The sequence below is a fragment of the Sarcophilus harrisii genome, chromosome 5 (genome assembly GCF_902635505.1).
Source record: "Sarcophilus harrisii chromosome 5, mSarHar1.11, whole genome shotgun sequence".
Taxonomy (NCBI): domain Eukaryota; kingdom Metazoa; phylum Chordata; class Mammalia; order Dasyuromorphia; family Dasyuridae; genus Sarcophilus; species Sarcophilus harrisii.
Window position 1 is genome coordinate 156,366,728 of NC_045430.1, and position 72,089 is coordinate 156,438,816.

The window sequence follows — 72,089 nt, forward strand, 5'->3', positions numbered from 1 at the left end:
ATAAAAGAAGAAATTATCAAATGCATTACTTGGGTACGTATAAAAACATTTATTATGACCAATTTTAGATAATAGCCTCCTTTCTTTAATGTAATTTTGACATAATCTAAATATTCCCATTGACTTTTGCCTTTGAGAAAGCCATTATTAAATTCTGGACTGGCATTTGTTTTCCTTTATTTTTGTCAATGAGTTATATGATTATGTTTATCTGTCTCTGTCATATCTTTATCATTTCTAAGCTCCACAACATCTTTTAAAACAGCTGGGAATCATTCAATTTACTTCCTCTCAAATACAAGCATTTCAGTTGTTAGGTTTTCATAAGATTTGTTTTTAAACAGTTATCTTTTCTGTTGTCCCAAAAATTAATAGTCACTCAAATAGTTCCTAGAATATCACAAATTAATGTCCATTATTCTCAAGCTGATAAACAACTTACCCAAAAGGAATCCAGTTAAATTATTCACAATCTATATGTTTTCTTCTTCCAACAATTCTCAGTTCAGAGGACCCCCTAATAAAATAAACTATCATTAAACGCTAAGGCTCAATTCTTGCTGTTTTACAGCTCCCAATCAGGTAGTAATACCCTCAAACAGAGTTCATTACGTTGTTTTATTGATTGCATGGATGATACATTTGATTTTAAAAGTTCACCATAAAGTATTCATTTTAGCCTTATCGAATTTGTAGATATTTTAACAAGATTTTCCTCAAGTTTGTTTTTTGTTTTTTGTTTTTTTGTTTTTTTGAGGAAGGAAAGTCTAAGTTCTCCTGGACATATTTTTATATCAAATATTTTAGTAAAACAGGCAACAGCAGAATCAGAAACTGTTCTTAACAGTATAACTCATATCTGTAGGGCAGGAGAAAGGGAAGGAATTTTTTTTTAATTGCATGATAATTTTGTTACATATTTAAAGGGAAGAGTAAGTTATGCATAGTAGATTTGCAGCTTCATGTGCAAACATTTTTTTAAAAATTTACTTTGCTAAAAAAATTAGGGTTAAATGACTCACCCAGCATCACACAGCCAGGAAATGTTAAGTGTCTGAGGGTGGATTTGAACTTAGGTCCTCCTGACTTCAGGAATGGTGCTCTATCCACTACACCACCTAGCTGCCTCATGTGCAAACATTTTCTTTATCATACTGTGTAAATCAAGCTAATTGTACAATAATTCAGAGTCTGATTCTTTTTGTACAGCAAAATAATGTTTTGGTCATGTATACTTATTGTGTATCTAAGTTATATTTTAATATATTTTAACATCTACTGGTCATCCTGACATTTAGGGGAGGGGGTGGGGGGGTAAGAGGTGAAAAATTGGAACAAGAGGTTTGGCAATTGTTAATGCTGTAAAGTTACCTATGTATATATCCTGTAAATAAAAGGCTATTAAATAAAAAAAAATTGAAAAAAAATCATACTGTGTAAATGAAATGCTTGTTTTATTCCATAAATTAAAAATAAATATATTTTTTTAAATCGCATAGTTCATTATTGATTAGTATTCCCCAACAAGGCAATTCCCCAACAAAACTTTTATACTATGAGATTTTTATAGCTGACTTACAGCAAAAAGATTTTGACATTTGATTATGCCTTAGTCAAAAGATCTGGTTATTCACATTTAGATTATGAAATATTCTCAATAGTTAGGAAGTCTTATTACAAAGATCTCTCAAAGGTTCAGGAAAAGGAGAAAGATCATTTCATGATCAGACTCCAGGCAGAGGAGAAAACAGGAAAGCAGGCTGTCTTGAAGATGGAAGGAGAAATCAGCAAAATGAGACACCATTTAGAGGTATGAATGATATCTGTGCCAGTGGCTCAAAGTATATGTACGGAATAATAGAAGTGTTTCTGGGTAAGGAATTTACATGAAATAAGATAAAAGAAGACTAGGGCTGTCACCCTTCAGAGGTTTTGTGATAAAGTCTTATTGCCATATTTACCTTTACTTAAAAAAAAAAACAAAAAACACAAGTTTCACAGTTGCTAATATAGTATCATTACTCAAATAATTAGTTTTGAGAATACTAGATATTCTAATTAGCTATTTCAAAACAACTGCCATTATAATCATCTAATTATTCTGAGGCAGCTTTAGGCATAACTATTTTAACCATCTAATCCCTTGGTACTATGAGTCCTGCCTATGTGTGTGTGTGTTTGTGTGTGTGAGTCTATGAGTATTTAATATCAAACACAAAGAAAATGAGTTTTTATGCTGAATCACAAAGTTCCGAAAAACAAAAGACTCCAATTTTGTTTTATTTTCCAGCACTTGGAACAGAAGTGACTTTCATTAAACAGTTTTAAATGTCTACCAATGAAACCAGTTAAAATCAAAGACCAATATGCTTTCATAGTTCACAAACTTGCTAAGGCTGAGTAAGGCTCATTTTCATTTTTTTCATTTATCAATAAAAACTAAACATATTGATATATTTGCAAAACAACAAAAAAGTTTCTAACCAATTAATACTGAGATTGTTTAGAAGGGTGTTTTTTTTTTTTTCCTTTGAAATAACTGACTTCCTACAATGACCTAAAGTATTGTTTTGTTCAATTTTCAATGAAAGGGGGATTTAAAAAAAACTGTATTGCTTAATATAAAAAAAAAAAAAACAATGAATTTCTAAGTTATGGTCCAGCTATTTCTTTTGTATATCATAAATATTGTTCCTCTAAATCCAAATTACTTAAATTACTCTTAATTATGATTACTAGTTTTAGGATTTAGCAGAAAAACAGGTTATGGGAGCAAAGATCACCAAATATATCTTGTTCTCCACTGTCTTCTCTACTTAGTTTTCCACCTTCCTGTACTGTCTTACCCTATTCCATCATGTAAACCTAATCCATAAGATTTTCCTTTCTCCTACCTACATTATTTCTAAAGTGTTCCTAACCCTAGGTTGGCAAACAGTCTCTCTCTCAGTTTTAGTAACTCAACTACAATTATCTCAGTCAAAGAAGCACATGAGGAAAAGTTCATAACATCTTTTGCCCTTTTCCTGAAAATTCTAAAAATGCAAGTAAAGAACATAATTCCAATTGAGTTATAAGAGCTATCTTTAAAATTTCCCAGGTGGTACCTCATATAGCAATGGGGCTGGAAAAAAGTTTTTTCTTCCAGAAGCTACCTAATTCACTATGCTATTTCTAGGAAACATCGCCTTTGTCTAGACAGAGAGGAGGTCCACAATAATCTTCAGAGAAATTGATTTCATAACCTATCTTTGTAAATCCCTTCAAGTGCCTCTCCACCTTTAAAAACATGAAGTATTCCTCTTGGTCTCTATGATTGCAGCAATATATCATTTTTCTTCTTAAAGTTTTCAAAACCTTGAAATACATACTTCAAAGCCATATCCCTGCCTTGATTATTGCCTTACATTTCCTTAATTATAAGTTGTTCCTCCTTAACTAATATTTCTTCAAAATAAAAAAATACTTCTAAAAATAACAATAAAATAATAAAATAAAATCATTAGATTTAAAATTAGAAGTGTACAAAGCTAATAAACAAGAATTGACATAAAGAATAAACTACTGTGTCTTGACATCTAGGATATACATAAGGAAACAAATTTTCCAGCAATGAAGACATTAAGATAAATTAATAAGGAAAGTATTGGTGAGACTTGTGAATATTCTATGAACTTTTGTGCATACCCTATCCCACCAAAAGAAGTAAGGAGGTGGAGAAGAAAGATCACTAGTACTTTCTGCATCATCCTGGCATGACTTGGGAAGAGAACTGAGAAATTACATATTATAAAGGCTTTCATATTCATTTTCACAATGTCTCCTTCTGATTCATCTGCAGTATTCACACTCTAATTCATTTATTCCACAAATATTTATTAGGTAACTATTTTGTGCAAAGTGTTGTGACAGATTTTGTAGAAGAGATGAATAAGACAATACCCGAAATTACCATAGAAGCCTCCTAATGATCTCCCTTGCTCTAGTCTGTCCTTACTCTTGTTCATGTGACAGGCTCCTATCAAATTAATATTATGAAAATAGCTCTGATCAGCACTTTATTCTAAAACCTTCCTAAAATTATTGCCTTCTGAATAAAATAAAAATCTGTAGGCTGGAGAACAATGTCCTAAGTGATAGGGTTTTAACCAATTAAACCTATTTTCCATTTTCATTTTATGTTTCTGTTTCCCAGTCAAACAAAGTAATTTGCAACTTTGAACAAAACCTACTGTTTTTATCTGAAATGTACAAAACTTTCAGTCCTACCTGTCCAGTGCTTTCCTATCAGTCAAATGTAGTCTCCTTTCCTTTGCCTTCCTTGATTCTTCTCAAAGAAGTAGTCTTTTTCTTTTCTAAACTAAAATAGCATCTCACTTTTTTCAGCAATACACTATACTTTTTTATAGACATACTTCTGTTTATGTGTAAATATATGTAAATATACATGTTTATATACATATTGTATATGTGTACACATATGTGTACATGATTATACATATAACCTCTGTTTCTAGGCTATAAACTTCATGAGGGAAGGGATCAGCCACAAGCCCTACACAGTCCATTTAAAACAGTAGTTAATTGAATTTTATATTGATTTGAATATTTCTGTAAAAAGAAATAGATAATCAATAAATTTGTTGAATTAATAAATACTGCCACTGACCTTTTCCTTTTTCATATAATTAATGAATCTCTCATGAATAGGTCTTACATGTAAGAAGCATAGAAGTGAATTTATGCTATAATTTGAGAAAAAAATCTGATGAGATCTTCCCTATTGCAACATTTCTTCCTTTGTTAGCCACATTGCATTAAAGTACATGATTGCAATGGAATGATTTTGGGCTAAGATTTTCCATACACAAGCATCCTTATTATTACTTATAAACTTTCAGGGTATCAGTATTATTATATTTATTTATTTATAGGATTATTTATTATTATTATTATTTTATAGGATTTAGAATTAGAAGGAAGCTTAAAGGCATTCTAATTTAACATTTTACAGTTGTACTATGGAATCCCAGAGATGTTAAATAACTTTGGACAAGGTTGTATAAGTAGTAAATAACACAGGTAAGATTTGAACCCAGATTCACTGTCTACAAATCCTATACCCTTTCCATTTTTCTTCCATTAGTTCTAAGATTAGGACTTGTTTTTTATTGTTATTTTTTCACTTGTATAATATGTAATTGCACTTACGTGATACAGTGAGTGTTAGGTTGAGAGTTATAAAGACTTAAGCTCAAATCTGGCTTCAGATATTTACTAGGTCTGTGAGCCTGTTTGCCTCAGTTTTCTCATCTGAAAAGAAGTTGAAGAAGGAAATAACAAACCACTCCAATATTTTTGCCAAGAAAACCCCAAATGGAGTCCTAAAGAGCTAGACATGACTGAAATGACTGAACAATTCCAGTAGATATCTGAGGAAAAGCCCACATGGATATGGGACATGGGAAGGGACAAAGCCAACTAATGAGTAGATTCAGTCCTATGAGTAGTTGATAGAATGGGAGAGAGCAGAAGGTGAAAACTAAGCAGATCATCAATAAGGGAAGGGCACAGTCCAATCTCCATAGTATATTATTCATGGAGACCATGGAATAGATATAAATTTAGGTTATGCTTTTTTAAAACTAATTAATCCCTTAAAATAGTATGTCCAAATCATGTCCTAGATGTGTGATTGTTATAAGGAATTCCTTCTACCAAAGTAAGTCTATACCTTCTCTGTAGATTATAGTGTTAAGATAATTACTTTTAGCACTGAGAGCTTAGGTGACTTGCCCAGAAGTAGTTCTTGAGCATGATCTTGCTGGTCCCAAGACCTCTATCTACTTCTTTAAGAATACTTTAAGGAATGGGAGGATTCTGGGAAGGTAGCAGAATAAATTCTCCAGATTTCCTCCAGAAATAGAATACATTTGCAACTCATGGCAAACACAGATGGGTGAAAAATCACAAAGACTTGGGCAGATTAAGGGTCCTCCAGATAAAATTTGAGAATATCCAAAAACAGACCCAGGGCTGGTATTAACACCTCTGGGATATCTCCATAGAAACACCAAGTGGGGAGCCTTGCTTATGGCTGGAGCCTTAGCAGAAACCGCAGAAATTTTCTCCTCCTGGAGTCTTTGTTATATAGAGGCAATGAAGGCAGGGATGCTTGCTGCTGGCTGCCTGGCCTTTGCTGGAAGGTAGAACTTTTGGTTTGGGGGTCTCTGATCAGAAGAGAGAGCTGAGGTAAAGTCAGAGACATGATCCCTGTCCCCCACTCCAGAATTAGATGTGCTTACACTAATACCTCTTATTAAAAAGTGAACAGGGGAACTATGGGAACAGGGAAAACTGGGGTTCATCTTCAAAGGAGGACATTGAAGTAAACAAAGCTTCTACCCCAAAGAGTAATGTGAAATGGCTCCCTGCCCCAGAGGGGTGGGGGTGGAATTTATAGAAAACTCAAATAAGAATTTAAAAATCAAATGAGAGGCATTGAAGAAAATCTTTAAAAAATAAAAACCATCCAAGAAAAACAAGATTATTTAAAAAATAAAGTTAACTAATTAGAATAGGATATATAGAATTCATAACGATGAAAACAACTCTTTAGAAATTAGAAATGGGCAAGGGAAAGCCAGTGAAGCTATGAGAACAAGAAATAACAAAATAGATTATAAAGAATGAAAAAATAGAACAGAATGTGAATTATAAGAAAAATAGCAGATCTGGACAACAGAACAAGAGCAATAAATATAAGAATAAATGACCTTCCTGAAAGTTAAGACCCAAAAAAGTACTTTTATACAATAATAAAAGAAATAATCCAAGAAAATTGTCCTGGAGTGATAGAATATGACAGGAAAGAAGAAATAGAAAAAAATGTACTGATCACCATCTCAATGAGATTCTTTGTGGAAAACAAGGGCATTATTGCCAAGTTTTGAGAGCCACAAATCAAAGAGAACATTTTGCAAGAAAACAAGAAAAAAAAAAACAATTCAAATACACTGAAGCCACAATTAGAATTGTACAATTTATCAGCAGCTACAATAAAAGACTACAAGTCCTGGAACCATATCTACCAACAATTTAAAAAAATAAAAAGTTTGCCTGTGGTCAAAATTATCCCATCTAACAAAATTATAATATTGAATGAGAAAAAAATTAACATTCATTGAATTTACAGATTTTCAGGATTTTTTTATCAACCAAACCAAACTTAATAGAAAATTAACATATAAGAACCAGTATCAAAGATCAATTTCAAGGAACTCAAGATAGAAAAACAGTTTATGTTTTGTTTTTGTTTTTGTTTTTACATAGGAAAAAAATACTGTATTTAAGACAGACATCAACAATAGAGTAGCTCAAAAGAAAAAATGGGGAAGTTAAGGTAAAAATAATAATTATACAAATGAAGTGCAGAGGAATAATGGACACAAGAGCCGTTAGTGGGGGAAGAGGGCTCATAGTGTTGAGCCCTGGATAATAAGCCATAGCCACCCCATCCCCTCCTTCCTTGCAATTAAGACTGGGAGAATTGAGTTTAAAAGAAGAGCCAAGGAAAAACCTTGAATCTCTGACCGGTTTTGCATACCATTGTGTCATAAACTCCAGGTGCACTATCTTGATCCTTGGGAGGATAAGTCCCCCTGCTTTTGAATATAGCCTCAGGCCTCACTGTCTCCTGTCTTCAACTTTCTTATCTTGACCTTTATCCTGTCAGAATAAGTTATGATCCTTTTCTGGAATTATGGTTTGTCTGTCCTGCCAGTATCCTTGCCCCCCTTATCTAACTATGTTTCAACTATAAGATCATATACTCAGGTTATTCTATTTGCAAACTTTAGTTAACTAAAACCCTATATAAGTTCACTAGCTAAGTTTATCTTCACCGAATTCTTTGGATAAGAGTCCCATTTGGTCAGCTAGCTTAAACTCTCCACATTAAAAATTAAAAATCCATCTCAACTTGCCTCAGTATTATGATAGTTCTGAAAAATCTACTCACATAGAGAAGGTAAATAGGCAACACTACATGTATATAACATGTAGGTTTTAGCACTCTCCAAAATCTATACAGAAATAAGCGGAAGGGATTGGTAGACTGAGAAACAAAGTATGGAAAGAAGACAAGGAAGGGAGTGAAGTTAAATAATAACAATGCAAATTAGGAACAAAATTAAAGCAAAGAGTCAGCAGGGATAGGAAAGATATATGTGGGGATGTGTGGGGAATGTGAGTGTGCATATGTGTATTATGTATCTATATATGTATATATAAATATATTCTTTCTTAACTATAACCTATTTGAAGATGGTGGGGAAATAAAAAGGGAGAAAAGAATAAAGCAAAAAAGATGTACAACAGAGAATAAAAGAACATATAATTTTTTCTAATATACTTTCTTCATCTGGTAATTTGTTATTATATATTTTGAATTCTCCCTTATGTTCTACTGGCCACATGACAATGTTGTCTTTTATCTTATTTCATTTTGTTTTGTATTCCTTTTCTATTTTTCTTGTTTCTTATTCTGTTTTTTAATAAGATAAATAAAAGTTTTTCAAGGGGAAAAAAAGAATACTTTAAGAAGGTGGCAAAAGGGTCATTCCAATGAAAGGACCCAGATTTGAAGTCAGAGGATCTAAATTCTGTGTAACTTTAGGCAAATTGAATAATTTTTTTCTGAAGTGAGTTTTCTCTGTGGTAAAAAGTAGGTGAAACTGTGTCCTACCTGCTTCATGAACTGTGGGGAACAGAGAAGGTAAATGTACTTTAAAGTACATTGGAATTAAGAATGTAATATAAATGTGAGCTACTATCATTATTTGATAGCAAAGTTCCCTTGAACATATGATCTTATTTCCGATAAATTGCCTGTATAAATAACTACTAAAAGAAGGTAAGTTTTGGTAGTTGAGAATTGGTTCTGAAGTCAAGAAGACCTGAGTTCATATTCCACTTCAGAAATTTGCCAATTATGTGACTCTGTGGAAAGCACTTACCTTCCATTTGGCTGAATTTCTTCAACTGTTAAATGTGAATAATAATCATATCACCTAAGTCTCCTGGTTGCTATAAGATTCAAATGAGATATTTATAAAGTGCTACAGAATAAGTACTATATAGTGCTAGCTGTTATGTAGTGCTAGCTGTTGTTCTAAAGGCATAATAGTTACCTTTCCATTTAAATTGGAATTGCAAAGATAGGAAAAAAAAAAAAAAAAAAAAAAAAAAAAAGGAAGGGGACAAGGAGGCAGAATTGAAAAATAGAAGCAGCATTATATTTGAATCAAAAGAGCTCAGTGAAGTCTCAGCTCTGCCATTTATACATGTGATCTTGGGCAAGTTTATTTTCACTCTCTGGGTCCCAGTTTTCTCAAAATTAAATGTGGGGGTTGGACAGAATTATATCTAAGAGACCTTTCTTGTTATAAATCTATGATGCAGAGAATAGGGTCATATCAATTATGTTATAGATACAAAGAACATCGGGATGGCCTTTACTAGCATGAAGTCTATACAGCCTGATTACCAGCACAATTGATGCTTACCCTGGGATTTTCTGGGGCAGTTTGTGGGCAGTAGTTTTAACCAGAATTGACAGAGAGGCACTTTCTCGACTTCAGGCTAATCCTATTCTACCCAATTCATTTGAAGGCTGAATATGTTTGAAGACTTGTTAGTTTAACTCATCATTGCAGTGCCTTTAAGGCTTAAATACAGAGCCCGATTCCCACCAGTACTTTTGCTCCAATCAAACACAGCTTTCAGAACACATTTCTCAAGAATCAATGGACAATTACATTTTATAAGCAAGTTCATTTTTCAGTTTTTCTCATGCCTTTCATTGTGTTTTAATCTAGTCATCCAGGATTTATTTTTTTAAAAAAAGCACACATACATACAATTTATTATTCATAAATAAAGATATTTCAATAGCACTGCTAAACAACAATTTGGCAGGCACTTGCATTTGAAAAGCTAGAGTGAAAAGTGAAAAGACATCAAAAACTTCATTGGGAGTCTGAGGGGGGAGAGGAGGCAGGAAAGTAGTAAATCCAGATTTTTCCTTTCCTGAAGAGAGCTAAGGCATCATTTTATTAATAATTTTTAAAAGGGTTTGTTCTTAATTAAACATTTAAAGATGAAGGATTTTTTTAAAACTGAGATAAACAGTCAAAATGGGAAGCTCATGGTCACTTGGTATAACCCTTGGGAATGGTGTGAACTGGAGTCCATCCTGTTTCTATTGTCAAGAATGATGTGTACTCTAACCACTATCAACCTTATCACACAGAAAGGTAGGCCACATTCCAGCACCTTTTATCTTGTCAACCTGACTAATAATGCCTGCTCAGTAAGGATTCTGCAGAAAAGAGACCCTTTCTTCCCTGAGCAGGCACACTAGACATACTCTTGCCTTACAAATGACCAAAGCATCCTCATTATTCTGTATTACCATATCCCATGTCCTGTGTTGTCATCATGCAATTTCTGACATTAACATAATGTGCATTTGAGTTCATTCTCTACTAAAACTCTCCCCAACTCTTCCCTAACTCTCTAACTCCAGCTCTTACTTATCCTCTCTTTCTAGGCCTCTAACTTTAAACAGGCTCCTTTCACTCAAGGCTGGTTGCTAAATCATTTTGATCTGCCTCTTTTGTCCTTTTACTAAATCAATGGTTTCATGTGGCTACAAGAAGCTTTGTGAGTTTTTCACATTCTGAAACACTCTCCCAGAACCTGGTCCTTCATCAGGTGGTATGTTTGCTGCCCAAAATATAGACTAAAAACAAATTGGAAATTAGACTGGAAATCTAATTCTGAAGAACGATCAGGTCAAACAACTAATCACAAAAACAACCCATAATTTTATGCAAAAAAAGGAAAATAATGAGACAACAAACCAAAACCTATGGGATGCAGCCAAAGTAGTTCTTAGGGGAGATTTTATATCTCAAATAGCTACATGGAAAAAATTTCCAATTTGTTTTTAGTCTATTTCACTGTCCCTTTATTGAATATAATTTTTAATACATTGTGATCTGAAAAGGAAGCACTTACTATTTCTGCTTTGGTATTTAATTGCAGGTTTTTAATTGGGGGTTCTTCTTCTAGCTTTTTTAGTTGCATGCCCAATTCATTGATTTTCTCTTTATGTTATTTATGTAGCAATTTAGAAATGTAAAATTTCCCCTAAAAATTGCTTTGGCTGCATCTGATAGGTTTTTTTTTTTTTTAATTTAATAGCCTTTTATTTACAGGTTATATATATGGGTAACTTTACAGCATTAACAATCGCCAAACCTCTTGTTCCAATTTTTCACCTCTTACCTCCCACCCCCTCCCCCAGATGGCAGGATGATCAGTAGATGTTAAATATATTAAAATATAAATTAGATACACAATAAGTATACATAACCAAACTGTTATTTTGCTGTACAAAAAGAATTAGACTCTGAAATATTGTACAATTAGCTTGTGAAGGAAATCAAAAATGCAGGTGGGCATAAATATAGGGATTGGGAATTCAATGTAATGGTTTTTAGTCATCTGATAGGTTTTGATATGTTGTCTCATTATTGTCATTCTCTTGATGAAATTGTAGATTGTGTCTATGATTTGTTGCTTGACCAAATCATTTTTTTTAATTAGATTATGTAATTTCCAAGTGTTTTTTAGTCTCTTTCCATGCCCCTTGTATTGTCAAGAAAATGGTGTATTCCTTTCCCTATTCAATTTTCTCCAGTTTTATGTATATGCTAAATTTTCTAGGATTCTATTAATATCCCTAGTTACTTTCTTGTTTATTTTATGATTAGATTTGTTTGGTTCTGAGAGATGAAAATTGAGGTCTGCCACTAGTATAGTTTTGTTGTTTATTATTTTTTCCTCTAATCTTCTCCACGAATTTGACTGCTCTACCACTTGGTGCATATATTTTTAAATATTGTTATTTCTTCATTATTTATGGTACCTTTTATCAAGATGTACTTTCTTTTCTTATCTCTTTTTAATAAGATCTATTTTAACTTTGTTTTATCTGAGATCAGAATTGATACCCCTGTTTTTTTTTTTAACTTCAGCTGAAACATAATAAATTCTGTTCCAATCTGTTACCTCTTCTCTGTATGTTTCTCTCTGTAGCAAATGTGTTTCTTGTAAACAAAATATGGATTCTGTTTTGTTTTTTTTAATCTACTTTGCTAGTTGCTCCTATTTTATGGGAGAGTTCATCCCATTCACATTCACAGTTATGTTTACCAGCTATGTATTTCCTGCCATCCTGTTTTCTCCCCTGTATCTACTTTTGGTCACTCTTTCTATTCTGTCCTTAGTTGTGTTTTTTAATCCACTCCCATTACCTTATCTCCTATCATCCTTTCTCCCATTCTCATCCTTTTTGCCTAATGTTTCTGCCCTCCCTTTTTTCCTGTCCATCCCTTTTCTTTCCTCTTTCTCCTCCTACTTCTATATAAGTTAAATAAATTTCTATACCCAACTGAATTATATTCTTTGTTAGAGCCCAAATTGATGAGATCAAGCTTCAGACTATGCTTATTTCCCCCCCTCCCTTGTTTTCTACATTGTAATAGATCTTTTGTGCCATTATACTTCCCCTTTCATCTTTTTTCCAATAAAACTTTTTCTACCACTTAATATCTTTTTCTTTGATATTATCTCACCAGAGTCCATCCACAACCATACCGTCCATTCATGTGATACCCCCCTCTCTCTGCCCCAGTAATAGACTCAGTTCTCAAGAGTTATAGATATTATTTTCCCACCCAGGGATGTAAACAATTTAACCTATATATATAATATATATATTTTACCCCTGTATGGGTCTCTTGAGTCCTGTGTTTGTAGATTGAATTTTCTGGTTAGTTTTGATTTTTTTCAATAGCAATGGTGGAAAGTCTCTTATGTCATTGAAAATTCATTTCCTACCCTGAAAGATGATGCTGAATCATCTCACTGGGTAGTTAATTCTGGTTGTAACTCTAAAACCGTTGCTTTCTGGAATATGATATTCCAAGCCCTCTGATTCTTTATTGTAGAATCTACCAGATCCTGAGTAATCCTGACTATTGTTCCTTGATATTTGAATTGTTTTTTCTCACAGTTTGCAGTATTTGTCCTTGAGATTGTAGTTCTGGAGATTTGTATTGCTGTTCCTTGGGGTTTTCCTTGTGGGATTTCTTTCTGAAGGAGATTGATGGGATCTTTGAATGAATATTTCCTTCTCTATTTCTAGCACATTAGGGTACTTTTCTCAATGATCTCTTGAATAATGTTATTCATGCTTTTTTTTTTGGCATGGCCTTTAGGTAGGCCACTAATTTTTAAATTGTCTCTTTTGAATTTATTTTCAAGGCTGGCTGTTTTTACAATAAGGTATTTCACATTTTCTTCCATTTTTCAATCTTTTTGTTTGACTGATTCTTGCTGTCTCTTTGAGTCAGCTTCCATTTGCCCCATTATAGTTTTTAATGTGTAATTTTCTTCAGTTAGCTTTTGTATCTCTTTTTCCATTTGGTTAATTCTATCCTGAAGGTGCTATGTTCATCAATGGATTTTTTTCTGCATTTAGCCAATTGTATTTTTAAGGAGTTATTTTCTTCAGTCAATTTTCCTTTCTTTTACAAGTTGTTGACTCTCTCTTGCATACCTCTCATTTCTTTTCTCATTTTGTCTCCATCACTTACTTGCCTTTTAAAGTCTTTTATGAGCACTTTCAAGACTCCTCCTTGGGCTTGAGATCAATTCATATCACTCTTTGAGATTTCTTCTGTCAACATTTTGTCCTCAACTAAATTGTTATTTTGGTTATCCCTGTCATCATAGTAGTTTTCTATGGTCGAAGTTGTTTTCTATTTCCTGCTCATTTTCTTTCCTTTTCTTTTGATATTTCCTCTTTTTTTTTCCACTTTTATGGTCGAGCTCTGCTACTAAGATAAAGGTGCCATTGTAAAGAAGCTTGCTGTGCAGCTCTGAGCCTTGGCTTTGAACACAGGGCCCCCCTTGGGTTGCAGTGGGTAGCTTTGCTTGGTTTTTCAGGAAAAACCTGCTTTTTCACAGTTTGCCTTCTGATCTATAACTGGAAGTTGCCCCACTGATCTGCTCCCCTACTAAGCTAAGATAAGGGTCTTAGTTGCTGATTTGCTGTGACTAAGACCCTCTCACTGGTTTTTCCTGAATCTGTCTGAGCTGGGCTGAAAATGCTTTTCATGTCAGTGAGACTGAACTTTCTTGAAGTATTTCTAATCTATCTTGAGCTGGAGAGTGGTTTCATTTCATTCAGACTCTATTTATGGTTTTTTGAGAGTAACTGAGAGAACTCAAGCAGATTCCTGGCTTTACTCTGCCATCTTGGCTCCACCACTCTCATCTTTTCTTATCTGGACCACTATAACACCGTTCTCATTGGTAATCCTGCTTCTAATCTTTTCTGAATCCATCATTTACATAACTAATAAACTCATTTTCCTAATTGCAAATCTGACTTTTTTCCTTCCTTGTTTGAGGGGTGTCTACCTCTTCCTTTTGAAATGAATACAAATATTTTGGCATTTAGACTTTTCACAATCTGACTTCAGAAGAACTCACACTGCTCATTTTATAATACTTGTCTTCAACACATTATCTGGTCTTGCTGAATTCACCTACCTCCTGTTTCTCATACAAGTAATTTAATCTCCTAGCATGATTAATATATAGTCTACTCCATGCCTAAAATGTTCTCCCTTCTCATTTCTTCCTTTCAAAATCCTCAGGTGTCAATAAAAGTGCTACCATTTACCTAATGTCTTTTCTAGCAATTTAGTTGTTACTTCTCTTCATACATGTTGTCTTCAATTGTTCACATGTTATAATCTCCCTGCCAACCTCAATAGAATATAATTGTCTTCAGGATAAAAAATGTTTTATTATTTTTTTTAAATTTAAAAATCCTTAATAATTCTTTGTTGAATTCAACTGACAACTCAATAAGTTGATGAAAAAATTATGAACTTCCTTGTTTTTCCATCCTCCTTCTTTCTCCAAAATCACAAAGCCGATTCTAACTTATTAGGGTGGTCAGAACACAAGATTTTTCTTCCAGTCATACACTGTCACATGCAACAATGGAAACTCTTAACCTATCTTTTGCCAAGTGAGAGTAACAGTAAGAAAAGTGGCTATTGTGAATGTTGCTGGTAACATGACATTGGTACATAGGAGTTCTTGCAGTACCTTTAATTGTGCTACATTCATCTAGAATAGTATACCATGTTCAAGTGGCTAAGTTCCTTACAATAAGATCTTGACAAGTATTCTTCACTTAAAAATTCATGTATATATTGCTGATTATAAGTTAGGTACTCAGATTCTGCATTGATATTTACTTTCAAACATTTACCTTTTGCTTTTCTTGCCAAACAAGATACTCTTTGTAGAACATCCAGTCCTTGGAGGCACTCTCTCCAGTTCTCTTTTTTGTATGTCTTCCAAGTATATATTTTCCTGATAAACTTATAAGGGGAATTTTTCTCTCCTGCCTAAATCTATCTGCCAATTAAACTCTTAGCTGTACCCAGCTAATTTATTTTAATTCTTTTAAGAAATAGGCCCATCTGGAGGCTGACAAATAAGTTCCTAATGTAACATGCTGAGATGGAAATTTTTAATACTACCATGGAATCACAAAAAACTTGATTTATATTGCCCTTCTCGTACTTATGAACTGTATAATCCTGGGCAAGTCACTTAATCTAACTGACCCTCAATTTATTCACTTGCAAAATGAGCATACTTGTATCTAGGCTATCTAACTAATAAAGCTGTTATGAAAAAAGTGCTTTATAAATTCTGAAGTGTTAAGTAAACTTACAATTATTTTTTTATTTTTATTGTTGTTTTTATCAATAATAATAAAATAACAAGAAAAATGTTCCTATTTAAAATGCATCAGAACTCTTTTAAAAGTCAAGATATTGCATCCTATTGCACATATTATAGTTTTTATTAAGCTAACCATTTTTTTTTATTTTTAAAATGTAACTTTTATTTTAGTTTAGTTTTTTCAGTTAATAAGTATTAATTTTCTCTCCCTTCAATCTTTACTGAAAAAAAATGCAACAAAAATGAACAATATAATAAAATCCCACACTGATCATGTCCAAAAACACATACCAAAAAAAAAATCCCCCCCAAAAAAAGTATGACTCAATCTGCTCTATAAGTTCATCATTTCTTTATCTATAGGAGGAAGCCATGATTCATCATCAGTCATTGTATTGATCAGAGTCCGTAAGCCTGCAAAACATTTTATTTTTAAAATATCATTATATTATTTGTTCTATTTTTGTTTATTTCACTTTATATCAGTTCATATAATCTTCACAGACTTGTTTAAAGTTATTCTCTTCATCATTCCTTACAGCACAATAATATTATATCATATTCATGTCATAACTTATTCAGCCTTTCCCACACTAATGGACATCTCATCCCTTCAGTTTCCAATTGCTTGCTGCCAAAAAAAAGTGCTATAACATTTTTACATATATGGGTCTTTTTCCTCTTTGCTCTCTTTAGGATTATAGATCTAATTATGGTATCAAAGGTATATACAGTTTAATAGCTATGGGGATGTTGAATTAGCCAATATTAAACCATTTGTCATTAACCAAATAATTAAGTCAGAGAAAATTTACATAGATCATATTATTAACCTGATGAGTCAATTCAGTGAAAATTATAGTACAATATTTTAGTCCTTACTTTTAACTTCCTCCTTCACAAAAGCACTTGTTTTCCCTTCCCAAAGCACCAGAATAGAAAAATGGACAGATCTGAGTTATACTCTCTGATTTATTCAACAGTAAGCAAAAATGAGTAGAAAAAAATGTGGAATTAGAAAGCTATGGAAAAAGAATGCAAAAAGTTTCTATATATTTCAAATTATAATCAAACATTTGATTGAAACCATATTTTCTTAATGTGTAACATCTTTAATGCTTGTCATTTAGTTCCTCAAATAGAAAGCATGGGTGAATAACAAGAAGATTCATATGGAAGAACAAAAGATCAAGAATCTCAAGGGAATTAATGAAAAAAAAAATCAAATGAAGGTGGCCTAGCTGTACCTGATCTAAAACTTTGTTATAAAGCAGCAGTCACCAAAACCATTTGGTATTGGCTAAGAAATAGATTAGCTGATCGGTAGAATAGGTTAGGTTCACAAGACAGAATAGTGAACTATAGCAATGACAAACCCAAAGATCCTAACTTTTGGGATAAGAATTCATTATTTTATAAAAACTGCTTGGATAACTGGAAAATTAGTATGGCAGAAATTAGGCATGTGGACCCACACTTAACACCAAGATAAGATCAAAATGGGTCTATGATTTAGACATAAAGAACGAGATTATAAATAAATTAGAGGAACATAGGATAGTTTATCTCTCAGACCTGTGGAGGAGGAAGAAATTTGTGACCAAAGATGAACTAGAGACCATTACTGAGCACAAAATAGAAAATTTTGATTACATCAAATTAAAAAGCCTTTGTACAAACAAAAATAATGCAAACAAGATTAGAAGGGGTGCAACAAACTGGGAAAATATCTTCACAGTTAAAGGTTCTGATAAAGGCCTCGTTTCCAAAATATATAGAGAATTGACTCTAATTTATAAGAAATCAAGCCATTCTCCAATTGATAAATGGTCAAAGGATATGAACAGACAATTTTTCAGATGATGAAATTGAAACTATTACCACTGATATGAAAGAGTGTTCCAAATCACTATTGATCAGAGAAATGCAAATTAAGACAACTCTGAGATACCACTACATACACCTGTCAGATTGGCTAAGATGACAGGAAAAAATAACGATGATTGTTGGGCGGGGAGGAATGCGGGAAAACTGGGACACTGATGCATTGTTGGTGGAGTTGTGAATAAATCCAACCATTCTGGAGAGCAATCTGGAATTATGCCCCAAAAGTTATCAAACTGTGCATACTTTTTGATCCAGTAGTGCTACTACTGGGCTTATACCCCAAAGAGATACTAAAGAAGGGAAAGGGACCTGTATATGTCAAAATGTTTGTGGCAGCCCTTTTTCTAGTGGCTAGAAACTGGAAAATGAATGGATGCCCATCAATTGGAGAATGGTTGGGTAAATTGTGGTATATGAATGTTATGGAATATTATTGTTTTGTAAGAAATGACCAGCAGGATAAATACAGAGAGGCTTGGAGAGACTTACATGAACTGATGCTGAGTGAAATGAGCAGAACCAGGAGATCATTATATACTTCAACAATGATACTGTATGAAGATGTATTCTGATGGAAGTGGATTTCTTTGACAAAGAGACCTAATTCAGTTTCAATTGATCAATGATGGACAGAAGCAGCTACACCCAAAGAAAGAACACTGGGAAATGAATGTAAACTGTTTGCATTTTTGTTTTTCTTCCCAGGTTATTTCTACCTTCTGAATCCAATTCTCCCAGTACAACAAGAGAACTGTTCGGTTCTGCACAAATATGTTGTTATCTAGCATATACTGTGACATATTTAACATATATAGGGCTGCTTGCCATCTAGGGGAGGGAGTGAGGGGAGAGAGGGGAAAAATCGGAACAGAAATGAGTGCAAGGGATAATGTTGTAAAAAATTACCCTGGCATGGGTTCTGTCAATAAAAAGTTATAATAATAATAATAAAAGAAAGAATTATTAAAAAAAAGCATGGATGGAGATATATAAAAACAATTTACAAGTCAAACAGCAAAGTGACCTTGCTTTCTCCCAAGCAGGCTCTCCCTATCCTTCAATCTTTTATCTTTGAGTATCAGTATTATATTTCTTGAGTAATTTCCTTTATATATATGTATATATATACATATATATATATATATATATATATATATATATATATATTGCTTCCAGCTGTAACATTATATATATTCTATGGATTCTGTGAAAATACTAGCTATGCTTTTTCATAATATCTAACTAATTATGTAATATATAAAATGAGAAATCTCTGACTCAAATATATAGTATCACAATAAAAAATACTGATCATAGATTCCCAGGTAATATCAAGAAATCTTAAAGCAAAGATCTCCTATAGAGACTTTCAAGGTAGATATTGTCAAGAAGGATAGGATAAGCAAAATAAATAATCCATTGAGGTGCCATAACTTACTGTTCTGTCATGATGTATTATATGATAATTCACCTTCAAAGCATAAATGTGTAACAGTAAAATTCTGATATAACATTATATAATTTAATTAAATATACAATTTCCAATAAATCAAACATTTACTAAGGGACTACTATGTGTTAGGCACTGAAGTAGCCAGAGAATGGATTTTTTATTGAGCATCTTTCATGTATGTTCAATTAAAAAAAAAATCATTCAATCCTTGCTTTGGTGTTTTAAAAAGATTTTAAAAAAAACGTAATCTCTACCTTCAAAATTTATTATGTAGTAGACAAGTTAAGACACGTATTTGAATAACCATAATACAAAACAGAATAGAGGTTCATACAAAGAAAATTCAGAAACAGGACTAAACCTATCCAGTTAAAAGAAAAATGTAAAAGGATTTATCTTAATGAAGAAAGTACCATGTCTAGCCATAAGTAGAACTGTACACCCAAGGATCTTTGTCCCAGAACAGGAAATGTAAAGGGCCCCTGCTGAAATACCTGCTTTCTTTTAACAAAGCAAACAGCAATAAGACAGGCAGGATGGAACTATATGGCCAAATGAAGCCAGTAATAGTGTAATGGAATGGAACCTTTCTACTTTATTGCTTATAGGACTCAGTTTCTGGGAGGGGAAGGGGACAATCTAAGGACAAGAAGAAAACTGAAAAGCACCATTCCCTTCTTCTCTTACATTAACTCCTCTCAGCTTATAGAGAGTTACTTCTAGCATTGTGCTAGGAAAGAGAAGGGGGCCAAGTTCAAGGAATGGATATAATAGTATATATATTTGATTCATAGGGAGAGAGGACGAAGAAGGAGGAAGGAGAAAAACTTGGAAAACAAATGTGAACGTTGAAAATTATTTGTACATGTATTTGGGGAAACAAAATATAATTTAAAAAGAAAAAGAAAAAAGTATTTGTAAGGAGCATTATGTTCTTAATGTAAAACCCTCAACTTAGACTATTTTGTATAGATTTTAATAAGCTATAATTTTAAAAAAATACTTTGATGATTCCCTAGATCCCACTAGCATCCTGTAGGCAAAAGGTAATCAATTCAGCATGTCTATTCAGGAAGCTAAATATTTAAATATCAAAAGAATGTCCTCTAGGGAAAATAATTTTAGGCAATTGGCCTTTAAACTTCATTAGTGTTAATTTTAGTACCTTATATCTAGTCAATCTAATAAGAATTTGAAAGCTTACATTGAAACAAAACATTATGGCATAGGTTTTCCCCCCCTAATCAAATGAGTTCATGAGTAATAAGCATTTATTAAATTCTTACCACATGACAGGTTTGGACTAAGCATTGGAATTCAAGAACAAAAGTGACAGTTCCCATACTCAAGGGGCTTATATCTCAAAAAGTGAGTGGATAATATATAGGGGAATGGTGACAATCAAAGATGAAGTCATAAGAGACAGAGTGAAAACATAAGACAATGAAATGACCCAATCATTCTAGAAACAATTAGTTCATTTTATTACTATTCCCAGAGCAAGAGGTAGCGAGTGAGGAAGGCATAGATAGGAGAAGAAATGCCTACCATTGAAGGCATGGAGGGAAGATATATTTGGGTAGTAAGAGCTATCAGAGTGTAATGAGTTTTCTGAATCAGCTGAGGTCTGAGGCACAAAGTGCCTGAGGCCTTCTTAATCTAGGTTGGTATATTTATAATAGGTCTCAACAACGTTTACTTAACTTCAGCATAAAACTGAAGAATCTCTGATATCTACAAGCCACTCAGAATTGGTCCGTTGCCTAAACCAAGCTGGTTTTATGAACTGCAATTATGAATGCTGATTCATTTCTCCAAACCTGGTATGACAGCTAAGTGGTCCACACGTATAATATCTGATAATGTCCATGAAATAGAACTTTACAACATCAAGTCAGTGTGAGATTTCATTATTTTTCCTAAAATTACAGATTCTAACACAAGTTCTTTATCTGAACTGAAACAGCAATGAAGAGAGAAAGTTTATGAAAGAAAAATGTATTTCCATATGAATAGCATTGTGCCAACATAATACAGCATTTATCATTTTCACTACTTACTAGTACCCCAATAAGCATTCCTTGAACAGTAAATTATTGTGTTTTTCTTCATTTAGAATAAACATAAAAATCCCTTGTTTTGTAAATTGTATAATAAACATCAATACATGAGTTAAATGGTCTTTCTTTGTCATCAGTAGAAGTGGAGTCATGTTCATTGTTAAAAGTATAAGAGTAATGTTTAGTGATATACATGTTCTTAGGAGCCATAGAATAATGAAAAGTTGGAAAACTACATATAACTTCACTTCCTCTGGCTTTATAACATTACCTTGCAACTAGCACAGAAAAAGTTTGATGCATGTTACCAAAAATTCAGCATCTTATTCAATTAATGGTTAAAATCTTATATCTCTTCATACTATGGAGTGTGAGTAACCATTCAAAAAATGTTTTGCTGTGTTCTTTTCTGTTATAATATTTTAAAATATTAAAACAAGAACAAATAGATGCCTATTTTGAGGAACAAGAAAGAGAGAGAAAGAGAAAAAGAGAGCATTGGGAATGAAAGGAAAAAAAAAAAACAAGAGAGAAAAGGAGATTTGAGGTATGAAAGTATTTATGAAAAATCAGATGTGTTGAGTGCAAGAAAGCAAACATTTTAAAATGGAATCATGTTATACAAGTATGATGTATTTTTACTAATAAAGAGAGCCTAAAATATTTGTTGAAATATATGTGAGCATATATACACAGTTTTTTACAGCGTTCACATTTGTTTTCCAAATTTTTCTCCTTCCTCCTTCTTCCTCCTCTCTCCCCAAGACATCAATATATAATGTATAAATATATATATATATAAAATCAAATATTTGATTGTAACCATATTTTCTTAATGTATAAGATATATATGTATGTGTATGTGTGTATATATTCATATATATGCAGATATTTGAATGTATATATAAACATATCCATATCCATATATTTATGTGTACTGAAAAATAATTTTTATCCATTTTGAGAAAGAATATTTAAACTCCAACACTTCAAAAGGCATTTTGTAGCTAAGAAGGTGATGACACAAACAGGTAGCACTCACTTTTCTTAACCACTTTCTGTCTTACTCATTCCTAGAGCTGATATTAACTCAATTGCAAAGAATGGAAAACCTACTTTACAGTGGAATTCACCACTTTGGCCTCTTTTTCCCTGTTTCTTTTTCTATTCAATGGCAATGATTTCCATAGAGTCTTCCAAGAGATTGATTATGTGGATCATTTATCTATAATTATAAAGAATAAATGGAAAAACAAAGTATAAACTTATTGAGACAGGAGACTACCTAATATGCCTTTTCATTGCTTATAGAAATTTTAGAAATACAGCAAAAGGCAGGAGAGCTACAGAGCAGCTACCTCTAAGGAACTCAGAATGTTATTGAGGATGGCAACTCTGAATATGTCCACAAAATAGATCTGTCTTGACTGTCTTGACTGCAAGAACACCTAGATCAGATGTTACTGTTTAGAACAGTAAGAAACTACTGCTACTAATTCTACTACAACTAGAGAAATTAGCACTAAAAAGCACAATTGATATTTTTCTTCAAATTTTTAATAAATTAGATATTGAATGGAGAAGTACAAAGAAAAACATAGTCTATAGTCAGACTAATATGAACAATATGAATATTAAAGGCCAAAAATATTAAAGTATTTTTACTTACTTTAATAAAATATTTGCAAACATATTCTACATTACATTTTAATCATCATCTCCTCCTGCTTCTTATTTGTACTATCGATATAAAGGAAAATTATCTTGGCACCTTTTCAGAGGACATATGATGAATTAGCAAAAGAGGTAAAATGATAATTTTCAATAAAAAAATTTACTTAGTTTTAACGATATGACACACATTATAATAAAAATAGACTAATCTTTATAATAGGTCTAAAAGCAAATCAAGAAGTTAAAGACAACATAAAACAAGAAGGAAATATTCAACACTCAGTAGTAGGTTATTTTTCATTACCCCCCCCAAAAGCCCAAAACAACAACAAAAAAATAAAAATAAAAAACACAATTTTAACCAAACAGCTTATTTACTGTGAAGACATATATATTTTTGTGTATATATGTATATGTATATAAGTGTATGCATATATGTATTATATATTCTTTAATGAAAGTACAATGTTCTCCAGATTTCATATCCTAAAAGAAAAGACAAAACTATAAACAAAAGCAGCAATATTTTTGTGTTCTTTATTTTCTTTTTTAAAAATGAAGTTGGGAAGAATAATGAATACAACCAGTAACATGAGAATTTGTCATAAACAATGTAAGTATAAAAGAAACTATACTTGGAATTCTAGCTTTTGATACTGACAAATTAAAAGCAGATAATACTTCTTGATAGAACAAATTTTTAAATCAAAGTTACATTTGCTTGTATATGTCAATATTACCTGTAAGAAAAACTTTAACCAAGAACAATTATGTAGATCGTGTTGAATCTCAATTGAGGAGATAAAGGGTTAAGGCTAAAATTCCACTGACAGGAAGATCTCCTCAATCCTTCTTAATTACAGTGCCTTTCTTCTTTTAATTATTTCTTTTTGTCCAGTACATATCTTGTTTTTACATACTTATTTATTTGTTTTCTCTGTCACATTACATTGTAAGCCACATAAAAGCTGAAACTGCCTTTTTCCTCTTTTATATCCCTAACTTGGGATATTTGGCCCATAGTATGTGCTTAATAACTGCTTACTGTTTGACCGGATAATGATTATTTTCAGAATTTGACGTGAGGAAAGAAAGTGGATCAGGTGGTATGTCACTTTATCACAATTACTTTTAAGTACTTAAATCCATTCCAATTCAATTTATTACCTAGTGTGCAGCTTTTTGAACTGTGTTTTGTGGCCCCATCAGCTAGTATAACTGTTTGTGGAAGTCACAAAATTACAATTAATTATCAGTAAATGTTTGATTTGTGGATCTATTTTATATACTTGGGGTGATATAAAAATTTCTAGGGTAAAAGGAGGTCACAAGTGATAAAAGTTTAAGAAGTCCAAATCCAGTACATCAAATCCTTATTGTCAGATATTCCCCTAGGCATATTCCTTTTTTACTTCAAGCATATTAGCAGAGGCAGGTAAGTGACTCAGTACATAGAGTAAACGATCTGAAGTCAGTAAAACCTGAGTTACAGTCTCAGTTACTTACTAGCTTTGTGACACTGGACAAGTCAGTTAATCTCTATTTGCCTTAATTCATGGGAGAAGGAAATGATAAATCACTCTTGTATCTTTGCCAAGAAAACCTCATGGACAGCATGGTGCGCAAGGTCACAAAATGTCAGACACAACTGAATGACTGAATAAAAGCATCCTAGTATGCTACTTTTATCCATCTTCCTTTTTTTCTCTTTGTTAAATCCAATTAAATTTTTTGTTGAATGAATGCATAACTATGCATTCATTCAACAAAAATTTAATAAACATCTATTATAAGCAAGGAATTAAAACAGACTCCAAAGAGAGTAAAGGTAAGAGTAAACAACATACACACATATATGTATATGTACATGTGTGTGTATATATATATATATATGATAACTAATGTTTATATAACACTTTTAGATTTACAAAGGACATGTTACTTTTTCTCATTTTATTCTTATAATAATCCTATGAAATATAAACTATGTGATTATCCTGATTTTACAGAGAAAGAAACAGGTCTGAGACAGAAACAGTTTAAGAAATTTGTCCATGGTCATACAGCTAGTCTGTGTGCACAGCCCTCCCTTACTTAAATCCATGTATGGAATGCCTCCTTGAAGTCATGGTCATTGCATTCTTTGAGAATGAAGGACAAATGATAAATCAGAGGAATGATTAAAACTTAGCTCTGACTTTTGCACTCTATCTACTTTGCCACCTAGCTGCAACTTAAATAATTATTATGTTTTGAGGACTCAGAGACACAGGCAATCTGATCCTAGAATGTTTCAACCAAAAGCAAGTTACAATTATTTCTGGAACACAAACATTCATCTAAAAAGTCAAGTTATTAAAGATGAGCTACTCAAAGAAAATTATCCTATCATGAGCAGAAAATATTCAACACTCAGTAATAGGTTATTTTTCATTACCCCCCCCAAAAAAAAAACCCAAAAGCCAAAAAACAAAAACAGAAAAAAACAAGATTTTAACTAAAGGGCTTATTTATTGTGAATACATACATAATATATTTATTTGTGTATGTATGTACAGACATATATATGTATGTATATACATATATGTATATGTATGTGCATATATATAATTTAATGAAAGTACAATGTTCTTCAGATTTCATATCCTAAAAAAAAACTATGTATAGAAACAGCAACATTTTTGTATTCTTTGCTTTCTTTTTAAAATGATAGGCAACCAAAAAATATTATTGCCTATCTCTGACTTAATTAACTAGCAAAATGTGCAGACTTCTACTGTCAAATGAAGATTTGAATTATAATCCCAATAAAGATGTTTTTCCTTATTTATCCTTTTCCTCCAACAAGCAGTAGGTGATTTTTGTTTAGCAGAACTGCTATGGTCTTTGTAAATAAAAAACAAATATATAAACAAAAGCTCAATGCTGGGGGCCAGACCTTAGCAATCTAGTTCTCAAGGTTCCCTCTGTTAGGCATTGTACATGCCTGGTGAATCACTGTTTTACAAGCCCTGTAATTTTATGCATACCCTTTTAAGCTACACAAAGCATATAAATGTCACAACACTTAGGAGAATAAATGTCTTCCCCATGAGAGGACTGCAACACCAGGATGCATGCACCTATAAGGCTTATGTGCCTTGCTCAATACATTTAATTAAACAAAGGTTGGGCTCAGAGGGGTGAAGTTTCAGGACTTTTGTCACTTCGATCTTATTATAATGTTAATGGACCTATACAGATCAGTCCCCAGGCAGCACAAGGAAAAGTACCTCTGAGATTTTTAAAAGGAATCATAGGAACTGCTAAAACTATAAAATCAGCTGGAATTAAGCTAACTTTCTGATACTGTAAAATGCATTTTATTTGCTAGTGTATTTTCATTACATGAACAAGAATCAACAAAATCTCAATTGTTCAAAAGTGCCCACCCAATCTAAGTTTTATCCTCTATACACCATATAGTCTGAATTCAATTAATATCTGAAATGATGGTTATCCACATCTCTTTCACCCTGACCAGAATTCATGTCACAGCTAGTTATGTCACTGTCACAGGCCAGTTAACAATGACATGTATCATTTACACTTTCCTGATAGGTTTTTGATGCCACCTGGCTTCCCAGGTTGGGTGGGATTAACAATATCCACATTAGAAAGACATTTTCCTACAAATTTGTGCTAAAATTGAGATAACAGATGATTCTGTGAACTAAAAGATATTTGGAACCTAGGGAGAGTATATTAAACAGTTATCAAAAATCTTAAGGAAAGTGCAAACATGACTTAGTTGGATGGGCAAAAGAAGCTAAACATAGGAAGACTGAGGGGAAAGATTGAGGGTTGATTTAAGGTCTCAATCATTCACATCTATGAAAGATTGTTATACAAAATAGTGGTAGCTCTTTTCTCTCTTTTCTTAAAAAATGCTCTACAGCCTATACTGATATAGTGCAGGCAATGATGAATTTATTTGTTACCTGAATATTTCTAAGCCTAGTCTTCCTAAATAGCTAGATAACGGACTGAAACTTGAAATTTTAATTTTAAAGGTTGAGAAAGCTAATACTGCATTAGGTTAGTTAAAGTGCAATAGTGTCTGTGTTTAAAGATTTAGGCTGATGGTCAGCAAAAATGGAAGGTCAATCCCCATCTTTTCCAAGATAGCATAGGCTTGTCTCCAACACAAGTTATTATAAAAGAGATAAATTTGTTTGATGATCCTAATAAAAATCAGGCAAGGCAAAAGAAAAATAAATACAAAGAGATATATGCTTACCAAATGCATTTCTCATCATCAGTAAAGAAATGTAGCATGCAGAATCCAAGTGAAAAAGGGATTTCTTATGAATGGTGAGATCTTAAGTGTTCCTTTTTGTGGATGATAGCATTCTAGTTATGTCAAGCACCAAGAATTGCTGATCCTTGGGGGAGAGGTCTGTACCAAACTCAAAAGAGTTTGATCTAAAATCCAGACAGGAAAAAACAAGTTTTTGTTGTCCAGATGACATGAAGTTTGATGGGTGATTTATAGCAGTGATGTCAAAAATCAAACAGAAATGAGGATCACTAAAACTGTACCTAAGCATCCCTGCCATTAAAAGATCACATATTAACATTATCTAAGATCAAATATAATTTTATTTATTTTCTTAAATATTTCCCAATTACATATTAATCCGATTTGAGTTTTACTCCCAAATGTTGCAGGCCAAGTACTTTTCATCTCTAATCTCTAGTATTCATCAATCAACATGTATATTTGTGTATATGTTTTAAATTTTCAAAGACAAATACATACACACATATATACACACACTTGATATAATTTTATATCTATATATATCATTAAAGAAACTTTGTAATTTTCAAAAAGCAATTAATTCACCTTATTTTCCTTTTTGATACCTATCTATGTTTGTATACACACATGGTATGTGTATTTGTACACATATCACACATGCATAATATGATATGCACATATTATGTATATGCATACATATATGGGCAATTGCAAAGTTTCTTTAATCTTTGCAAGACTCCAAACATCTTTCATCTTTTTAATACCAATGTTTTCTTGGTTCTTTCATATGACTATGTAATGAAACGCTAAAATCTTCAAAGAATTAAAAATGAAAATCATACATAGGGCAACAGAGTCAGAGAGCATGACAAGGCTATAACATTTAATAAACCACAACTTCAAAAACTACAGTAAAATATGTCATCAGGCAAGAGAAACATCAAAAAAGAAGAAAATAGTCTGGGCACATGCTAAGAGTAAGCGTTAACCAGAGGACAACTAGTGAATGAATGAATAGCTCCCTATTTGCCAAGCATTATACGATGAACTAGATTGCCAAGTATTATACTGTGAATTAGAGATACAAATACAAATGGTAGATATTCCTCACCGTATGGAAGCTTATAGTCTCAAAGAGAGAGCTAATGCATATGGGATGTGATTTTAGTTTTAGTCTGAGAAGTCATAAGTGATTAATGAAGCAACAGAGCATTCCACTGATGGATTTTTTATAGTCAATACTGGTACTAATATGATTATTGTTCTCAAAGCAAAGGTTGGAGGGAAAGGGTAAAGGAAGGGGAGATAAGACAAAATAATGGCATAAAAGAGCTAAGATAAAGATGAGGATACATGGACATAAGAATTACTAAGTTGTGCTGCTTATTTCCTTAAATTCAGGGGCATTTATAGTATCCTTATGACAGGATCAAATAAGGAAGGGTCTCAAAACACTTTCTCAAAATCTAGTAAGAAATCTACAAGAGAATGCAGAAAACATATAAAGTGCAAGTATAGATAGGTTACAAGGTATAAAGAAACATTTGAGTATCATCTATTTACATAATTTTAAGTTTATAATGAAATTTCAAAAATATATAATTGTATTTTCATTCTTATAATAGTAAGATAAATGAGTAGAATATTTATTAATCACCTACTATGTGCCAGGTATGGTGCCAAGCACTGGGGACAGAAAAACAAGAAAATATGTGAGTCTCTACTCTCAAAAAACTTATATTCTAATAGGTAAAGACAACCTCCAGAAAGCTAACCAGAACATTATACAGACTTACTGCTCTATCATTGTAACTTCTCTGCACCTGTTCTAACTTCCCTATTAGACTGTAATAAGCTCTTTGAAGGCAGTGTCTATGCTTTTTAAATCTCTTGTTTTTTAGCCCCTATCTCAATGTTCTGGGGAAAGAAAAGGGCCAACCACTGCAATATCTTTGCCAGGAAAACAGCAAATGAGGACATAGAGAGCTGGATACAACTGAAAAATGACAGAACACTATAATTGCAATGTTTGACACATAGTATCATACTTACTAAGGATAAGATGAATTAAATAAAGAAAAAATATATGCTCCCTCTCCTCAGGAAGTAGAGGAAGCAGAATGTTTACATCAACCACTGTAGTAGGCAATCACAGGGTTGTAAATGTACAAGAATAGACATATAAATTATGGAATAACAGAATTTTAACAATGGAAGGAATATCAGAAGATAATAAATTTAAGCCATGTCCCACCAATAATCTTTCCTATATCTCTGATAAGCAGTTATCCCATTTTTACCTCTACCAATAAGGAATCCACAAAATTCTAAGATATTCCAATTCTATTGCTGGACAATTCTATCTAGAAAATTTTCCACACGTTGGAGTGAAATCTATGCCTCTGCTACTTCCATCTATGAAGGTGGAAATATCAGAGAAGATTGGAATCAAGAAATGGTTATAGTCACCATCTCTGTGATTTCCCAGTTCAAAACACCCTACGCTAGCCACATCTCCATTATATTTGTTTTTCTTAATAAACTCTTGAAAGAAGTAACTGTCTTTTTTATTTGTATTCTCAGTAATTTGCCTAGTGCCCTGCATACAGGAAGTACTTAATAAATACTTTTCCCTTCATGCCCAAAGCTGAGGTTTGAAAAATAAATAGGAATTAGGAAGTTGAAGCTAGAAGGTGGGATGTAAGCATGTGAGGCATAGTCAATAATCCAATCAAATGTTTAAGATAGAGAAATCTAGAATATATTCAGGAAAGCAAGTAGAATAATTTGGCTAGAAGAAATTAATAGGGGCTAAAAATGAGTAAGATGGGTATGTCAATAAAGTAAATCTTGCATACCAGGTGGCAAAAATTTTCTATTTTATTTGGTAGAAAATGGGAATTCCCTGAGGGATGCAGAAAGCAGCTGTAAACACCCACATGTTTGGAACTTGGGATAGAGATCAGGGCTAAAAAAACAGTTTTCAGAATTATTCCAATAGAAATCGTGCTGAAGTTAAAAAAATAAATAAATAAAATGTGCTTGTCTTTTGCCTTTCCTCCCCCCACACACATCAAAATATATTGTTAACAAATTTGGATATCAATATGCAAATTAACCAATCCCACAAGCCAAGCACTGTGCTAGAATTTTAGTAATACAAATAAAAAGAATAAAAAGAAAATCTCTAATCATAAGAAGCTTACATTCTAATAGGAGAGAAGACAAATCCAAAATCAGAAGTAAGCTTGTAAACAAAATAGTAAATCCATTTATTATTTGAATAATAAGGAAAAGAGTGAATTCCAATATTACCAATTTAAGATGAATTTGACAAAGCATCTAAGTATCAAGGAAGAACTTAAAATAGAGTGATTATCTGTGCAAAAAATAACCAAAAGGATGGTGATCTGAGCTCATATCTTTTCTGGTTTGGCTCAGGGGGAAAGACTATAAAGAATCACAGCAAGAAATGTGTAATTATTTTTAGAACGTTCAAACAAGTTTTGCTATTGTAAACTATTGAAAACATTTTTCATTACGTCAAACCACACACTTCAGCCTTTTCTATTATTAATTCCAGTGCATGATCATAGATTATTTAATTTTATCTTGTTTCATGCTTAATTATACAGCAAATATGCATTTTCAGTATAATTTTGCATTTCATAGGCTGTAGGGTTAATTTTAATTATTCCCTGTAGTTCTTCTTTCAGCTTAAAATTTCATATCTTGCCTGACTTACTATTATTTATTTAGGTTAAGAGGTATTATCTTGCTTCCTTATACTACAATTCTAAGAAGTATTTGGCCTTTGCAGAGATCACAACTCCTATAAAAAGTTACCATTTTTGAATCTGTAAACTATTTTATCTACTTTATCAACTTATATCAGGCTTCTATACTAGAAAATGATTATGGCAACTTGTTGCACATATCATACACTATTCTGGATAATCTGTAAGTCTGCCAAATCCTTAAAAAGAAATAAAAAAGGTAAAAAGAATGAATCACTAATTCTCTGAATTTAAAAAAAAAGAGTATCTAATCCAATACAAGCCTATCTTTTCTTGAAAACTTCTACCACCAACTGAGTGGATGGATGCCTATTAGTTGGGGAATGGTTAAATAAATTATGATATATGAATTTTATGGAATATTATTCTTCCATAAGAAATTATCAGCAGAATGATTTCAGAAAAGCTTAGAGTGACTTGCATGAACTGATGCTAAGATAAGTGGGTAGAACAAAGAGAACATTGTACACAGCAAAAACAAGATTATATGATGTTCAATTCTGATGGATGTGTTTTTTTCCAGCAATGAAGTGATTCAGGCCAATTCCAATGGACTTGTAATGGACAGAGCCATCTGCATCCAAAGAGAACTGTCAGGACTGAATGTGGATCACAGCATAGTTTTATTCATCCTTTTTGTTGTTTGTTTTTTATTTTCTTTTCCATTGTTTCCTTTTTGATCTGAATTTTTGTGCAGTATGATAAATGTGGAAATATGTATAGAATTGTACATGTTTAACACAGATTACTTGATGTCTAGAGAATTACTTCTCTAGGGGAGAAGAAGGGGGAAGGAAAGGAGAAAAAATTGTAACTCAAGTTTTTGCAAGGGTAAATGTTGAAAACTATCTTTGCATGTATTTTGAAAACAAAAAGCTATTCAAAAAATTTCAATTGCATACATTTAACCTATATTAGATATCTTGGGGAGGACAACAGGATAAATGCCAATCATTTTCCAGGACTTGGATGCTAAGGTCTAAGACTGGATTGTCTTTTAGACTATTCATATTAAGCTTGAAGTCTGATAAGGAATATGATGATGATGATGATGATGATGATGGTGATTTTTTTTTTCCTGTGAGTAGGGAGACAAATGACTTTTAAGAGAGTTACATGATATAATAAATAGAGCACTGTATGATGCTACAAAATTGATTCCATTTCATCATATAGAAAATAGATGATTACCAATATGAAAGAACCTTCTTATTCAGCTTTTAATATACAGTTAGATAATGATCCTTAATTTTTTTATGAATATCTTTATAGATCCCTTTAGCAATTTGGTGAAGCCAATGGACCACTTTTCAAAATAATCCTTTTAAATTAATAAAATACATTGACATTAAAAATAAAGCCAGTTTTATTAGTTATCAAAATTAATTTAAATCAATTAAATTTTTAAAAACCTAAATATGATTTATTAGAGAAGATTAAAATCAAAGCCAATAAAGAAGTATAAAAATAATACAAACTGGCATATGATTGAAGCAACTCCAATTTGACCTATTTATATAAAATGCTAAAGCCAAAAAAACCAGAAAATAAGAATAGCTATCTTTTCAGACAATCACCATTTTTTTAAGGAACTTTAACCAATGCAAATCACCTACTTATAAGAGTAGAACAAAAATCGAGAAAATGCTTAAGCCAAAAATAATTAATCTCTGTTCAGAGAAGTAGACAGTGGAGAAATAGTGAGTTGTCGCAGGAGTCCAAGTTTGTACTTTGTTTTTAAGGTCTTCTCACGTATTGTGTTTCTATTCTGGTTTGTAGTATACTTTGATGATAATGTTGCTTCTATTTCTGCCTTTAACATATTTCTCTCTTCCAGTGATTATATTTTTTTATAAGAGTATAATTTCTTAATGTATTTGAGCTGGCAATTTATTCCCCCTTTTACTTGTCTCATTCTATTTGAAACATATATACCCTTTCTGAGCCATGTTTTAGTTATGGAGTGGGGAAAGAGGAAGGGAGAGGTTCTATCCCACTGTGTCTTAATACCTATAAGATTAATCACTTAAAGTTAATGAATTACTAAATTATTTTACTTTTTACTCATTTGTTATCCATTAGTGGATAACCATTTAACAAAAAAGTTTTAATTTTGAATTGTTGTCTCCTGTGAATTTTTGAGTTTCTCTACGGCTATTCATCTTCCTATATTGGTGATCCTCTCAGCTCAATCTCTGTGGTCCCATCATAGCCAAAGGACACATTTACAATAAGGGGTGGGGGGAACAGTAGCTGTCAGGAACAATTAACTTGCTGTAAATTAATTCTCTGGCTTAGTCAGCTATGGTTTGTACATAAATGATGCTAAATGGCATCAGGATATTTAAATTAAAAATATACAACTATCAAATAACCTTTTAAGTGGGAACATATCAAAAGTAATATTGCTACCTGTGGGAACTGACGAAGGAATTTGGATTAATGAGTTCTGTAATTATTCAAGGAACAATAATACTTTGGAACAATTTAAAGAAAATGATATATTAAGAGATTAATGTAGACAATGCAAAAAGGAATAGGAAAAAAGTTATATAAAACCTTGTTGGCTTTATTAGGTTTTTTTAATCTCTTTAAAAAAAATTATGACTTTTTACTAGTAGCATTTCATCAAGTTGCTAATTATTAATTGAGCAAACATTTTTAAAAGACCTATTATATATAGGCTATATATACACATATAGGCACCATACAGCTGCCCCTTCTTTTTTTTTTAACTGGGTTTGACACTGAGATAAGGATGAGAATTCAAGGCTATGAGACATGGTACCTGGCTCAAAAGCTTTTACAATATAATAACAGGTATTACAATTTTAATTTTTCTGCTTGTCAAAGTATCTTACAGCATGTCAATTTATTAAAGGATTATACAGAAATCCTTTCCTACACCATTTCCTCTTTTTCCTTTTTTCTGTATTCCTCTATCACCACCATAAAGCAAATGCTTATGCTAATTCAATTGTCACAGAGGGGAATTTGGCATGCAATTTACCTATTCTGGGTTCCATTCAAAAGTATTTAATTACCAGAAGTAATAGGAGGATTACACTATGATCTTACACATTTCATGGCTAGTCATCATAGACATGAAAATGACATGACAAAAAGGCTTTATGGTATATTATTCAGTAGTTTTGTAGGACTGAATAGTCATCAAACATTTTGTTACCTACCCCAGAGACACATATATGTGTGTTACAGGTGATGATCTCAAGTCACTGAGAAAATTAAACAAATGCATAGTAGTTGCATGCATAGACTTATTAAATGACTGATTCTCTGGACCCAAGCCTCAGAATATAATTTGTACTTTGAATGCCACTAAATATGAATAAAGGAAAGCTAGTGGGTATCATGGGGCACCATAGGCAAGCCAAAAGAATAGATTTAGAAAGGATGGAAGGAAACAAATGCAGAGAAAAAAAAGCAAAGAAGTAGAAACAAATATAGAAAAAAGAAGGGCACATTGTCACTAATTAAAGCCAGATCAAATTCTGCGTTCCTTGGCTTTTCACTGAGCATTTTTTTTTTGTTCTATTTTAGAGACAGACAAGATTCATCTATGCCAAGGCTTTTTATATACCAAGGAACCACCATTATTGCTCTAGGAAGATATAGTCCAGATTTGTGGACTCACAATCAAACTTATTAGTTTCACAAAAATAAATTCTCATCTCTGGATCTAGAATCCACTGCTCACACAATAACATTACATCTGTTTTAAAGCTTTGTATTGAGATGTCTTTCTTCTTAGACCCATTAATGGGACCCATTATGAACACAGTGTTAATTCCAATGGCTGTTTCTCAGATTTTCTTCCTTATTCTCAGGATGTCCTCAGAGACCAGAATCCTTCCCAGTATTTAACCCCTGCTCCACAAGCATGCAATAAATTATACAGTCTACAAATTTATTTCTATTTCACTAAATCATTAATTATTCCAGGTCCACACAAGAATTAGATCAGCTCTCCTTTCTGGTGAACCACATTAAATCACAGACTCATATGTCAGATACTTAGAACTAGAAGAGACTTTAGAGGTTATCTAATCCAAACTCATTTTAGAGATGAGGAAACTGACCCTAAAGCAGTTGATGAAAGTCAGAAAGGAAGTGATATATAAGCTGGATTTGAATTCAAGTCCTATGACTCCAAAATCCACTGCTTATTCTAGATTACACAAGAATTTATTGATAGATATGATGGATTTGGCTCTTTTCAACAATTAGGTGATTCAGGCCAATTGCAATAGACTTGTGATGGAGAAAGATATCTGCATCTAGAAAGAAGACTGTGGGAATTGAGTGTGGATCACAACATAGTATTTCCACCTTTTTTGTTGTTGCTATTTGCTTACTTGTTTGTTTTTTCTTTCTCATTTTTCCTTTTTTTTGTTTCCCTTTAGAAACATATAAAACTCTGATTTTTCTTGTGCAGCATGATAAATGGGAAATAGGTACAGAAGAAATGTATGTTTAGCCTATAATGCATTATTTGCTGTCAAAGGGCAGGGAAAACTCTGGAGGGAGGGGGAAAATTGGAACATAACGTATTGGAAGGGTGAATGTTGAAACTTTTCTTTACATGTATTTTGAAAATAAAAAAGTATTATTTTAAATATTTGTAAAATACAATAAAGTGTTTAAAAAATAATTTAGTGATAGTCTATCTAACCAAAATTATCTAATTTTTAAAGATATATTTAATTATTGAAGGCATTGTAGAGTACCATTAAAAATTACCTTGGAAATCACTGTGGAGCTTGATAGGTTAAAATTACTTCATTTGGGTTACATTAAAAATTAACCTAATCTACCTTCCTCCAAAAATTATCCCCCAAATCCTGAAATTAGCAAATCAAGAAGAGATAGAAAGGAAAGTAGAATTATATTGCAACCTGGTCTGATTTCTTTTAGGCTTGGTACACATGAGTAAGTTATTCTTTTTTTATAGCTTTTTATTTATAAGATATATGCATGGGTAATTTTTCAGCACTGACCCTTGCAAAACCTTCTGTTCCAACTTTTCCCCTCCTTTCCCCCACCTCCTCCCCTCGATAGCAGGTAGACCCATACATGTTAAATATGTTAAAATATATATTAAATACAATATATGTATACATATCCCTCTGCACAAGAAAAAAAAGTTTAAGGGCTTGTGTGTATGTGTTTGAGTAGTGCAATTAGAGGTGGAGGAGAGTCCTTATTAAATTTTTTAAGAGACTAATGGTAGTCTGAGACCAAAAAAGTTAAGAATCACATATTTGGATAGACCAAACCATCAGTAAAGCTGATGGATTCATTAATACAGGGAATTGCTTATGAGGGAAATGTCTATTGTATATCCATAATTTAGAGGTGACAGCTAGGCAGCATAGTGATTAGAATACCAGGTCAGAAGTTAGAAAGAAATGATTTAAGTTTAGCTGCAGAACTTAACTATCCATGTAATCCTAGGCAAGACACTTAATTTGTTTACTTTAAATTCTTCATCTATAAAATGGAGATAACAACAGCACATCTATCCAGAGTTATTTTTGAGGGTTAAATTCAATAATAATGCCAGCACAAAAGAAATGCTATATAAATGTTAGCTGTTTAGCATTGTTGTTATTCTTTATTCTTAGTTTCCCTAGAGCACAAAGTGGTTAAATGACCTGCTTAATTTCAAGGTCTTCTTCACTCTGAGACTGGTTCTCTCTCTATTACACTGGCTGTTTCTGTTAAAGAAAAAAATTAATATAATTTCAACTACATTCCTTCAGCATTTCTCCTATAGGTTTCTGCTCCTAACTTTACATGTTTTTTGCTTTTATTTTTATGCTTATATTGTCCCAGGACACCAAAACTGGTCAACTAAAGATATGGAACTAATGGAAGGCAAATAATAAATCAAACAGATTAGGTATATAGAGATACATACATTTCACACTATTATTTAAGCTTTTCATTCTATTTGGGGTCTTCTTTCATTTTAAAAAATCCAGAAGCAATACTTGTCATTTAACAAAGAGATTTCTATTTACAATTTAGTATTTAATAAGCAAAGATCAATCTGCACTATGCTCTTAAAAGTTCCCAGTGAAAACCTGATTCTCAATATATATTTTTATAAAATTTTCTGCTACTCTAATGATAATGGCAATGAGTGTTCATTTTGAAAATTCAAATTTTCTATTCAAGTTTTCTAAAGAATAGTATCTAACCTATTTATAAAAAATATGACATTGCAGGGTAGTCCATTTAGAGCTTAATCCAAAATAGTGTTTATATCATTTCAAGAAAATCAATATTTTAGAATGATAGTAGAAAAATTTTCCATTACTAACCATTTTTCTTGTTATTTATATTGTGCTGTATATCTTAGACAATATGTTTTGGATTTCAGTAGTATGTAGGGATTTCTGAAAGATTTGTACTGAATAAAGACTGAGAAACAGTGTTAGGAGTGACCATCTGATAAAACTATGGACAGAGAAAGGAGGGAAAAATTCTTAATAAGGGATGATATCCTTATAAAGTACTAATCTAATCTTTAAGACCTCTTCCAAGACATGATTATTTCCTTTACACCAAAAGAAGTGGAAGTGCTTACTGTACTATGTCAGGAAGTAGACAAATAATGAAGAAGACTCCTTCCTGACTGCCAACTGGATAAGATGTCAGGGTTGAAAGAGGGATCTTTAGGAGAAGAAATGGGAAGTAAAGAAACTGATCCATCACATTTTTGACAAAGTATTTTTCCTTCATCATTTACTTTTTGAGACTTTTATCTGTTCTAAAACTTAGCACTGACATAGGGGTAGGACCCTATTAGAAAGGGTCTAAATTCTTTTCTTCTAATTATTTCTCATTTCTTTCTGAACTCATAATTTACCTTCTCATTACATCATCCATTGGAAAAATGTTCTCTGTTAAGGTTATTCAAGGTTTCTGCAGTATTGACTTTAGTGATATTTTTAATTCCTTTTTTTTTAACTTTCATGTGAGACCATGCTTTTCTACTAAAATTTCTCTTCTCATGAGTTATTTGTGACACAAAATTCTCAGTGATTCTCTTTATAGCTCTCTGATCTGCTTAGTCTCTTTTTGTCACCATCTGAATTTTGCCCTCATGTAATGGGATCATTCAAAGTTGGAACCCCTTTTCTCTTCTCTCTTCTTTATTCATCTCATTGGCTGCATTGGGTTCAATTATCATCTACATGCATATCACACCCATATACCCCTTATTAATCATATGAACAACAGTCTTATATTCTTAACTGCCTATAGGACATTTCGACCTGTTCTTTCTATAGGCACTTCAAACAACATATTTTTCTAAAATACTTCATTCGTCAGACTTCCATATTTTTACTGAAGGCATAAACATCAGTCTGATTTAAAATTTCACAAACATATTAAACTCTTTACTTTTTCTTCACCTATATAGAACAGCTGACAAATGTTGTCAATTCTGCCTTTATATCTTCACATCTGTCATCTCTCCATTAATATAAGTACTATTCTATTTTGGCCCTTCATCACTTCTTATTTAGATTATTGCCATAAACTCTAAAATTTAGATCTTTGATTCTAGTCACTCTTATTATTGTTCATTTGTACAAGTAAATGTCTTTTGGGTGAGTAATAGTCCCCTTTAGCTCAGTAAAGAGAACCCTGTAACTTGTTTGGTTCCTGGTCTCTCCTTTTTTTTTTTTATATTTGTCTATTCTCTCTCTCTCTTTTTAAAATTTATTTATTTATTTTTTATTTAATAGCCTTTTATTTACAGGATATATGCATGGGTAACTTTACAGCATTAACCCTGGTCTCTCCTTAAGAGCAATCAGCCTTCCTGAGAAATCAACCTGTGTTGTAATTAAATCAGAGTGATATCAAGTGGCAAAGAGACATATACATACAATAACAAGTTGTATGTGTGGTCCGGCATGCATAGTATATAGTTAGTTCATGCACAGTGTGCTATAGTTATATAGGGGTATTAGGGTATGTAAGGCTGAGAGAATTTGGAATAAATGGACTACATGTTTGACCATCCACGTGAGTCCTGCCTCTTCACTCCTCTTCTAAGATCAAGGACTCAGGCTGGTACAGAGGTTCTCCAGAACTAGTCCAGACATTATAAGACTACAATATTGTCCATTCAGTTTCATTGTCTAAGTAGTACAGTGGTTTGCCATTTCCTCCATCAATGAAATAAGACAAATAGGTTAAGTGACTTGCCCAGGATCACTAGTAAGTTTCTGACTTTGGACTTGAACTAAGGTCTTTCGAACTTTAGGTCCAGTAGTCTATCCACTGAGCCACTTACCTGCCTCCTAAGCAAATGGGGGTTAAATGACTTGTCCAGGATCATACAGTTAGCATGCATATGAAGCTAGATTTGATCTTAAGTCTTCTCTACTTTAGATGACCATTTCTAGTTGCCCATACTTCCCATCATTAACCTCTCTCATTTATCTAGCACACAGCTGCTAAATTAATTTTCTTAAAACAAGATTCTACCATGTAACTCTCCTAGTTAAATATCTTCCCTAAGGTAAGGAATTCTTTAGCCAGACAATTGAAATTGTCCAACATGAGACGCTAAAACACTTTTGTAAAATTCATTATACTTCTCTTCATACACTATTGCATTATTTCTTTTGTGTGACCCCTGACCCATAGTATGCCAGGGTCTTCTATTATTTACTACCTCTCAAAGTCTCAAAGATTATATTCATAGCGTGCTTAAAACTATCATCTAATCCTCTGATATCTCCTTTTCTTTTTGCCTTCAATCTTTCCCAATATCAGAGCCTTTTTTAATGAGTCCCATCTTCTCATTATTTGACCAAAGTATTTAAGCTTCAGTATTTAGCATTCCAGGGAATAAACTAAATTAATGTCTTTAAGTATTGATTGATCTTATCTTCTGCTGTTCAAGGAACTCTCAGAAGTTTTCTCTAAAACCACAATTTGAAAGGATCAATTTTGTAATGATCAGCTTTACTTATAATCCAACTTTCACAGATTTAGATTGCTACTAGAATAACCATACCTTTAACTAAATAGACTTTTGGTAAAATGCTTTCTTTGCTTTTTGTATGCTCTTCAGAATTGTCATGAATTTTCTTCTAAGAAACAAGGGCATTTTAATTTCATGGCTGCAGTCTATCATCTTTGGTGATCTTTGAGCCCAAGAATATAAAATCTGATATTACTTCTACTTCTTCTCCCTCTATTTTTCAGAAAGTTATGGAACCAGTTGCTCATAATTTCAGCTATTTTTTTTTAATGTTAAGTTTCAAGCCAGCTTCTATACTCTCTTCTTTCACCCTCATCAAGAGCTTCTTAATTCCTCTTCACTTTCTCCCATCAGAGTAGGATCATCTAAATATTTGAAAGTATTGATAAAACAACTTTAATTCTAATTTTTGATTCATGCAGCCTGGCATTTCATATGATGTACTCACATAATGTGTAAGTTAAATAAATTAAATGCCAATACACAGTTGCACTTCTTTTTTTCCAATTTTTATATGTTCTATTACTTGTTAGACCACATACAGTTTCCTCAGGGACAAGTAAGATGATGTGGTACTCCCATTATTTTGAGAACTTGTCACATTTTGCTTTGATCCAAACAGTCAAAGGTTTTAGTGTACTCAAGGAAGCAGAAGTAGATGGTTGTTTTCTCCATAATTCGGTGAATGTTGGCAATTTGATCTCTAGCTCCTCTGCCTCTTCAAAAACCAGCCTACTTGTTAGCAATGCTTTCTAAGGCCCATGTGACTTCATTCTTCAGGATGTCTGACTATGGATTAGTAACCATTATTGTGGTTATTATTGATGTTAAGTTTTCTAGCTAGTAAACTATACTATTAGATGTTTTGTAAAATGAACATTCCTTCTTCTGCTTCCATGCATTAGCACAGGCTATCACCAAAGCCTGTGATCCCTCCTCACTTCACTTTCTTCAAGGATAAGGTCAGATGCCAAGTTCTACAAGAGGATTTTTTCAGGATTTCCCACTCCATCTCTATGTTATTAATATTCTCTCCCTTCTGATATTGCTTTATATTTATTTATTGAGATGTTATAATTCTTACAAGGTGCTAAGTCAGTGGAATTGATAGAAACAATGGTTGTTCAGCAGAGTGCTTAACAGTTCTCTAAATGTACTTAGTACTTATTAAGAGTTCCACGAGATTCACACCTTTAAGAGAGCATATATAAGCTAGGAGCCTCAACCAAGCTGCATTTTGGTAGACCCACAAGCCCACTCTCAGAGGCGGAGTCAGATTCATTCCATATTCCATCTTTGTGCTGGCTGGAGGCTTTGGATTCAGAGGAAGTTAGAGGCAGAAGCTGGAAGAGACAAAGGACTAGCAGCAGGAGCTCTTGGAACCAAGGAGAGAGATAGGCCTCTAAGAAAGCTAACCAGGGTATTTTGAAGGAAACAATAAAGGATCTGAACTTATAGTTCCTGGCTGCATTTGAGGTGATTATTATACTGAACTGAAACCAAGGCTACCTCCAGAAACCCCCCATGAAATCTATACCCAGAGAACATCACATTTTAGAGAAAAATATTACATTTTGGCACCCAAATGTGGAACAGATATGATCCTAATCCAGTGGAAAATCTCCTCGACCCAGAAATTAGGGTGAGTACAACAAGGAAACTTTGCTAAAGAGCTAAAGTAGAATTTCAGCTAAAATGAGACAGGTGTTTAGAAAACAGCCTTCTGTTTCCCTTCAAGGAAAATGTTTAGAGAGCATTGTCAGACTTATGAAAAGCCAAGGTTTGATTATAATTTGGGAGCAGATCACTGACTTTTAGAATCTGTATAGTACACATCTCCTTGGTTCTCTATGGAAAAAGAATTGGATCCAGATGAGAGGAAATTAGTAGGAGAGCAACTAGGTGAATACTACAATTCCAATCCAAGCTCAATTTCCAAAAATACACTTACTACATATAATTGAATACAAGTGGCTTTAGGAAATTATATAAGTTATAGAATAAGGAAAAAGAAGAAAGAATAGGAGGGGGAGGTGCCAAATAAACTAGGTGAAAAAGATAAATAATCAGATAAGACTGGAGTTAAGTACAATTCTGAGTGTGGCAGTTACAGGAGCATTTCCCATACCCTGACCTACCTCCCTCAATTAATCCTTCATGGGTGGAGGGAGAAGGAGGAAAGAGAAAGGAAGAAGCACAATTAGCATCTCCTATGAAGCAGCCGATTACAAAAAGTATTGGTTAAGGCTAAGAGAGAAGGGGAAGATATATCTGATTTAAAAATAAATGCATGCCCTCTGGTTGAAGAGCTTGACACTTCATATCAAAAAAGAAGAAGATACATTCCTTTTGATTTGGAAAAAATTAAGGATTTGAAAAAATGTTGCACTCTTTATGGGGCTACATCATCTTATGTTAAGATGTTACTAGAGAATTTGTCTTCTGAAATCCTAACCCCAAGTGATTGGAAATCCATATCAAGGACATGTTTAGAACCTGGACAAAACTTGTTGTGGCTTTCAGAGTATCATAAATTATGTAGGATTCAAGCCAGATGCAATAGGCAAAAAGGAGTTAATGTACAAATCACTTTTGACCAACTAGCAGGTGAAGGTCAGTGTGGAGAGAATTCAGAACAGATTAATTACCCCACAACAGCTTATGAACAGATTGCCACTGTTGCAACAAAAGCTTGGGGTTCCCTCCCAGAGAAAGATGTAGGTAAAACCTTCACAAAAAAACAGCAAAGTCCCAATGAGCCCTTTGCAGATTTTGTGGGATGTTTGCAAACAGCTGTAATCAGAACCATTGGAGATAATGCTACTACAGAAATAATGACCAGACATCTGGCTAAGGAAAATGCTAATGAGGTTTGCAGAAGAATTATATGAGCCTACACAAAGATGTTCCTTTAGAGGAGATCATAAGACTCTGTGCCACAGTGGGCACAAATGTTTATTATATCCAGACTAGAATGAACATGGGAAGACAGGATCCTCCTTGGCAAAGGACTTCTAGAGAAAATTGTCGATGTTTTCAGTGTGAAAGTTGGACATCTAAGAGCTCATTGTAGATATGGAGATAGAGTGAGAGGACAAGTTGAGAGAAGACCCAAAACCCCATGTCCAAAATGCCACCAGGGTTTTCACTGGGCCTCAGAATGTAGATTGGCCCAGGGAAATGAGAGGCAGGCCCCAGCCCCAAGATATCATACAAAAGACAGGTGGGGCATGATGGGAGCTGAGTTTACACCCAGAGAGTCTTTAGAAGGTCAAGACTCTGATGTGATCAGTAAGCCAGAAAAGCAATCAAATGGCAGAAAGGGATTACAACTGGGGAGAATACAGGCTTTTTAAACCAAGGGCAGTGTCCAGTTCAAACAGCTCCAATGTAATTGCCAAATGATGAGAGATTTAGAAAGTGGTAAATAGAAGGGACAAGAGAGGTTAACTGCCTGGGAGAGAGGGTTTGCTTGTATTTCTACATATGGAGAAGGAATCAGATGGGTGCCAATGAGTCGTATTCACCTTGTCCATCAGAGAGAGACAAAAAAAAAGAAAAAGGCACTAAATGGAATTGAGGAGACAATGGTTAAATCTAATTTAGCACTGATTTAATCCTACAACAAATAATGGTTTCCTAGTGATTGCAGTATACTCAGTGCACAATGTATAAGCAAGAAGCTTTCATGCCCAGGCACAGAAGCCCACAAGCCCACTCTCGGAGACGGAGTCAGATTCATTCCAACTTCCACCTTTGTGCTGGCTGGAGACATTCAGAGGAGGAGAGGCTGAAGCTGGCAGAGGCAAAGGACTAGCAGCAAGAGTTCTTGGAACCAAGGAGAGAGAGAGGCCTCTAAGAAAGCTAACTGGGCCCAAGGAAGGAGCTAATACTTGAAAGAGAACATAAAGGATTTGGACTTTTAGCTCCTGGCTGCATTTGAGGTGATTATTACTCTGAACTGAAACAAAGGCTGCCTCCAGAAACCCCCCAAGAAACCTGCTCTCAGAGAACATTATATTTTAGGGAAGAATATTACATTGATATATGCTGTATTCTCCAGGAGAATTTAAGTTCCTTAAGGGTAGGAGTTGTTTCATTTATGGCTATATATCCCCAATATTTAGAACAATACTTTATACATAGCAGGTACTTAATGAATGTTTGTTTAATCAAAATAAAGGAAAATGAATTTAATTGAAGGAGACAATGAGTTTATGTGAAATGTTTAAAATGTCCTAGAGTCAACATGAACTCAGAAATGTGAAGGGAAACAAATCTGGACATATTCCTAGAGCTAGTGAATACTATAATTCATAGAATCACAATGCTAAAGTTATAAGGGACTTTAAAAATTAATCATCTATCATATTCTTATTTGAGGAAATGGAGGTCCAACATAATTAGCTGACTTGTCTAAAATTCATAAGAGATAGGAGACATTGGATGCAAGATTCAAATTGATTTCCTCTGATATAGAAGAACTCTCTCTACTATATGCTTTCCTTATTTTAGTTTTCAGGATCCTTTATAGCATGAATAACTTGTTATCAGAGTAGACATCCTCCACTGAAGAACAGAATTATTAAGAAGCATTGAATTAGATTTCAGCTTCCCAGTGCCTTTAGCAAGGCAAGTTGAACTTCTCTTGTGCACCACTTCTTTGGAATTCATTTCTCTCATCTTCTCATCAATAAAAGTCAATAAAAATTTTTTTCAGGACTCCTTTAGCTCTAAATTCAATAATCTTATAGCATTTGCTTTCCTATGGAATTTCAGCTTTCATTGGCTTCTTTAGAGAATTAGGTAAAAGATTTCCTATTTTATGTAGAGGCAGAATTGATACTACCAAAATATGTTTTTAAACATTTAAAACTCCTGGCATATAAGGGAAATTAAAGTTGAACACAGACTCGATTCTTCAAGTTACCTATCTTTAAAACATATTTAATAGAAATTACACTTGGAGAGAGATCTAATGAACTGTTATGACTACCTGAGATGACAGGCACTTTTAATGGTACAAAAATTTAAAATATGCAGTCTAAAATAAAATATAGCATTATAAAAGCAAAAATATTTATATTTTATTAAATGACCAGGAAATTACTGTTGACATTATAGCACATGTATATATAAAAGTAAATCCAAAAAATGTTAACATTGCTAATACTATTTTATCATTTAATGCTAATATCATTTTCAGGCTTTCATATTTTCATATGTTTAAAATATTTATTGTAACTCACTTTTTCATTCAATTCTTCAACTCAATCAATTTTAGAAATTTTATGTTATCACTCCACAGTGATGACAGTTAATACTTCATTAAAACTATTTATGGATTTTCACAATCCTTAATACCTGGGGGCATGGGAGGGAAGAGTTTTGAACTTAATTCTTGTTTATTCTATTTAAATTATAATTTCCTTTTAAGTCAATGACTGATTATTTTAAAAAATCACTGAATATTATGAAAGGCAAAATGGACAACTTTGGTCACATTAAATTAAAAAGTTTATGCACAAATAAAACCAATAGAAACAAAATTAAAAGGGAAGTACAAAGTCAGGAAAAAATCTTGACAATCAGTGTTTCTGATAAAGTTCTTATTTCTAAAATATATAAAGAACTCTGTCAAATTTATAAAAATATAAGTCATTTCCCAATTGATAAATGGTCAAAGAACATAAACAGACAATTTTCCGATGATGAAATTAAAGCCATCTATAGCAATCCCAGTAAACTTTGGATTAGAAAATGTCATTTGCATTAGGAAAAAGAACTATGGAAATTGAAAGCAAATCAACACACTATGTTCACTTCTTTTCTGTTGCTTTTTTTTTCTTTCCTCCTGTGGTTTTTCCATTTTGTTCTAACTTTTCTCCCTCTCCCCACATGATTCATATATGTATTAAAATTTAATTTAATTTAATTTAAAAACCTCTTTACACACCCAGAAAAACCTAGATGGTTAATGGATAAAAAAAGTAGATTGATTCATTAGTGAATTAGATTTGAACTTGGTATCTGCTTTCCTAACCATACAGAAAGCTAAATGGCAAAGTTAATAGTCCAGTTCAGTCTTGAGTTCATATAACCTCAGATACCGACTAGCTATGTGAACCTGGGCAAGTCATTTAACCTCTATTTTTTCAGTTTTCTCATTCACAAAATGGAGATGATAAAAGCATCTACCTCTCAAAGCTGTTATGAAATTCAAATGAATATTTATAAAGCACCTAGTACAATGCCTGACACATAACATTCATTCTACTGTTAGCTATCAACATTATTGTCATAAAATTAATGTTGGCTTAATAAAAATCATAATTAGAGACTAGTTGAATATATTTGATATACTAACGCTGGAATTTTTTGAATGACATTACTGACTTTAGAGGGTTAATTTACTCAATAAAAATTTTTATTTTTTTCAAATGATCAACTAAGGATGAGGACAAAATAATGGAATATTTTCAAGGAGTTCCACTAAAAGAAAATATTGTTCATGATTTCATATTAAAATATATCATTTGTGTAAGGCAGGCTTTAACATTTCATTTGAAAAAAGGTTGATAAGGTGCAATTAAGTTTTTTTGTTTGCTTGGTTTTTGTTGTTGTTATTGTTGTTCACTAGGGGAAATAATTTACAATTTCTCCCATGATAGGTGGAAAATTTTACATTATTAAACTACTTGGGACAATCCCTAGTCTAAAACCCCAACGCTTATATAAGCTTCAGCAAAATCTTTTAACTCACTGCTGTTTCTCAGTACTTTGAGGCAGTTACAGAAAATACCCAGGATAGTGGTATGCTGGCTTGGACATAGTTTATTTTGAGCTTTATGGAACAGGGATTCCAAAGCTTTAATAATCTCTTTTCCCTACTGACAATGGATCTTTTTGGACCTCACCAAGTGGAAAACAAATAATGATTTGCTCCAGTGAAAGAATCTTTATTTGTTATGTTGATGTGGAAAGAAAAATGTGTACCTTGGGGCAGACATTTTAATCAAGAAAATGGCTGTCAGTGCTCATTCTTCTTTATTGCTGGACCATTTCTATCACAGACCTACTAAATGAGAAGAATGGCTTCTTTGAGTTTGGTAGATTGATAGAAAAAGACAGGTTCCTAATCCACAGGAAGCTTATTATCTAGTGGGGGAAACAAGGAATATATATACGTGCATAAATTAACAGTATAGGATGTCAATAAAAGACCTAATATTAGATGACAATATATGGATTAACTGAAAATGAAGAATACAGACAATAAATGATCAACTCAGAGTTGGCAGAGATTGCTATAAAAAGGAATAAACTATGAACACTTCATAAATTGGAATTCAGGGAAAGCCTTGAAGAAAGAGTGGAATAGATTAAGAGATGGTAAAAGGACATAAGAGGTAGGAAAATGTCATGGTCAAGGATATAAAAGAAGCAACACATAATCAATGTTTATATAACAGAGAAACCTCAGAAGGATAGAATTTTCATATTTTTGACTTATTAGAAGGAAAGAATTGACAAAATTTGGTGATCTCCTGGATATAAAAAACAAAAGAATGTAAAAAGCTAATTAATGATTTGGGTTTAAACTTTAAGCAACTAACAGAAAAAAGGCTCTGTAGTATTCAATCTTCAACATTAAATTGGTTTTCTAACTTCCCAATGTTCAAAAATTCTTCTGCTGTTTTTCATGGACTAGTGTCCAAATCTTCATTCATTCTTTAATTCATCAAGTATTTGGTAAATCCCTACAATATAGAAAATGTTCAGTTAGGTTCAAAGGAGGCAAAAGGGGATCTTTATTATGATTTCATTAATATAGGAAAACTCGCAGGTAAGGAGCTTCTCTATACCAAAATTGGTATGCACCTTTTCTGAAATTTATAATCATAGAGTTGCCTAAGGCACTAAGAGATTAAATGATTTTCCCAGCAATGGTTTTGGAGTATGTCCATACCGCCTAATATGAGGCACCCTGCATCCTTCAACAAAGACAGTAGGAAGTGTCCTTTATTTATTGGTTGCATGATCAGAACAGACTGTTTTTAAAAACTGCCAGACTAAAATACATACTGTTTCCTGGAAGCTTTTTCCTGACATTTCCAGAGATTACAGATCATGGTACATATATAATCAACTGAACAGGTGAGAGAGGAAGATTATTTCTTCCCTTACTCTCCTTCTTGACCCTTGGCTTAAAGGATTCTCTTGACTTGGGGCATTTCTCCATATGTTCTATTTCTTTTGTCCTCAGTTTCTCAGTTTAAAGTGCTGGCTGGTAATATCCATCTCCCCATCAGACTCATGAGACTCAGGAGTTGTAGGCAAGGTAACCTTGAAACCAAGATTCCAGATGGAATGTTACAGCCAGTGAGTCCAGCAGGAAATCCCTAAGATGCCAGGGTTTCCATAAATTAAATCCAAAATTAGACTTTGAATTTAGAACTGTGCTTTATAGGAATTTAGGAATTTAATGCCCTTCCCTATCCTGGAGAATGAGGTAATATGGGAGAAATGTCTCACACACATTGAAGATTACATTTAAACTTTGAAATAAAAACTATAAAACTTAAAAAACTAAGATGACTTGTTAGTGACTGGATGGAAATGACTAATCCAAACTTCACCTAACCTCTAAATCCTAAAATTAGCACATCAATAGGCATCTTGGAACTGATCCATTAATATGTGAATATTACTATACAACTAGCATATCCATAGTTTCCTAATCTAAACACCCTAATTCTCTCTCTAAGATCAATGCTTAATAAAGGGACTATTTGTTCCCCACTTCTTTGCTAACTTCTCTTGGTACTTAAACCCACCAGTCAATGTTATAATAATAAAATCTTTGCCTTTTTATTTGGAGATAGTTTAAGCCTCTAATTCTTTTGAGATTCTTGATAACACCAGCCCAGAATCCCAATTTATTTTGAGGGGTTCAGCTGCTAAATCCCAACAAAATCATAGTTTCTTTCATTGAATTACATAGCCGTTAAGAGCTACTACCTCTTTTTTGGAAATAATAGGTTAGCCATATCAGTGTTTCTGTGGAGGTGGAGATTTGGAACATGGCACTTGGTACTTTGGATCAAGAGCCATAATAAGAAACCTCAGCCTACTAAGAGGAAATCTTACTAACTATGGAAAAAGGAAAACAAGAATATCAAATTTAAAATTGGGTCTAAGAAAGGGCCATAGAAAGGTACAGGAAATAAGCATTTCCCACTCCCTCTTTTTGCCTAAGGTTACAGTATTTTTAGGGACAAAGCAATAATGTGGTAGAATTAGCTTACATGAAAAGTCACAACTTCAAATTGATAATGTTTTGAAGATCTGATTTTTTTCCACTTCAATCAGTATTTCAGTTAAACTTTGAAGGGGAAGAGAAAAGCATTAAAAAAACACAAAAGCTAAAAGCAATACAAAGTACTTAGAACTCAAAAGTTTTTGTTGTTTCTTTTTTTTTTTTAAGTGCTCTAAAGATAACTAGTAACACAAGGCAGAATTTCAATGAAGTTTGAAGTAGTGTGCTGAACAGAACACAACATCATATGTTGCAATAGGAATCAACTATATATATTTTTTCAAGTTGTGATTTTAGGCAATAGTAAAGTACAAAAAGAATGACCAATGTCACATTTTTTTTAATTTAATAGCCTTTTATTTACAGGTTATATGTATGGGTAACTTTACAGCATTAACAATTGCCAAACCTCTTGTTCCAATTTTTCACCTCTTACCCCCCACCCCCTCCCCCAGATGGCAGGATGACCAGTAGATGTTAAATATATTAAAATATAAATTAGATACACAATAAGTATACATGAATGTCACAAATTTTTAAATGACTGAAATCATCTCATTTAGAAAATCACAATTCATATTAAAACATTTAGGTCATATTCATAGCGCAAATGTGATGCTACAATTCATAGACAATCACACATACACAAAAACTGTGTAGGGAAATGGAATCTCCTGTTTCACTAGGGAGTATTAAATTATTCATCTTGAAAAATCTATTTTCATATGTATAGAGATTATTGAATAAAGGTAAAGTGAAATTGGTACATTTGTTGACAAGCAGATACTAGATAGTTATGGTTTCTCACAGAAAATGTCTTATCTTATAGAAAGGTTAGGAATCACTACTATGCAAGGAACAAATAAGATGGTTCAGAAAACATTATTTTAAAAAGGACACATTCCTTTAACATATTTACACATATTTGAATACCTGAAGTCAAAAAGTATATTAGGTCACAAAATTATCTGGCCTTTGAAAGTAAACAATGTTTACTTTAAAATTGAAATGTTAACTCAATCTCTATTTTATACTGTAAAATTCAACATAGAACATCTCAATAAGTATATTAACTAATGTCTTTTTAAGGAGGAAGTAGATTACAAAATCCTCTTTGAAAATCTAAGAGTATAATAAAAGATAGTGTGGGACAAAATAAGGGATACTAGCTGTAGAATTAGAAGAACTGGATTCAGAGCCTATCACTGATAGTTACCTGTTTGACTTTGGGAAAGTTACTTAGTTTCTTCATATGAAAATCAGGAGTTTGGACAAGATGACCTCCGAGTTCCCTTCTGGATCTATAATTTCATGATCATTGCTTCATTAATTAATCAATTAGCAACAGGAACTTTTCCTCTTTCAGACATTTTGAAAATTCAGTTTCTCTAACTTTAATTTCTTAAGAAGTAATGAGAATCTTCAGATACTAGAGCTAAAATGAACCTTAGAAATCAACTTGTCTAGTCCTCTAATTATTTTTAATGGGAAATCTGAAGCAGAGATAAAATTTGTCCAAAATTACATCTTATTCACTGGCTCCTTCCCCATTACCTACAAATATGCCTAATGACTAGTGTCCTTGACAGACATAGGAAACAAAAGGAAGATTGGGTTTAGGGAGAAATTGAGTTTTGTTTGGGATATGAGAATAATTATGATTAGCATTTACACAGCACTTTAAGGTATGCAAAGTGCTATACATATTATCCCTTTTGATCATGAGGAGTATGCTTATGAGCTGTAAGTGAAACCCAAGGGGAAATTATTTGATTGTCATTGACTGTCCACTCTATCTTATTCTGAATATCCAAGTCATAAACCAAGTCTGAATGATTTCACCTCTTCAACGTATCTTTCAACTGTTAGTCCCGATGCTCATCAACATGACTTTAAAAATAGCCTAAGTGAACTTTCTGAATTCATTCTCTCCTTTCTCCAAACCATTCTGCACATAGCAGTTGTGATAGTGACAGGTCTTGACAACAAAGACAATATTTTAAACTTGTAACGCTCTATCTCTCAGGCTTGAGAAGAGAAGGAAGCACTATTATCTTGTCTGTTTCAAATAGCTTTGAGTTGTTTACTTTTAGTGGTCATTTCATTTACACTGCCATATCCTACCTTATCTTGACTTCCTCTGTAGACATACAACACTGAGGCAAAACAGAATTTATAGCCAACAATGTAGGAAATCTTAGAAATGCTTATTTTATATAGACCTAGATTCTAATAGAGAATCCTGATTTTTATAAAAGTACATCATCACAACAGTGACAGCTGTTTAATATACACAAGTTTATAATAAACATCCTTCCTAAGTGATATATGAATACTAAGTGTTTCCATAGCAGTCCATGGAATAAACATGATATAATTGGAAGAGACACTAAGTACTCATAGGGCACTTATGGCTAATTACCTCCACAAGTGGAGCTTAAAATTAATGACTAATAAATCAGCATTATCTCTTTTTGAGTTAGACAATCACTGAACTAGCAGCATAAATAAATATTAAAACTGACAATTGTAATCTACCCCCATTAGTATTCTGAAATCCAAATAAGAATTATATTGTATTGTTCACATACTTTAAATATTATATTAAGAAGGTCATTAGTAAACTGATAAAGATGGGTCAAGAAAAGTGGGCCAGAGAACAACCTATCACACCAAATATTTCATCTGCCATAGCTAGGTCTTGTATTAGCTATTGCCTATACCCAGAAGACTCTCCTGCCATGCTTATGTGTTCTGGAATCTAAGACTCAGTTAAAGCACCATTTGCTAGAGAAGGCCTATCTTATAGTCATCTTATAGTATCCTCCCCTTAAATGTTACTCTGTATTTAAATGTTGTGTAGATAGATATTAAAAAAAAACTCTATAATAGCATCTCTCCATGTAGAAAAATGGGATGATTCTTCAGGACAATCAAAGAATCATGATGACACATCAAAGAAAAATCTTGAGAAAATACAGTGGAGTATGCATTAATATTTCATAACTGGTGCTGGTCAGGTAAACACATATTGAAGAGAAAGTCGGGTTTTGGAGGCATTCTTAAAAAAAAAATCTTCAACTACTGTATTTTTATATCTGTTGATCTAATGAATTTCAGTGATTTCTTCCTTCAGTCATTGTATTTGGTGAAAGAAATCTGACCTTGGAAATTTCAAAAGATCATTGAGAGTAAACCAGAGATATTAGTCAGAACCCAAGGGAATATTGCTTCCAGATCAGCATCAATGCCCCCAAATAGGACATTTATGGTTTCTGAGCAAAGAAAGCCAAGGAAAGGATTCATCCAACAGAGATTCTTACTGCCTTTAAATAGCAACTTGGTGGGATCATTGTTGTATAAGAAATAAACTTAACTGAGTCTACTTCATAATAATCACTGAATCCAAGATAGTAGAGGGGAGAGAATGTTTTGGAGATGTTGGAGAAAATATTTATATCTTTTATCTAGTTACACTTTTGAAGTAAGACTCTTTTGTAAAAGCCAAGTGATATTATTAGGTAGTTAAAGAGAATCGGCTTGCTAGTTACTGATCACTAACAATATAACCCAGAAGAGATCTAAGCCAGCAACAATAGAAAAAAAAAAAAAACTTACTCCAAGACTCTCAGGGCACCCTGTCACATTGAGGGGCAGTTGTAGCCTTCCTGCCTTCTGAGAGTAAATCAGAGTAAGCATGCTACACATATATATATATATGCTGACATTCCAGTAGAATGTAAGCTCCTTATTTGCAATTAATGTTTATTGATTGGCTAAGAGCAAGGACTATTCTTTAGTATCTGTATTCAAAACTTAATATGATATCTCACATATAGTATATACATAACAAATGCTTGTTGATTAATTAAGGGCAGCTAGATAGCATAATAGAAAAAGCACCAAATGTGAAGTCAAGAAAACCTGATTTCAAATCTGGACTTAGACATGTACTGGACAAATTATTTAACAACTGTTTGTTCATCTGCAATACTGAGTATTGCAGTATAGCTCCTATTTTATAGAGGGTTGTTGTAAAACTTAAATGAGATAATTTTAAAGTACTTATTGACTAGAATATAATAAATTCTATATAAAGTTAGCTATTATTATTATTAGCTAAAGGTCTAACACAATACACTTCACTGGAGACCTCCATCTTAGGAATTTGGGCATGTATCAAACCTCCATTACATAAAAATCCCACCAAAAAAATAACAAGATAATGATATGAATCTTTTATAGGTAAAATTAGAGAAAATGTTCTTAAGTGAGATATAGAAATGATAATAATAGGCAAAATAAATCATTTAGTTTATGTGAAATCGAGAAAGGTTTTGTACTAATAAAATCAGCATAACCAAAATAAGATTTATGGTTAAACTAGGGGAAATGTATCTAGTATCTCTAAGTATTTGATATCCAAGATATATGGGGAATTAATGTAAATGTATAATGTCAAAGTTATTTCCTAAAGGAAACATGGTCAAAAGGTATAAAAAAAAAAACAAAAAAACAAAAAAAACTACAAACTCTCAGTGATATTAAAAACCTCCTAAATACATATGAGGGCAATTCTGCATCTTCATATATGAACAACTAGAAAAAATGGAAATGATGGGGAAAAGTAAGGAAATTTTGAAGAGAAAATGGGCATGTTAATACACTGATGGTGGAATTATAAACTGGTTCTGTTTTCTACTTTAAAAAAGTAATTAAAAATTGTACTAGGAAAGAGACTAATATTTCTATAGCCACTGATTCAGAGACCCAACCCAAAACATTTATAACATTTTGAAATTTTCACCCCGAATCTTCTGTTTCTCCCATATATAACAGTTTTATTCTAGCCTTACCTTCCTTCCTTTCTTGTCCTCACTAGTTAATTACTTCAATAATACCTTTAACACCTGTATCCTCTTTCCTGTTCATGCCATAAAAATCTCTATTATTAGACAAATCCTACCATATTTTTCTACTCCTTCAAAGCTTCCAAACACAGAAGGAAGAAACATTATAAACCATGATAACTAGATCCATTAAAATATACATGACCATCCCATTATCTTTTCTTAGTTCTAGCCCATTACCTATAACAATTGTTCCAATATTTCTTTTTTCCTCAGACGCCCACAGCTCTATTCTATCCCTATCACTCTCAGAAAACAGCCTCAACAACTTATATCTCACATCCCATACCAAAATAAGGTCAAAATGGATACGTGATTTGGGTATAAAGGACAATACCTAAATAATTTAGGAGAACAAGGGATAATTTACCTATCAGATCTTTGGAGAAGGGAGGAATTTATGACCAAAGAACTAGAGAACATTATTAAAGGCAAAATGGACAACTTTGATTATATTAAATTAAAAAGATTTTGCACAAACAAAAAAGAAAATAGCCTCAATATATTTTACTAAGATAGAAATTAGTTATGAAATGAATTCCCACAAATGTCATCCTCCACTTCTCTAAATCACTTAATCTTCTACAATCTTAGCTATATAATCTATTAAGTGGCAATACTAGCATTTACCTTAAAGTAGGCTTTTTCTAAGGATCAAATAATAAAGATATGTAAAGCACTCAACAAATCTTCAACTGTTATATGTTTATTATTGTTGATAAGATGTTTGTCCCTATACTATACTATAGGGTCCTTGAGAAGAGTTTGAGAGTCTGTATTCTTAATATTATTAGCATCTTAAATTATTTTGTCTGTTTAACCGAGTATACTGAATGTGGTAAGAATCTGATAAATGTGGGTTGTATTTAAAATCTCTCATTTAATTTAACTTAACCTTTACTCACAATTCATTTCCTTCCCTTTTAGTGACAGACCTCTTGAATGATGGATGATCTTTGCCCATGCATTTGACACCCTTGCCATTAATTCACCTCTTAAATCATGGTCTTCTATTTCTTCCCCTGTATTGAAATTTGTCTCAGAGTTTACCTTCCTAGTACTTTTCATCATTTTAACTCTCTTTAGTTATACCAGATAATTTTAACCATTCAGTCTCCATTTTCTTAGTAGCCCTGACATTATTCCATCCTGGTTCTCTTATCTCTTCTTATTTCATCTCAGCTTTACTCACTGCTTTTTTATACTTTTCACTCCTATGGTTAATATTCCCAAAGATTTAGCTATTAGCAGTCTGTTGTAACACACTTAATCTCAGGGATAGTGCTTCTTGGCTTTTAATTGTCAAGTGTTATATTGATAATTCCAAAATGTGTATCTATAATCCAATATATGTTAGCACTCTTGTGAAACCTTTCACCATACTGGAAGCTTTCCTCTGAATGTTATTTAACTTTGTCAATTGGCATCTCTTCTAAAAAGTGACATCAAAGCTTGGGCAAAATATTCAACGTGTATTCTAATCAAAGAATAGACATCTAAGATGATCATCCCTCTCACTCTGATCCCTACACCACTTTTGTTTCTGATGCTAATGATTCATAATTCACTTGCAGTCTAGCAGACCCTCAGGATTTTTTTTCCACATTAATTGCTTTCTAGCTAAGCCTACCTTATGCTATACAGGTCTACCTTATCCTATACTTGTACAGTTTTATTTTTTAAACTCAAGAATTTACATGAATCCCATTAAATTCCATTTTGTTGGATTCAGCCTGCTAGTCAAGCCTGTCAGAGTTTTTTTAGAATACCAATTTTGGAATGTAATATGTGAGTTTTCCCTTTTACTTTTGTGCATGGACAAATTTGATAAGTATGTCATGTATGCTTATACACAATTTATTTCAATTTGATATATGGCAAAATGTTTTATCAGGTTATATTTCTATCAAAACAATTTCTGTTAATATAAACTGCTATCTTCTGCTTCTGCTGCTAATTGAAACAAATGTCTTATATGTCTCAGTATATTCTACTTTCTTTAAAATGAAGGGGGAGAGGGCAGATAATTGGCACAGTGGATTGAGGACTAGTCAGAGAGTCAGGAAGACTTGAGATCAAATATGGCTCAGATACAAACTTACTAGCTGTGTGACCCTGGGCTAATCACTTAACTCTGATTGCCTCATCAAAAAAGAGGGTAAAATGATTCACTTTAGCTAAACATCTTGAAAAAAAAGAAACTACTTTATATAAAATAAATTCAATTTCTTAAGATAAGAGCAAATCAGGCTTAAAAACAAAATAAGGGAATTTTGCCAAATAATTGGAATTGGAAGAAAATGTACTTTCCAAAATGAAGTGTATTTAGCTAAATTGGTTTTAAAATTACAAAAACCATGACTTAACAAATCATGTACTTTGGATATAGTGGAAGTAAGGATATATTACTTCTGTGACTATTAAGTTCAGTCTGCTTCTGAGTATGAGAAAGCTTTGTTCAGAGTAATTCAGAGTTATTCAGTAATAACTGTCAAATCTCATTTTGTTAACTTTGTGTCATCATGCCTAGCCTGTCTCCAGTATTAAGTTTGTAAAGTGCACATACATACTGTACACAGATCCAAATAGACAGAATGAGATATAGCTGTTAGCACACGTGAAGTAGGCACATTATAATAAGTAAAATCTCTAATTTTTTTTTTTAATTTGGAGAAAAGAAGCTCAATTTGGGAAAAGATCTGAAGTAAAGGTAAAATGGCTTCTCTAATTCTCCCTAAGGAATTTTCCAAAAGTCATACTGACTACAGTAAAAAGCAAGAACAGGAATAAAAAGCAGAAGACAATTCTGTAGGACTTATAATGTAATCCATTTCTAGAGAAAGAACTGGTAGAATTTGAATACAGTTATGACACTTTTCCTTTACTTTCTTTTATTTTCTAGTGTTTTTTTTTTAATTTGTGCTTTCTTTCTTAGAAAAACTTACACTGAAATGTGTTTTACATGACTATACATGCATAACCTTAAAAAAATACTAAATTTACTAAGATAACTCTTCCAGTTCCCTACCAGATCAAATATCCCCATCGCATTCCTTGAGTCTATATGCTAGATTTTTTCAGGACATTTTTATTATAAAGTATTCTTTATAATAAAACTTTAAACCCTTGTGTTCTGTCTACTCAGTATAGTTCTTGGTAATTACATTTATTTCTTGTTCTTCATATTTGTATTTCAAATGGCTGATAACAATAATGGACCACCAAGACCATCTAATAGAAAAACTAACACTTATGATTAATTTGAATATCATAAATTAAACTTTCTTACATTTAATGCTATGAGAAACCTAGGATCTACAAACAAAAATGCCTTCCTCACATCACTTGCTGTTCATTATTTCCAGCCATGCTAACCTTACTTCAGAAGGCCATTTCCAGTAATCTTGACTGGACCCAGAATTGCTCTGGAGAAGAAAATGAGGCAGGTGACCTTGCACATCCCTCCCTCACTTAAACCTAATTCACTTGCATGTCATGGCATCATCTCCCTAATATCATAGTCCTCTTTGAGAATTAAGGACAAACATCAACAACAGCAACTCTGTTCCAACCATTACCCTTATCTCCTCCCTCCTGACTGATCTCTCTCAGACTTCTTCCCTTGAATTGTGAGGTGCTGATACAACTTATTTTGCTGAGAAATTCCATGTTATTGTCTATCACCATTACAATGTTTCCCTTTCTAGTTTCCATTTTTTTATTTATCCAATTAAAATAAAAGATTCTTTAGAGCCAAGAATCTGTTGCTTGTTTATATTTTTTTATTTCTAATGATAACACTTAATAAGTACTATGTCATCTATCAAACCAAGTATTTGTAAAGTACAAGACCATGAAATATATATTATAAAAAGGCATATGCTGGTTCCATAAAATGTGAGTACACCCTAAAATCTAAGCCCCAGTAAATAAACATTAATCTTTCCATTAAAAATTACTATTAAATAGTCTTAATTTATGCTTAGCTTAATTTAATGTTTTAGGGAATTGAAAAAAGAATCCTTCAATATAGAGAATTTTTAGTTATTCAATTAGGTCTATAAAAGAATGTGACAAGAAAAAGACTTAACCAGGATTAAATGAAGAATAAAAAAGAGTTGAAACACTAGAGTCTAAATCGTCAATTATGAAATATTCAGTTTTGTTTAGGACCATCAGTAAAAAGAAAAAAAATACAAACCAAAAAACACCACGGAGTAGACTTTGTTACTTTTTTCTCACTACAGAACTAGCACAACTGTTATTTAGAGATTGTTTTAAAATTTAGGAAATGTACTAAATGTGTTAACTGAGGCATGTTTTACTCATAAAATGGAAACAATTAAAAATTAGGAAAAGAAATTGTCAACCTTTCAATTGTATTGCTAGCAATAACAATGCAGCAGTAATTGAGTTGCTTGCTTGCAAAAATTCTGCATGAGAATGAGTCATATCAGAAGTAAAATATTTTTTTAAAGCAAGAATGACACAGCCTCTCTGCTTGAGAATTTCACAAGTTATTTTCCCAATAACATGTGTATTGAAAACAACAGTGGATTTGGAGTCAAAAACCAATTCTCCTACCGATCACCTCTTTGACCTTTTAGCAAGTCACTTGTCCTCTCAGAGGTTGGTTTTCTGGATTTATGAAAAAAAGAAAGTTGGACTGAATGCTTCCCTAAGTTTCCTGTGTAATGTAATAATTATTTCTTTGCATTCTTGAATGTAATAAGTATTTCCTCCTTTAATTCAGTACCATAGTATACAATAATGAACAGTGCTTTAAGATGACTAGAACTCATAATTATCATTATGTATTCTTCTGACATAATTAACTTGATTTTTATTGTAACTTTGTGATGTGATTCAAATGTGGAGTCTAAATATGATTTTAAAATTATTTTCCTTGAAAGGGGAAAAAAAAAGGTTGTTTTTTATTACTGTTATAGTTGCTTACACTTTTTTTTAAAAGGAAGCAAGGAATTGCAATCAATTATTAAATACAAATTTGCACCTGTTGTCTGTCATGTTTCAAACCCCTGAGGTGTAAGATTCAGTCAAGGCAAATGAGAATGAAGAAGGCCCAGATGTTTAAAAAAAATGGTTCATTCTGATATGGTAATTAACAGGAAAAGAAGCACCACAACATGTCGTCTCTGTGGCAGTCATATTATTTCATGTTGGAGACAGTTCCACTTCTTTTCAACAAATCTGTGTTGATGTCAAGTCTTTTATGAAAACCAGTATCTGAAGGCCCAGCTATCATGTTAATTTATATTAGTGGTCTGTCTAATTACTTCTGTCAAATTTCCTTCTGAAGCATACAAGTCTGACGCTGTCAGAGAAATTAGACACTACTCAGCTCTCACCACCCCAATCCAAAGCTGGAGCCTCTTCCTCAATGCTATGTTCATGAATATCACCCTAGCTAACTGAACTCATGTGTGAATTTAATACATTTATTCATGTGTGAAAATCTAAGTAAAGTATCTTAGATCTAGAGTTGGAAGGGTCTTCAGGATGCAGCTAGTCCAAACCCCTCATTTTACAAATGAAGAAACTGAGTCTTAAACCAGGTCAAGTGACACAGCTTATTACAGATTTATTTGTCAAAGGTGGAATATTAACTCGGATCCTCTGACTCCGGAGTCACAGTTCTTTCCCCTCTGCCCGTGCTGTCTCCAAGAAAGTTTTCAGAATGTGAATTACAAAACACTTCAAATACAATCCAAAATTTTAAATGAGTCAAATGACCATAGAGTACTATATGACATGTTTCTTTGAAGAATTGTGGTGATTTTCCCATCTACCATTTTATAGCTTTAAATATATAATCATATTTGTATTAGATTCTTATTTGTTCATATTATATGTTCCTATTTATATTACATATACATACATGTGTATATGTACATACACATAAGCACATGAAGATAGAGAGACACAGACATAGGATAACTAGTTGGTGCAGTAGATAGACTGTTATCTCTAGAATTGAGAAGAGCCAAGTTCAAATCTGACCTCTTATTACCTGTGTGACCCTGAGCAAGTCACTTAACCCTGTTGTCTTTCATTTCCTCATCTGTAAAATGAACTGGAGAAGGAAAAGGCAAACCACTTCATTATTCTTTCAATGAAAATCTCAGATAAAATCAATCATAATGAATCAGACAGAGCTGAAAAGACTGAACAACAATAAAAGTACATAGATATACATATAATTATTAATAATTCTCTTTATTCAAAGAATTTTCTCTGTCCAAAAATCAATTAAAATAGACCAATAATTCAGTAATGAGTACCCATCTATTTTCCTATCTATCCCCTGCTGGTACAATGATATACTGCTTTACTTACTATCATATATAAAATTCATTCATATGCAAAGTTAAATTTCATAAAAACTGATAAAAGTACAAAGGAACTTTACCAGAAAATTTTTCATTTTAAAGAAAAAAAAAAGTTTAATCTTCTGTTGCTTTTAAATAGCACATTCAGCTCATGATTGGATTTTTTTTTATGATAACGTTTTTATTGACAGAACATATGGATGGGTAATTTTTCAACATTGACCCTTGCAAACGCTTCCGTTCCAACTTTTCCCTTCCTTCCCTCCACCCCCTCCCCTAGATGGCAGGCAGTCTCAATACATATTAGACATGTTGAAGTATTCATGACTGGATTTTCAAAAAAAAAAAAAATGTTCTTTACAGACTACTTGGTAAAGAATATACTTTTATAAGCCACAAAGTATTCCTGCCCAATTTAATTCATAATAGCAGTATCATTTAAGTCAAAGAAGGAAGGAATGACTTAGTCTCATCTTGTTATGGATTTCTCAGTTGAGCACCACAAATCTAACCAAATTTATGTTAAGCTTATATATCAGTAATGCTACAGTATATAATTTGACATTATTTAGCATGACTGCACACACTTCCCAGAAAAGCCTGAAGCATCACCATCATGGTTTAGAAGTTGAAGTGCTCACCGAAAGGTTAATCATCAGAAAGCTGCTGTTGTAGCAGTCCCACAAGTACTAATCTTTGCTTAAAAAAAAAAAAAAAAAAAAAAAAAAAAAAAACTGTAGGATTTCACATGACTTCAATGATTAATAGGGCTAAATATTTGAAAATAAAATGAGGTAAATATATTTTAACAGGCAAAAAGAAATTTCACCCAGGCAATAAAATAGGCTGAACTATTATTAGCTGCTGGCAGTAACACACTGTTAAATTTGAAAGTATCCTAATGTTGAATGTGAAACAATTATGTTTCACCTGACCCAACCATAGCAAATGTCCTTAACCAATCTATGAAATAGCTTTTCTTTCCAAATTGTGAAGAATTATTCGCTGAGAAGGTTGTGCATCAAGGAATTATAAGAGGGGAAAGTTCCAAAATGAATTTTTAAAGTGCCAAAAAAGGTAAAAGACCTTCTTTACCATAAACTTTTGCTGAATATGCTTTAGGGAAATAGAAATGGCAACAAGACAGCAGAACAAGGACAGGTGGATATTGCTCAGTGATCACTCAGCACTGCAATAAATCAGTCCCTTTTAGATGCCGTGATTTTAATGTACAGCTGAAGTACATCAGCAAGGAGAGAAATCCAATCTCCTCCAAGATTATTTATGACAAAGCACACCTAACTGAGGTCCAATTTGTTTGTGGAATTGCGGTCATTCCATTTCAACTAAACAATAAATGGCTCTACCTTTCATAGCTCCAGTGCAGGACATAAAAGAAAACAAGAGAAAGAACTCTATGACAACAAATAGAATACCCCAATTTTGGTCCAAAAATTCGGTTAAAAGAGAGAAGTAAAGAAAGTTGTTCTGGGAGCAAGTAAGAGATCAAATAGTTTACAAGCTAAAGTTTGTCTGGTTTCTTCCTGTACTTTTTTTTTTTTTTTTTTAAATAGGTTGTGCTTCATTTAGTGAGCAAAAAAACAGCTAGATTCTTAGCAATCCTTTTTTCATCCTTAAATCCTAGTTTTCCAAATTTAGTTTTCTGCAGACAAGATTTTACTGTCTATAATGTTCTTCCACGATGAGACCAGGCCACCCATTAGTATGCAAGCTGAAAGCACCCAAGTCTCTAATGCCAAAACAGGCCCTTGGTCCCAGCAAAAGAAACTTAGGGCAGTGCCTCCTGTGCACCAGGAGTAGAGGTTAACCTTTTTAAAATGGACAAAAACCCCAAAAAGAACACTGACCATAAAAAAGTTATGTAATCAGAAGAGGACAATAATGTCAAAATAACTACAAGTGAAGTCTCAGTGGGAAAAGAAATAAGAGCTACTGATTCCAACAGACTTGTGATGAAGAGAGTCATCACGTGGGAGAGGCGGGGAATCTATAGGCAATGAATGTGGATCACAACATAGTATTTTCACCTGTTTGTTTTGTTGTTGTGGCTTGCTTGCTTGTTTTTTTTGTTTTTTTTCCTTTCTCATTTTCCCCCTTTGACCTGATTTTTTTGTACAGTATGATAAATTTATAAGAATTGCACATGTTTAACCTATACTAGATTGCTTACTGTCTAGGGGAGGGAGGATGTAAGGAGGGAAAGATAAAAATTTGAAACACAAATTTATTAAGAATAAATGTTGAAAACTATCTTTGCAAGTAGTTTGAAAAACAGTTATTAGTATAAATTATTTAAAAAGCAAATAAGAGCTACCTAGGAGAATTATGAAAAAGGAGTCAATAAGTTGAAAAAGGAAGCACAAAACTAAATGAAGCAAACAATTCCTTAAAAAATATAATTGACCAAAAGGAAAAAAAAAATCTGTTAAAGAAAACAACTCCTATAAAAGAAAGGAAATAGAAAAAAAGTGTAGAGGACTGGAACTCAAGTGTAACTTGAATCTAGAACAGCAGAGTACTTAAGGTTAAGTACCTACTCAATGTAAGATAATGGCTCTATAAACATATACTTAGATGATATGGTGATGTCATGGCTCTCCTCAGTATTGGTGTGGTGAGGTAATTGTAGGAAAGGATTGGAGGGCTGAGGGAGAGAGTCAGACTCTCCCTGCCACAGCTCACTCAGCAGGGAAGACTTCAGGCTCCAGACTACAGAGTCCAGGATCCATCTTTGACGAGCCACATGGCAGCTTGCCCCGCCTTCTTCACTTCACCTCCTATAGACCAAGAACTTTGACTGAACCTGACTCTGACAAATCCTGAGGCCCTCCAGAGAGCTAGCCCAAACATTACAAAAGGCAAAAAAAAGTAATTGAAAAAATAGGCGAATTTAGATTAGATTGCAGAGCAAGTGATGAAGCTGCTTGAGTTCTCCCATTTCCATCAGAAAAAAAATACATGAAACAAGCCTCTGAACAGAGTCAGACAGCATGCAACCACTCTCTAGCTCAAACTAGACTGAAAAAACTTCAAGAAAGGTCAGTCTCACTGGAGTGAAAGGGGTGTTCAGGCCAAAACAGATAGACTCTGGGAAAACATGTGAGAGGCTCTTAATCATTATAGATCAGCAACTAAGACCCTCAGTCCTGGCTCAATAGAGGAGCTAATCAGTGGGGCAGCTTGCAATCCCAGCTCAGATGGCAAACTCTGGAAAAGTAGGCTGTTTCCTGAACAGAGCAGACAAAACTACCCCTATAAGGGGCCCTTGTGCTCAAAGCCAAGGATCAGAGCTTGGCTGTGAGAAGCTTGAGAGAGGACTCCCTTTTATCCCAGAAGCAGACCTCCACCTTAAAAGTAAAAAAGAGGAAATAATAAAAGAAAAGGAAGAAAATGTCCAAGAAACAGAAAAGAATCTTGACTTTAAAAAATACTATGGGAACAGGGCAGACCAAAACACAAACTCAGATGAGGACAATGTCCACAGAGGAATTCTCAAAAGAGTGATATATATAAGTTAATCCCCTGTCTCTCAGAATCAGACAAATCTAACCCAAAAATAAACAAGAAAGAAACTAGAGAGGTTAACGGGATCCTAGAAAACCTAGATATAATAGACCTCTGGAGAAAACTGAATAGGGACAGAAAGGAATATACCTTTTTATTGATACTAGAAAGCACCTTCACAAAAACTGACAAGGATTGGGGTTTAAAAACCTTACAATCAAATGCAAAAGAGCAGAAATACTAAATGCTTCCTTCTCAGACCACAATGCAATAAAAGTCATATTCAATAAAGGGCCTGTGAAAGATAGACGAAAAACCATTTGGAAATTAAATAATCTAATTTTAAAGAATGAGTAGGTCAAACAACAAGTCACAGAAACAATCCATAATTTCATCCAAGAAAATGAAAATAGTGAGAAAACATATCAGAACCTATGGGATACAGCCAAAGCAGTTCTTAGGGGAAATTTTATATCTCTAAATAGCTGCATAAATAAAGCAGAGAAAGAGGAGATCAATGAATTAAGCATACAACTAAAAACATCGAGAAAAAGAATGAAATAAAAACTTCACAATTAAAAACTAAATTAGAAATTTTGAAATGCAAAGGAGAGATTAATAAAATTGAAACCAAGAAATCTATTGAACTAATAAACAAAACTACAGTTGGTTTTATGAAAAAAAAAATGAACAAAATAGAAAAAACTTTGGTTAATTTTTTCAGAAAAAGAAAAGAAAAAAAACAAATTACAAGCATCAAAATTAAAAGAGGTAAACTGAGCACCAATGAAAAAGAAATTAAAATAATAATTAGGAGCTATATTGCCCAACTTTATGCAGCAATTCTGACAATCTAATTGAAATGGATGGACATTTACAATAATATAAACTGCCCAGAATAACAGAAGAGGAAATAAAATACTTAAGTAGTCCAATTTTCGGAAAAGAAATTGATCAAGTCATTAATGCAGTCTCTAAGAAAAGATGGATTCACAAATGAATTTTACCAAACATTTAAGTAACAATGAATTTCAATACTATTCATACTATACAATTCAGAAAAATAGGTCAACAAAGAATACTGCCAAATTCCTTCTATGACACAAAGTTGGGTCTGATAGCTAAACCAGGAAGGGCCAAAAACAGAGAAAGAAAATTACAGATCAAGCTCACTAATGAACATTCATGCAAAAAATGTTCAAGAAAATATTAGAAAAATGATTACAGCAACTTATTTGCAGAAAAATAAACTATGACCAAGTAAAATTTATGTCAGAAATGCAGGGCTGGTTGAATACCAGGAAAACTTTTACCACAATCGACCACATCAATAACAAAACCAATAGAAATCATATATCAATCTCAAAAGATGCAGTAAAATCTGTTGACAAAACAGCACCCATTCCTATTAAAAAAAACACCAGAGATCATAAGGATAAAGGAACTTTCCTTTAAAATAATAAGCACTATCTATCTAAAATGTACAGCAAGCATTATCTATAATGGAGAGAAACTGGATATATTCCCAATAAGATCAAGGGTGATATAAGAATGCTTGTTATCACCACTATTATTCAATATTGTACTAGAAATGTTGGCTTCAACAATAAGAAAAGAAAAGGAAATTAGAGGAATTAAAATAGGCAATTAGAAAATAAAACTATCACTCTTTGCAGATGATATGATATTATACTTAAGAGAATCCTTTAAATCATCCAAAAATCTATTGGAAACAATTTAAAGCTTTGACAATGTGGCAGGATATAAAATAAACCCAAATAAATCATCAGTATCTCTATACATTACTGACAAAGTCCATCAGTAAGAGATAAGAAAGAGAAATTCCATTTAAAATTACTGTAGACAAAATAAAATGCTTGGGAGTCTACTTTCCAAGACAAACCCAAGAACTATATGAACACAATTATAAAACAGTTCTCACACAAATAAAGTCAGTTCTAAATATCCATTGTTGATGGATAGGTTAAGCTAATGTAAGAAAAATGACAATTGCACTTAAATTGGTCTACTTGTTCAGTGCCACACCAATCAAACTGCCAAAATATTAGTTTACAGAACTAGAAAAAATAATAACAAAATTCATCTGCAAGAACAAAAGGTCAAGAATATCAAGGGAATTAAGGGGAAAAAAAGTACAAAAGATGGTGGCTTATCCATACCAAACCTAAAACTATATTATAAAGCAGCAAAATCATTTGGTACTGGTTAAGAAATAGAATCAAAGATCAGTGGAATAGATTAGTTGCACAAGGCCTAAACAATCTAGTATTTGATAAATCCCCAAACTCTAGCTTCTGGAGTAAAAACTCACTACTTAACAAAAATTGCTGGGGAAAATGGGAAAAAATATGTCAAACTGGACATAGACCTACATTTCACCCACTATTCAAATAAGGTCAAAATGGATTCATGATTTGGGCATAAATAAGGATACTATAAATAAATTAGTAAAATAAGGAATACTTTACCTTTCAGATCTTTGGAGAAGGAAGAAATTTATGATCAAAAAAGAACTAGTGAACATTATGAAAGGCAAAATGGACAACTTTGATTAAATTAAAAAGGTTTAGCACAAACAAAAAAGAAAATAAGATTAAAAGGGAAGTAAAAAGCTGGGAAAAAAAATCTTTACAGTCAGTATTTTTAATAAAGGCCTCATTTCTAAAATATATAAAGAACTGTGTCAAATTTATAAGAATACAAATCATTCCCCAATTGATAAAGGGTCAAAGGGTATAAACGATTTTCAGATGATGAATATTAATAAATCACTTATAATTATATGAAAAATGATCTTGTGATTATGAGTTATGATCTATAACCAGAAAGAGGACAATGGGAATTGAGGGTGGATTAGAACACAGCATTTTCACTCTTTTTGTTGTGGTTTGTTTGAATTTTTTTTCTAATTTTTTCCCTTTTTGATCTGATTTTCCTTGTGCAGCAAGATAAATGTATAAATATGTATGTGTATATTGCATTTAACATATATCTTTTACCATGTTTAATATATTGGATTGCATGCCATCTAGGGAGGGAATGGGGGAAATGGGGAAAAACTGAAATACAAGGTTTTTCAAGGGTCAATGTTGAAAAAATTATCCTTGCATATGTTTTGAAAATTAAAAATTCAAATAAAAATCATACTGGAAAAAAGAAAAACGCTTTAAATAACTATTGATGAGAGAAATACAAATTAACAACTCTGAGGTAACACTTCACACCTCTCAGATTGGCTAAAATGACAGGAAAGATTATGATTAATGTTGGAGGGGATGTGGGAAAGTTGGTGGAGTTGGGAAATGATCCAACCATTCTGGAGAGCAATGTGGAACCCAAAGGGCTAAAAAGTGTACATACCCTTTAACTTAGCAATGCCATTACTGGATCTGTATCACAAGAAAATCATAAAGGAGGGGAAAAGAATCACATGTGCAAAAAATATTTTAGCAGCTCTTTTTGTGGTAGCAAAGAATTGGAAAAGGAGTGGATATCCATCAGTTGGGGAATGGCTGAAAAAGTTGTGGTATATGAAGGCATGGAATATAATTGTTCTTTAAAAAATAAAAACAAAAACAAAAAACGAACAAGCTATTATATAGAAATATCTGGAAAGATCATGCTGAGTTAAACAAGTAGAATCAGGAATACATTGTACACAATGACAGCAAGAACGTCCAATGATGAACTATGAAAAGCTTGGTTCTTCTCAGTGATTCAATGCTCCGAAGCAATCCCAAAAGACTAGACAGAAAATGCCATCTGCATTCATAAAAAGATCTAAGGAGACTGAATGCAAATCAACACATGCTAAGCTCACTTTTTTCTTTTTCTTTTTTTCTCTCTCCCATGTTTTTTCCCTTTTGCTGATTTTTCCCTCCCAACATGACTCATAAAGCAATATGTATTAAAAAAATAAAATTACTATAGTGAAAAAAAAAAAAAAACAAAACCATATCTAATTGAGAGATCTTCTCAAAAGGTACCACAGACAATGAAGTAATAACAATTCTGAACATATATGCAGTAAGTGGTATAGCATTAGAGAAATGCAAATTAAAACAACTCTGAGGGACCACTTCACACCTATCAGATTAGTTAATGTGACAGAAACGGGAACATAATAAATGTTGGTGAAGATGTGGAAAAACTTGAACAGCATTGTTAGTGGAATTGTGAGCTGATCCAAACTTTCTGAAAAACAATTTGGAACATGCAACAGAGAGCTATAAAACTGTGCATTCCCTTTGATCCAGCAATATCGCTACTTGGTCTATATCAATGAGAGATCAATAAAAAAAATAAAATAAAAAAGGAAAAGCACCCAAACATATAAGAATATTTATAGCAAATCGCTTTGTGATGGTAAAGAATTTGAAATTGTGGATAAGCTCCTCAATCAGGGGATGGCTGAATAAATTTTGGTATATTAGTGTAATGGAATATAATTGAACAATAACAAATGAGTAAGATTACAGAAAAATTTGGAATGGATTGATGCAAAGTAAAATAGGAAGAACCAGGTAACTTTATACACAATGATATATACAATGATCAACTATGATAGACTTACCTTTGTCTCAGCAATACAATGATACAAGTCCAAAGTATACACAAAGGAAAATGTGACCCACATCCAGAGAAAGTATCATGGAGTCTGTAGACTGAAGCACACACTATTTTCACTTTTGTTTGTTTGTTTTTTCTTTTTTACTTTTCCCTTTTGTTCTGATTCTTCTTTCAAAACATTTCTAATGTATAAATACATTTAACATGATTGTACTTGTATAACCTGATGATTACTTGCTGTCTGGGGGAGGAAGGGAAAAATTTGGCACTCAAAATCTTATGAACATAAATATTGAAAACTACATTTGCATAATTAAATTTTTTCTACTTCAGACATAAAAAGATAATAATTTATGAGTTATGAAAAACAACAAAGAGGAACAAATAAATTAGACATATTTTTCAACAACTTTGTACTTTGGATAAAATGTTTTGCTATTTTTCATGATGCTTCAATTAATAAGATATGCTTTATACCCTTTCTCTATGTTATACAATATTTAGTATTATATATTCCTTATTACCCCACTTCATATCTTCAAGCTATTTTTTTTTTACATTCACTAATCCACATTTTGATTGAGAAGAAAAAAAAGGAGAACATTTGGTTAATTTTTTATGTCATAAATCCCTATTTCATGATCAAAGTATATTTTGGCAATCATAATGTAGAAAATTAAAATGCAAAGATATTAAAAGAATTGTGCTGGCTCAATCTTTTCTTTTTAAATAAATATGAATTAATTGTTGAAGAAAATACTGAGAGATCATTAGATACATGCCATGGGACTATTCATTAATTATCTGTTCAATCAGGAAAATCTTTTTAGTACTATTAGATGCAAGACATGTACTACTTGCATAGATTATCCTATGCTTTGCTCATTAATAACTGTTCATGCTCTTAAAATATTAAAAACTGTATATACAAGAGATGTAAAGACACTATTATACAGCAAAAACAAGTATAATAACATTTGATAAAAGTGATGAGTAATACCCCAAATTGACCTTACATGTCACTCTTCTTTCTAATTCTCAGTTTTGAATTATTCCCCAATCTGACACAAAGATTTTATATCTTTGAAGTAAGTCAATGCCATAACCTGAAATTGTCATTTTTTTCTATGTTGACAGAGCCTAATATGTGGAAAAGGACTTTACAAGTATATCTTTTTGCAAGGTGAGCTGCATCAAAGGTCAGCTCCCTGACTCCACACTGCTGTTCTGTTTGTTCAAGTTCACCAACAATTTCCTGGAAGCAAATTCTCTTGATTGATAAATAGTTTACCTTCTTTTGGGGATGTAAGCATGATGCAAAACCTGTAGCTAATTACATTGAAGGGGAAGGGTGATAAGAGTTCTCCACCTCTTATTTTACTAATGAAAATCTTTATACATGTGATCTCTCTCTAACAGTGGAATACTAAAGTGCACTATATAAATTTGAAATCAAGGAAGGGATTGTGTAATAGCGTTTCTAATACTATCAGACTCCATCAAAAGAATATCCCAGCATTTGTCAGAATTGAGTCATGAATGGATAAAAGAAAAATATAGGCTTTGATTTACCCAGTTGAGAAGAAAACATCTTAGAATCTTAAGAATGACTGCTCTTAGGAAATTATTCAAGAATAAGAGGGAAGAAGAGTCTCCTCTACCTTCTGTCTACATATAGGAATTAGCTTAAAGAATAATGGGTAACAATCCAATTAAGCTGGCCAGTTTCAAGAGAAGGATTTATCTGCTAAAAGGGATTGCTAAAATAGTAAAATTATGTGAGGATTTTATGCTTTAAATCTAAAGGGAAAAAAGTTCCAAAGAGAGCCAAGATAAACTCATAAATGTTACCATTCTAGATGGGAAAACCATATCTGTAACTTTTTTTTTATTTAATAGCCTTTTATTTACAGGATATATGCATATATGCATGGGTAACTTTACAGCATTAACAATTGCCAAACCTCTTGTTCCAATTTTTCACCTCTTACCCCCCCACCCCCTCCCCTAGATGGCAGGATGACCAGTAGATGTTAAATATATTTAAATATAAATTAGATACACAATAAGTATACATGATCAAAACGTTATTTTGCTGTACAAAAAGAATCAGACTCTGAAATATTGTACAATTAGCTTGTGAAGGAAATCAAAAATGCAGGTGTGCATAAATATAGGGATTGGGAATTCAATGTAATGGTTTTTAGTCATCTCCCAGAGTTCTTTTTCTGGGCATAGCTGGTTCAGTTCATTACTGCTCCATTGGAAATGATTTGGTTGATCTCGTTGCTGAGGATGGCCTGGTCCATCAGAACTGGTCATCATATAGTATTGTTGTTGAAGTATATAATGATCTCCTGGTCCTGCTCATTTCACTCAGCATCAGTTCGTGTAAGTCTCTCCAGGCCTTTCTGAAATCATCCTGTTGGTCATTTCTTACAGAACAGTAATATTCCATAATATTCATATACCACAATTTATTCAGCCATTCTCCAACTGATGGACATCCATTCAGTTTCCAGTTTTTAGCCACTACAAAAAGGGCTGCCACAAACATTCGTGCACATACAGGTCCCTTTCCCTTCTTTATAATCTCTTTGGGATATAATCCCAGTAGTAACACTGCTGGATCAAAGGGTATGCACAGTTTGATAACTTTTTGAGCATAGTTCCAAACTATTCTCCAAAATGGTTGGATTCGTTCACAACTCCACCAACAATGCATCAATGTCCCAGTTTTCCCGCATCCCCTCCAACAATCATCATTAATTTTTCCTGTCATCTTAGCCAATCTGACAGGTGTGTAGTGGTATCTTAGAGTTGTCTTAATTTGCATTTCTCTGCATATCTGTAACTCTTGAGAATTATATCTGTTACTGGGGCAGACAGGGGGAGGCATCACATGGATGGAGAGAGTGTGAATGGACTCTGATATGATGATATCAAAGAAAAAGACATTAAAGGGTGGAGGTTGGAAAGAAGGGAGGGCGGAAACATTAGGGAGAAAAAGGTAAGAGAAGGGGGGGAGGATATTAGAAGATAAGGTAGTGGTTAGGGCAGGTAAAAAAAAAATCCACAAGAGCAGGGTGAAAAAAGAGAAATATATACAGGGGAGAAAATATATACAGGGGAGAAAATATATACAGGGGAGAAAATATATACAGGGGAGAAAATATATACAGGGGAGAAAATATATACAGGGGAGAAAATATATACAGGGGAGAAAATATATACAGGGGAGAAAATATATACAGGGGAGAAAATATATACAGGGGAGAAAATATATA